The sequence below is a fragment of the Poecilia mexicana genome, unplaced genomic scaffold (assembly GCF_051168715.1).
Source record: "Poecilia mexicana isolate PSO_F unplaced genomic scaffold, ASM5116871v1 scaffold_18, whole genome shotgun sequence".
Lineage (NCBI taxonomy): Eukaryota > Metazoa > Chordata > Actinopteri > Cyprinodontiformes > Poeciliidae > Poecilia > Poecilia mexicana.
Window position 1 is genome coordinate 3,128,802 of NW_028263387.1, and position 52,309 is coordinate 3,181,110.

A 52,309-nucleotide genomic window follows, 5' to 3' on the forward strand; every position below is an offset into this window, starting at 1 on the left:
TCTATAAATCACTGTCAAATGCTAATTGTTAATTTCATTAAAATATATATATATATATTATTTATTTAAATTCTAAAGATTTGGTGGTTCAGAATTTAATAGTTTATTATAATAACAACAAAGTCACATTTTGGCATCCTCTCACATAGACACATAGCTAGAATTGTAGATAGTACAACTGAAATACAGTAAAGCAATATGACCACAAGATAGGTCACAAAACCACTAAATATCATTTAGGTTACTTTTACACAAGACCACTGTCTGAAAAACTTTTGGATGTTGATTGGGGAAAAGTTCCAAATTTGGACAAAACCGCAAACTGAACACATCAAGCTGCACACAGCACATTACTATCTGCCATTTTTTTGTTGTTATCTGTCTGTGCATTTGTAGAAGAAACTCAGCAGCTGTGTATGTGTGCTATGGAGTATTTCACATTAACTCGTCAGTATTTCATATATTTTCAGGAATCCTTTTCAGGGTGTCCCTGAAAAGTTTCACTCTCAGAACTAGTTTCAAAAAGTCCTGGTGTCAGAGACTCCAATCACTGGAGACGTGTAAACTTGGGTGACAAAACGTCCTCTTTTCCCCAGACATGTCCACTTTGTACGTTCTGTTCAGGTCATCTGAGAGGCTTTCTGTGGTGGATGAAAATGTCCAGGTTTTCATTGTTTTTCAGGGCACCAGTGGGCTTATTTAAATTGCCTGGTGCAATGCATGCATGTGATTTCTTCTGAACTGCTGGATATTGACTGGTTTTTATTTGTTCATAGATGGAATAGACGGTGCAAGCTGCGCTGCAGCACTGTTTCTGATGTTTGCAAAGCTCTAGTGTAGTTTTACGGATGAAACAGAAAAAAATAATTTCCTTCACACCGTCTGGTGTGAAGAAAAATGGCAGCAGAGTTCATTGTGCGTACAGCTGGGATATGAGCTTCAAGACTGTGTGACAAATGCGGCTAAGATTTCATACGGGGACACAAAAAGTATAAACAGGCTGTGCAAAGTGACATCACATCCTCACTAATTATTTCTAATATTTTTGTACTTGTTAACTGAAGTCAGTTAGGTGACCTGCTTGCTGTCAGGTTAGAGTAGGTCTATGGGTTATACAAAACATGTTTACATCTTATTTGCACAAAATGATTTTTAGATAATGACATTTCAGTTTGCTCAGTTCCTCCTATTTTGATCTCCTTTCAGAACGATCCGTTTTAGAGCCAGTTTTCACTTTAAATCTAACTAAGCTGTTGGCCACGCCCCCTAAGTCAATGTTGAACTTGCATGTGAAAATGGAAGCAAACAGATGCACAATTATACAGCCATACATCTTCTCCTGCACAACTAATGAGAATGCAGCAGTGGTTTTAGTCAACAACAAATTACTTCTCTTTTCCAGTAGCCATTGTAGCGGTAAAACCAGCTGACAAAATATGCTGGAGCTTTGCTTGGTTTTCTTGGTGATGAACTGGACTAGGTTGGGGTTGCTAGGTAACGATGCAGTGTGACCCAACAATCAAGAGACTTTTGAAACGGCTTGTTTTCAAGTCCCCCAAAAAACATTAACTTATTGCCAAAAAATAGCTGGATTAGTGTTTGAGCTGTTTTTAGAAGTAGATGATTCTCAAAAGCAAGGACAAAAACAAGGAAAATGTAAATTTTGCATAATAGATCCCCTTTTGCTATTATTTCCAAATACTTATAGAAGGCACACTTTAAAAATGCTACTAAAAGTCTGCTTTACGTAAGAAGAGTATGATTTAAGCATTTCAGGACTGGGTCAGGTGTTCCCTACTGTGGAAAACATGGTCACCCTAATCACACCAAAAATGTTACAGTTCCATGTAAACATGTTCCACTATCTTCACTTCCTCCTTTTAATCTAGAATGGTTTTTGAACTTGCAGTAAAGGTAGCATAGCAAGAAAAAAAAATTTGGTCAAACTTAGATGGGGAAAAAAACCCAAAACATCTCTTCACTTTTCCACCAGTACTTCCATAGAAACAAATCTATAAATGTGTAGTGATACACACTTTTCAGAGCTGTAATTTAAACCTCTTTTTCTGATTAGTCAACTGTAAATTCCTAGAGTCTTTGATATTCATAAATATTTGATAATTATTGTGGCAGCAAAGTAACCTAAACACAGGCTAGCACTCATGAAATTAAAACTAATATTTTGATACAAGTGGAATTATTTGTTCAGTAGCTATTATTACTGTGTTTTCCTTTTCAGATGAAACCAAGATACAAAGACGTTCCATTTTTCAAAGATGTTATTGTGACCAAGTTAAGGTAAACAAGCCATTAATAGTATATTTTATTTGCTTATAATGTTATCGTCAAGATATGGTCATTCCAAAAGGAATACTTTAGTAATGTGATTTTAAGCATAAAACTCTTTTTAAATTGCAAAGTCATATTTGACAAGATTTTTGTCTTTGCTTCTCTTAGCCGCGGAGATCCTGCTTCAACATTTGATCACACTGCAGAGGAGGTAAAGCAGTTTAAACACTCTACAAACTAATAATAAATAATAAACCCGAGTGTGAACCTCATAGCTGACTAATTTCTTTCTTTATTTTATCTTTATTTCAGATAAGAGAAGTCAAAGCAAAGGCATTCAACTTTAAAGAAAGCACAGACAAGTAAATAAGTGTACTTGTTTTTTTTTCCAAAACAAAAAGTGAAAACCTTTTTGTTGAGTGAACAAAACAATGCTGAATAGAATCTGCCTAAAAAACCTCCTTCTACAGACAAGCATAAATAAATGAAAAGATTTAGGGAAAAAGAAAATATTTTCTATGAATACTTCTGAAAAAGAAACAAAACAAAACCTCTATTTTTCTGTTGAAATACATTATTTTTCAATGGAAATATTGAAAAATAGAAGTTTAACAAACTCAGAGTACCTCCATGAACTCATTGTTGGCTTCACCAAGCAAGCAAGTTCTTAGTTACTGGAACAACTGATATCAATCAATAAAATGAACTCTGAGTATCTAAACCTTGAGTAGGCCTTGTTCAGAGTGAAAAGTCATTATGAGTTGAGTCCAGATACACTGATTCACCACAGTACTCAGTGGAAAATCAATAAAAAGAGTGACACTGCAGATCACATGCTTGAAATGTAACAGCTGCCCAGCTAAGCATAAATAAAACTCTCTGACCAATTAACAGAGGAGGGCTGAGTGGTCTCAGAATGAAGGTGAGGGTAAAGTTCCTACAAGTGAATCTTCAAGTGAGCTATTCAGTTAATTCCATATTAGTTCTGCAATATATTTAATAAGTAAAATCATTGGTGCAAATCATATGTCTGATTGTTCTTCCATCCAGAACACCTGCATATGATTGCCACTAATCTGAATGATATCACGGGCTATCCCTGTAGCTTCTTGTGCATTAACTCCAGCTGCTAACTCACTTCCCAGGATAGCGGTAGTTTTCAAGTACACTAAAGACTTTCCTTTCCAGACGTGGTAGTTGACTTCATCTTGGTCAAAACACAGCAGCCGGCTTCTTCCTTGATGCCTTGAGGCAAGGCCCATGATGCGTTGCCTCAGCATCATGGACTGAGGCATGGCATCACTTGCCTCGGTCCATGATGCTTGTGCATTTGGGTCCTACTCCATCAACCACTGCCATGACAGAACTGAATTCATTCAAAGCTCCACCAGACATCACAGACATGGAAGGTCTGCTGCTGAAAAAGCTCCGTCTCCCCTGGTAACAAGCTGAGTCCTGGGAAGAGTCGGTTGTTGGTAGAGCTCTTCTGTTCATGTAAAACCTCAGAAAGATAAAGAGGTGCCAAACCATTTAAACATTTCAAACTAATAAGATCTTATCAATTCTATAAAAAAAAAAAAAGGCAGTCAGTGGAGGAAATTCAATACAATGGGGCAAAATGTTCTTTCTGCCTTATCCACATTAAGAGACTGCGGCGCTTTAATAAGCTGTAGATTATGAAAAAGAGACTGGTTAATCCAGGTAGAGAGAGTTGCGATAGTTCAGCCTAGAAGTAATAAAAGTATTAATAACCATCTCCATCTCAAAGGCATTTTGGGGAAAATAATTCTGGATCTTACTAGAAAGGCTCTGATGATAAAAGCTAGATTACTGCAGTGACTTGTTTATTTCAAATCTGAGTCATAGATTGACCCCAAGATTCCTAATGGATATACAGCCAAACGAGTCCAACGATCCATCAACACTGGCGCTTCCTGTCAGCAGGTTGGATTTACCAAATAAACTTCCGTCTATTGTTTACATACAGTAATTTCTGCTCTGTCCAAATACTGCAGTAGATTCTCTGCTGACTGGGATGGATGGCTTTTTATGGAAAGGCAGACTTGAATGTCATCTACATAAAAATGGAATGATGCATTATACTTTTGGAAAGTGGACTCCGCTACAAGAGAAATATGACAGGACTAAAACAAAACCTTGTGGTACACCACATCTGAGGAGCAGCAGCTGACATTGTCTGATATTTGATAGCTTATAACATTCACAATATTTTGTTGGTCTCAAACACAAACAACAGTAAAAAAAAAGTGTATTTCATATACAGAACAGTTGTACCTGTTTTTAAGATAAGGAATGTCTTAATTTTAGCTAATTCAGAAAATTTGTCTCCCTCAGTGTAAATGTCGCACATGATGTGATTCTGGAAGTTAATAACGGCAACCATACAGAAGAATATAAGGAGGGCTTTGAAAAGGTTGAAGAAATACTTAAAGAAGTGAAAGGTAATATAAAAAATCATTCTTAAAGAAATCACAACTCAAATCCTCAGTGATGCTTAATTTTTCCTGTGGAGATCAAATTACTGTTTTCTTTCTCCTTTGATTATTAGGTTATGAAAATATCACAGAGACCACATGGAAGCAAACATCCGTAGACGAGAAAGGTAAGTGTTTAAGCACTCTATCGGCAAACTATGTTTTACTTGTGTAAAAACAAGTAAAGATAATATTATCAAATAATAATAATGTATGAGTGAGCAATGGATTGGGTTAGTACACAAAAAAGGTTAGTGGAGTAAGTCACGTTTCAGGGGAAAATGAGCTTTAAGGAATGTGTCAGATTTGTTCTTTCACCAAAACAAATGTGAATTGTGAATATTTCTAAATGTTATTAAATTACTAAAATCTTGTAATAAATATTAAGCAGAAAGTTTTTGTGCTTTTATGAGTATCTGCACATTATCAGTAAAGTTAAGACAGGTTCTCATGTCTTATTGGTGTATTTTAAATTAAGCTTTTATGTTTCATCAACTGGTGGATATACAGTTTGTGTGATCATTTGCACATAATAAAAAGTATTGGACAATTAGTAAAACGTTTCGCTCTGCGAGCAAAGTTCAGCCTACATTTGGACAACAAAAACAAAAAAACTGCAACATCCTACACACATTTATCTTCTCTAGACAGAAAATATATTTTTCAAAGTCCTGGCTTTCTAAATGATCCACCTCTAAACCAGCTCAGTTGTAAGAAGTTTCTTTACAACACACCCGTCAGGTATAAGCACTGTAGAAACACAGCGACTAAGTTCCACTTTTTTCAACAAATATGGGAGTCAGGAAAGAAAAAGAGGATGGAGGTCACTGAGGAGAAGCAGAAAGTAGAAAAGTATAATGCATAAAGAGATTTAGGACTTGAGGAAACATAGCATTAAGTGAACAAGACAAACTTTATTAGTTAAAATCTGAATGACACCAATCAACCTTGTTATAACATATGGAGTGAAAATACCAATAAAGTGTTTTTTGCCTCTAGTTCAGTAATCAGCAGCCTGTTTTTACGTTCACGTCTTTAACCACATGCATGTTAGTTTTTACTCCAAGAGGTCATCATCACTTTTTGTACATTAGCATTGGCAAATAATTGTGCAGCAACTATTGAACACAGGCTGTTTTGTAACATGCATCTCAATATGTTTCTGATTCACAAATTTATCTACAATCACCCAAACTGTATGGATGAGTATTCCAGAAAGCATTGTTAATTACATTAGAGTTTAATTAGTCGTTTGACTTGGATTTTTAAACTATTTTTAAATGTTTCCCATTAAGATTAAATAAATTGATATAAGTTGTCGAGGGGTAATTCACCTAAAACAGTCTACAAAATCCTCACACAGCAACAGTCCCATTCCAGAGAGAGAAACAAAAAACAAACTCATATTCACAAAAGTACATCAGGACTCCAATGGTACGATTCATCTGGAATCATTTCAAAACTCAGCAGGTTTTGAAATGACCAGTTGGTTTTCTTTTATTCTCAGTACATGAAAATAAAAGACCTCATGTACTGATTTGATCTTGGCCTCTGGGCGTACATAAACCTCTTTCTTGATGGTAGTAGTCTGAACTCTGTTTGCAGATGATTCCAAGGGTCTTTCAGGATGAATCTTTCCCTCTTAGTGTCTCTTGTTCTGAAGAACCAATAAAGGTCTTTTAAGCACCTCCCACTTTCTTTGTACTGACCTTAATTATATGTTCATCAACCTGCTTTTGTTTCCCATGCTAAGGCCATGCTAACAAACCAATTCACCATCACAAAAGTTCAGTAAAAGAAAAATAATGCATTCTTAAGCGATTGATACACATTAAAACCAAGTTTCTTTAAAATAGTCTCAGCTTGGCCTTCTTGCAGATGGTTAGCCTTAAAGCTAGCCTGTTGTCTGGAATGGAGTCCATACTGGCTGACAGTCTCTATCATTTACCACTGATAAATGTTGGTACAGTCATAGTCAAAGGCTATCTTCTTCAAAAATCCATCAGTATATTTTACTTTTGAAACATTTAGCTGCAAGCATGGATTATTGCACCAATGGATCAACTGGTCTAAAACTGGATTCTGGCCTTGGTCTCTGGCTGGGATCTTTCTGTTTGGAGTTTGTCTGTTCTCCTCATGCTTGCTGTATGTGAGTTTTCTCTGCTATTCTGGTTTAACCCCAGAGTCAGACATGAATGAGTGTTCAGATAAATGTCCATTCCAATTCACTGTGTGTAAGTCTGCGGCTGCCTCGTTGTGCCCTGCCTTGTGTGTGTGTGATGGAGTAGCAACCTGTGTATCCCTGGTTCATCTCGTCTCTCACCCTCTTATTGTGGGAGGTACTCTCATGGTCTCTGAAAGGAGTTGGATGGATTAAGTTGGCATGATCTTACTAAAACCTTCTGTCTTTTTTCTGTAGGTCTATGTATGGAAACACTGCGGGACACGGGTATAGCTGAATACTTCAATCCTTATCCTTTAAGCAATGGCACAATCGTTTGTAGAAGCAGATGTGACCGAGAACGTACTGACGCTTTAAAGTGCCATAATAAGGGGACCTGCAACATCTTCAAAGGGTTGGGAGAGATCTGCATGTACGTTGACGTGTTTGTATTTTTAATACTGATTTTACCTAACAAACAATATCAACTTTTCACTTTTCCAATTCTAGCATATCTGTTGCTATAGAGATCAAGAACTGTAACTCAGAAAAACTGCAGTTTATTAGATTATACTGATTTCACACTCTTATTAGTCAAACTTAATCTATTTCCAAATGATGAGAGAGATACAGTATGAAGGTCAAAGTAGACAGTCTTCTAAGAACTGAGCAGTTCTTCAGTCCTCACTGCAGTTTATTTAACTTTAAAGATGTTTAATTGAAGACACCTTCCTATGTTCCAGTTCAGTGCATCACAGTCGACCACACTGACTTGGTTCATGTGAAAGATCAGTTAAACATTCCTGCTAAAGTACTAAATAAAACAAAGGAAAAACATAACTTTTAGTGAATAGGCTGTTATAAGATTTAGTTTTTTGCATTTGTTTGATTTGAATCTTAATATTATTTTGTATCAATATTTAAATGAATATTTACATTATTTGCCACACTTTGTTGTTTGTCTTTAATTGTGTTTTGATTTATTCCTTCCTTAGATGTGACAAAGTGAACGACAACTGGTACTTGGGAGAGAATTGTGACTTCCCCATACAGAAAGTTCCATTTTATGCAGGGCTAAGTGTGACCCTTGCTGCCCTGCTGGTTGCTGTGGTAACCCTGGTTGCATATGCTGTTGTCAACAAACGCAAACACATACAGTAAGTAAGCTGTGATATGTTTTTTTTTGTTACAAAACATGATCCTACTAACAAAAGGGAAAATGACTAAGTGCTTTGCCTTTAATGTATTCATGAATGATACATTTTACAGCACATTAACAAGCAGAACTTTAAAACAGACATAGTGTAGTGATGTAGTGTTATCCCCTTATGGTAGAGAGGACTAATTCACATGGAAAACTAAAGTCACCAACTATGAATACTGAGGGAGGCTGGGATGGAAGGTACCGTTGAAGAGTAATTCATGGCCAATAGCAGATAAAATCAAGAATATGTTGACAATGATCACACACTATCATTCTACTAATCTTTAAGCACTCAGTATTTTTTCACTGAGTGCTTCTTGCTGTAACTGGTTGTACAGAGAATGAAACACTGGTTGTTCACTCTCCTGTAGCAGTGTATGCTGGACACAGAAAACGATGCCTTAGCAAGAAATTTGTTTCTGTTAGTTTGTTAAAGTCGTCCTTATTTAGCTACTAACACCTAGATGGTCTTACAGTAGATAGAAAACTGAAATGTATTCCAGTAGCTTCCATGTTGACTAATTTGAGAACATTGATGGATGGATAGATGGATGGATAGATGGATGGATGGATGGATGGATGGATGGATGGATGGATGGATGGATGGATGGATGGATGGATGGATGGATGGATGGATGGCAAATAAAATATAAGTGTAGTAATGTTAATGGTTAAAGGTTAGAGGCACTAATATTACTCTAAATCCAAGCTGATTTTCAGCTCAGGAATAATCTAAGAACAGATACACATTCTCAGTATTTTACTTAAACTCTGTTTCTGCAGAAAGAAAGACGTGAAGCAGAAATTGGTGAACCAGTGGCTGGATGATGACTATGAGTGGTCCAGAGCTGCAAGCCCAATAGGCAAACCTGGAGCAAGTAAGTTTCTAATCCATACACATGACAGTTATGGGTCCAAGTAGAAATTGGAATATGAATGTTTTTTTTTCTTTATCAACTATTTATATCTGGGAAAAAAATAAAAAGGGAAACTAAGACAAATAAGTACATGTACAAAAAAGTGTTTTTTCTTTTTGAAAATACATGTTGGAAGTATTCTAAAATAATTTCCAATTGCATAATTCACAAAAAATACTAAAGAGAAATGTTTAAAATTTGTATGCAACATTTATATTATTTGGTTTGAGTTTAAAAAGTAAATCATTGGGTACAAATGAAGAGATCACTTAAAATGATCAGTTTCTCTTGATTTTACTTTTCATAGGTAAATGTTTGAGTAAATTGAACATTGTTATTTTATTCCATGAACTACTGACATGTCTTTGAAATTCCAAACAAGAATTTTGTATTTATTTGCAGAAATGAGAAATGGTCAAAATCATGAAAAAGATGCAGCTCTTTCAGACCTCAAATAATTCAAAGAAAACAAGTTCATGTGCATTTAGAAACAACAATACTAATGAAATCAGTATTTGGTGGAATAACTGTGAGGTTTTCAATGGACTTCAGAGAAGTGATCTGTTCATTTTTTCCAGACCTGTATCTCTGGACACTTTTCTGAATTTTACAAGAACACACAATGTTATTAGACCAAGTAAAGCACAGATAACACATTAAAGCCTTTTGAACGATGGAAAGACTTTGACAGTGCTCATTCTGGTGGAATGTGATGCGAGTCATCCATTGAAGTTTGCATTGTTTTGCCATTTCTTGGATATGTATATATAAAAAACCTGTTCCTTCACAGAAAATGGATCAGTTATGTACGGGAACCAGCAGGCGCCCTTCACATATGGCAGCAATCTGTCCAACCCATCAGAACGCATGTTTTCACTGCCGCAGAACCTGCACCCATATGACTCGTCCTTTCCTAATCCTGGATATGGCAAACCTGCCATGTCACCCTCACCCAACACGGATTTCCGGTTCAATCTGCCGGTTGGTGAAGACAAACATGAATTTCTGGTCAGATTTAATCTTGAGATTGCCCGTTTTCTGACTTGTTCTTTTCTTCTTCTTTTTTTTTCCGAAGATGAGGATTCTCAGGCCGGAGACCCGGGGATCCTTAGATGTCTAGGATCAGCATTGATTGATGAAGAAACTCCTACGTGATTCTGTTTACCTGCAAAATTAGAAAGATCTGAATGTTTTTTTATTTATGTGTCTCTGTGGATGTTTAGATGGTAGATTTTAGATGTTTCTTCTATAAACTCTTGCTTAGAGTTAAGTCTTTGTTGTTGTTGTTGTTGAAAAGATGACAGATATTTAAGCTCCCATACCTGAAATCCCAATCTTATTTAACCTGTGCATCTCAAAGACTGATTTAATTGGTTTTTGTACCTTGGCAAAGGAAATCTCACCAAAAAAATTGTTACTACACAAACTGGAACATGTTTGACTAATCAGCCAGTTTAATGCTAACAAAGCCTTTGAACAAAGCAAGCAGCTGATCAGACAAAAGCAACAAGTCACTGAAGATCTTGGAACTTGTTTCCAGTCTGCAGACCCGTTCTAATAGAGATACACACAATATCACAGATGTCACAGATGTGTGATATTGTGTGCAGCCAATGTTAGAAAAAGCACACTACTAAGTATTATTTCAGAAGATGAGAATGAATAAGGTTCTTATGCTTTATGATGTATATTAAACTGTATATGTTCACTTATTTAATGAGCAAAGTTCATTCAGAATCAGTGTTGATGTGTTGGACCCACACCACAGGGTGCTGTGAACGTCCTCCATATAATTAGGTTGTTAACAGGATCCTGGGTTTGTCCTTTAGTCCCAAGTTATTCTTTATTATGTTTAGATCAGCCTTTTACCTGTTTTACTTTAGTTTGGTCTGTTCTTAGTTATTTTACCCAGATCGTGTTATTAATTTATTGTGTTTAGTTATTCTTTGTCTCACTGAGATTCATATTTTAAAGCTCCACTGTTTGTGTTTTCCTCCTCTGTGCCATTTCCCTCACAGCTGCAGTCAGTCACCAAACTCTCCCAATATTTAACCACTGCTCTTTCTTCCAGGACTTGTTCACACACAGCCAGATATCTGATAAACTCAATAGACTTTTATGCGATTTGACCTTGCATTAACATGTAACTTACATTTAATATCACAAAAACTGTTAATAAAACCTCAAAAGTGAAGACTTTCTTGCGTTTGCTTGTGCCTGAGATTTAGAAGTAAACACATGACAGTCTGACTGCAACACATAATGCAACACTGACGTCACTTTGTTAATGTTTGGCCATGCAGTGGAGGAAAGATGGCTGCTATCAGAAAGTTGCTGATTTTTATGTTTGTTCAGACACTTTCTACTTGTTTATAAGTCCATCTGCTCCAGTACATTAAGTTGCAGAGCACAGAGTGCTCAAAGGTCAACTGTTTTACACCAGCTGTCCCTCCCAATATGGACGCAAAATGACCTTCGACCTTCAACCTCCACGTTTCCACATCATGGACACATACGCACTTTAACCGTATAATAACACTTTATTACAAAGCTAATAAAGGGTTTTATTAACTTTTTATTCCAACACTTTATTTAAAAGTTGTTCAACCTCTTGTTGTGTGCTTCACAGATTTATTTTTGTCCACAGAAGTAAATCTCCTGGTACCATGTTTAAACCATGTCTTGGCTATATTTATGTCTTAAAACAAAACAAAAAATAGCTGAAAAAAAAAGAAACATACATACACAGACTGATCAATCAGCATTCAAGCTTGTCTGACTGGCTCACAGTTACGCCCTGGGTTGAAACCCATCAGAATGTTTAACTTCATTCCCAAAGTTAAACAGGAAATGAAATAGACAAAGAAACAACCAATCACTGAAAAAAATATTAAATCCACAGCAAAAGAAAAAACAATTATGACAACATTTAACATCACCATTGACAGACTGGCAGTCAGACAGCTGACCAAAGGAACTGCAGGTAAAACACCAGACAGAGATACTAACTGTTACCCAGCTGCTTGTACCCAGATCTACTTTCTTGTCAAAATGGAAAGTGATTAATACAATTCAATAGAATGCCTCTACTGAATAAATACCCTAGCTCAGTGGTTCCCAAACTTTTTCTTCTGCGCCCCCCCAGTGGTTTCCAAACATTTTCTGCGCCCCCCCTATGGATTACAAATGGCTGTCTGGTTGAAACTACGCGTGTGAGGGGGGTGGGGGGGCATCGACTTTTTTGGGGGCAAAATGAATGTACAGACACCAACATCGGTAGCCTACAAGGTACTTGTTAAGCTTAAGGTTCTGTATTGATATTAGCTAGTCATCTTTTAGCTAACATTACCTGCATCCAACAGCTTTACTCAACTCAGTCGGTTAGTTTGGAGGGAAAAACTGTGAAAAGTTCTTTGTGTTTTGCTGGTTTGCTGCGTGATTCTAACACAAACCTACGTAGCTCCGCACAGCAGCAGCAGGTCTCCTTCACAGGTGGAAACCCAGCGCGAGCGTCGTAGCGCTCATGTTGCATTTAAAGGTGGCTCGGAAAAACAGCTTACAACATGTTAACAACGGATTAAACAGTTTTAACTGCTGATAAAAGTGACAGAGGACACAAATATGGGAAGTGTGGAAGCCTCTACTGTATCAAATTGACATAGGAATAACAGAGTTGGCTATTCTAAGGTAAAAACCCAGCGCATACAGTGTTCATGTTTTGTTTTGTTTTTTCATCCAGACGGCTTCCCGCGCCCCCCCTGCAATGACACGGCGCCCCCCCTAGGGGGCGCGCCCCACAGTTTGGGAACCTCTGCCCTAGCTCATATAGGATTACATTTTTATATGTTTTGGGCTTTCTGATAAGCATTTCTTATGAATACTTTTAGGAATAAATTGACAATAATCAGATTTCTGCTTGTTCTCCATTTATTACTAGAAGTTAGCAACAACAACAAAAAACACCTCCAAATTCATTTTTTGGTTTCAGTTTTAATGTGAACATTCTGTCCTGCATTTTAAAGTGCTCCTTATCACACCACATTTATCTATGCATTGTTGTGACAGAGTACATTTCTCTGCAGAGTCGGAGCGGAGCAGACATGATGCAGGAGCTGAATCTGGGTTTCACTTTTTTTGGTTTCTTCCCCAACTCAAATACAGCATTGAAGCTCAGCAATGTGAACACAGCGTGGCAAGAACTGTGAACATTTGGAAGTCGAAAACTTCACGTAAAAATAATTGTGAAGTGAAACCTCGTGGCTGTGTTGATGTCGGTGAGCACAGGGTGTGTAAGTGGTGCAAATTAGAGCATCTTAAAGTGGATGTGAAGTGGAGCAACAGGGAGGCTAAGCAAAAAGCGGATTGATGTATTATGCCAAGACAGTGTTGCTGCAGTAGCATTTAGATAATAGATCTGGCTCAGCAGCACACAGTATTCTGTGTGCCATTAGAGATTAGCCTGAGAGAGCTGTTTCACTGCCTGCTGGATGCAGACCAACAGAAGCACTTAACTCTGTGTATCTCATTTGTACACTAACAGAACAGCATATATTCTCTAAATGTTTGCCGATGCAATGAAACAGAAAAAGTGTAAACTGGTATAGTAGTATAGTTATAAGTTAGTAATAGTCAAGTATTTATTCTCTATCAGTGCAATCTTCTCTACCCCTTTGTTGGATTTCTCAGTAATAGTGACCCTTTTCTATTAGACTTCTTTCTAGTGTCTTTCTTGTCTTTAACATTAGGTCTGTACTAGTGGAGCCATTTACTTGCATATTTTACTTACCTAGAATTGCCAAACCTATCAGGGATTTATCTAATCAAATCAAATTGTATTTGTCTAGAACATTTCAGCAGCAAGGCAGTTCACAGTGCTTCACATCATAAAAGCACAAAAATCAAAACAACTGAAATAGTGCATTTTTCCAGGTGCTGTATTTACACATCAAAATGTTGGCTAGTGTTTCACTTATTATGGTTCAAAATGAACTCTAACCAGGTGGGTTTTTAGTCTAGATTTAAAAGAACTCAGTGTTTCGGCTGCTTTACAATTTTCCTAAAGTTTGTTCCAGATTTGTGGTGCATAGAAGCTGAATGCTGCTTCTCTATGTTTGGTTCTGATTCTGGAGATGCAGAATCAGAAGCAGATTTAAATTTAAATGCCAATATGACTGACGGGGCTTCCAGGCACATTATGCAAAACAATGGCACTATCAAGAAACTATGTTGCCTTCAGTTGTTAGAAAAATAACAACTATATACACATAAACATATATATAAAATATGGAAGAAATATGACTTGGAATTGGGCCTCTGTCTCTTTAAAAACTCCTGCTCTCTCTGAAATTGCCTTCAGGAAATAGTTCCTCTATTAAAACCCTTTAACCTTTAACATTGTTCTCATGAGAGTTTCACAGAAAATTAACTGATAGCTCAACAGATGCACAGTTACACCACGTTTGCTAACTGCTGCTGGCTAGTCTGAAGGAGCTGAGTGAGGGACCCACAGGTGGGAGCTGCTCTGTGAGGCAAAAGATTGGAGGCTTAGAAACTGCAGCTCCAATGAGGAGCTACGTCTCCATGGCGCTCGGTTCCCACAGGTGATTTGCACAGCTGAATGGTTGCCATGGAGATTACAGGATTTCTCAAACATGCATGAAAGAATCAAAGCAACACTCCGGGTTTGTTGTTGATGAGGGAATAACATTATATAACATGATGTAAAGCTAAAAAATTTCAATTTTACGACTTTAAGTGTTTCCCAGAGCAAACATGAGTTTATCTCATTTATCAGACTGGTTTGCAGTTAGCAACTAATTATTTGGTTTGTAATACAGTTGCCATATGATTAAAAAAAACAACAACAAAAAACTGAGTCGAACCTCCAGAAATGAAAATCTATTTGTTTCACTTTGACACAAATAGTCATAAGTTATTTTAACTATAGTTGTTTTATTCAAAAGAGAAGTTAGATTTCTCTTTTGAAAAGAGAATGCTTCTGATTACAAGCATCACATTGATGCTTATAATCAGAAAAGACAACTGCTAAACAGTTGCTAAGAAGAAGTGAATGGATTGCAGCCTAGAATAGTGAATCTCACTGAACAGCATCTGCAGTTCCAGACCACACTGTATTGATCAGGTAATAAATAACTTGGGCGTCGGCCTCGACTCTTTAATTCCCTAAAAGCTGTCCACCAGTGGATTTGGTTGGATTCTGTAATTGTAAAGGAAAAAGGAGAAGAAACAAAGAAAATCAGATACATTTGATATAAAGGTGGAGGAACTGCATACAGGTAAGCAGAATCAGATTTAGGGGTCAGCCAACACAGCACTGCTGACCTCTGTCTCATATTGTCCTTGTTTGATCAGTCTTATGTTCTGCTTTTTACACCGGTCGTTGTACAGTTAATTAGGGAATTAAAAATACATTAATCTAAACGTAGGACAAATGTTGTTTAGCTTATTATTGCATCTGTCACTTCACATTATTTTTTTTTTTAGGTTTTACACCAAGTTTTAAAAGCTAAAATTGAAGTTTATGTTTTTACTTGTCAACATGTCTGAGCCGTAACCTCAGTCTACTGAGTCTACCTGATTAAAGGTTTGAAGTGTTACTCTGGGGGCTGTGGAGAAGGTTAAAGCAGGACATAAAAGATGTCCCAAGCTTCGAACATCTCACACAGCTCCGTTCAATTCGTCATCTGGAAACTGAAACAGTATGGCCCAACTGTAAACTCACCAAGGCAAAGCTAAACCACCTGGAGACTGGGGCGGAGGTTCAGCTTCCAGCAGGACAACCAGGCTACAGTGGAATGGTTTAAAACGAAACATAGCCACAGACCAGACCTGAAAACAGAGAGTTTGTTCACAAACATTATATGTGCAATACTGTGGGAGACAAACCCTAAAAACTATCAGCTGTAACAGCAGCAACACCAGGTATTGACTCAGAGGAGGCCGAGTGCTGTTGCTCACTCCTTCACAACTGTATATTGATTTGAGTCAGTCTTTCACATAAAACTCAAAAGAAATATATTTTTGTTTGTGGTTGTAATATGATAAAATATGGAAAGTTTCAAAGGGTATGAATACTTTTGCAAGAAGCTGTAGATGAACAACAGAACTCTGTGGGAACCTGAAGCCCCAATAAAAGATAGAAAAGTCAACAGACAAATACAACAACCCAGATTCCTGACACACACACACACACACACACACTCACACGCATGCATGTACACACAGACCCACACACATATGCGCACACAAACACACACAGTCTGTGTAACTTTAAACCTTTGCATGATATGTTTATAGGAGAGTGGGGAGGACAAATGTCCCCAGTGCCAATAAAAGCCAACAGTTGTCCCTTCAGGCTTGGCAGAGGCTTTGATTGTAAGAATGTGTGAGTGTGTTCTTGATTTTTTTTTTAAGTTCTTTGAGATAAACTTGTGAGCAGAGGACCTCTTGTACATGTTTGAAATATGTATAAATTACCTTCCTATTTAAACAATTTGGAAAGCACATGACTTTGAAATAACTTTAACAAAAATCATCAACAGTGAAAAGATACTTGAGCATCAGGTCCTTTAAACATGTGACAGGACTTCTTAATATAGATGTTTAGCATTATGTAACTTTTATAAATAATATGTTTTTTACATATTTGTTAAAACTGTCATTGGGTTGGCTGCACAGTGGCGCAGTTGGTAGACCTGTTGCTTGCAGCAAGAAGGTCCTGGGCTCAATTCCAGGCCCCGGTCTTTCTGCATGGAGTTTGCATGTTCTCCCTGTGCATGCATGGGTTTTCTCCAGGTACTCTGGTTTCCTCCCACAGTCCAAAAAACCCTAGGTGTGAGTGTGTGTATGCATGGTTGTTTGTCTCTGTGTTGCCTTGCGACAGACTGGCGACCTGTCCAGTCTCATACCATATTGTCATGACAGTCATAGTGTGATGCAAACCAGATAAACCACTTTAAGACAGATGTACTTGCATCATTTCATCTGAGCCATCATTTTTTTTTCCCGAAATGTAACCCAATAATCACTGAAGAAAATGGGTTTACTCAGAGAAAAATTCAGGCCCATTCAGATTTGTGAATTAGCATTATATCAACAAACTGAATTAAAACAAAATTAAAACAAGAAACGTTTGGTATGATTTAACTTCAGACAATGAGAGAAAAATCTGCCATTTCACTGGTTGGATGTAAATGTCTGGTTTCAACTGAATATAATAAACAGAATTGCTCCCAAGAATTTTAGATAAGGAGGAAAGATTAGGTAAAGTTCTGTAATGTATTATATCTTCTTGATTGTTAGAAGGTTTCTTAAGTAAAAGTTGTGCAGCTGCCTTCCAAGCTGTGAAACAAATCTGATTGTAACAAGCTTTAAGAGCTGAGAAACCTCAGAAAGCTCAACTGAATCAATACAGTACAATAGGAGGAGTAATAATGACGATGATGACAAGAGCTCACTGGTGATGAGGACGATGGACAGCAGGGAGAGGTCAGTGCAGCTGGAGGTTGTAGGCTGACTGGGTAGAATGATGAGTCCTGGAGCTGCGGATGCTGGAGACGGGAGCAGGAACACAGAGTGACCTCTGGAGGGTGGACAGGTTGTTCTCAGGAGGGTGACGCTGAAGAAGTGGAGTAAGTTGAATCCAGAAAATATTGCTGAAGTGAATCTTGGCCACAGATATTTAGGAGGGCTGTCGCTGGGGCAACAACAACTCAGAATCAGACCTTATGGCTACACTGTGGTAAAATACAAAATGTAGGGTGGTGCAGTGGGGAAAATGGAAGAACAGACAGCTAGAAAAGGAGTGTTCACACACTTTCACATGTCTGAGCAACCTGTAGGAATGTGAGCAGTTTCCTCTGTTAATGATTATCCAGATAGAGAAAAAGAGGAAAGTTGATTCATTGATCTTCAATTATGAGGAAATTGACCTGACCAAAACACTGCAGATAACCTGAAAGAGTCAAAAATACAGATGAGATTAAAGTTAGAGGAATCCAGTTCATAATTCAGCACAGACTGACTGCATCCATCCCAAATGGTACCGATCCAAAAAGATCCTGGACCAATAAACATAAATTTATTGGTCCAGGATATTCTTTCCACATTTCTTTAAACCCACATTTCTTTACTAAAAATCCTTTCAGGGTTTTTTTTTTTTTGACAAAGTTAATTTTGAGTGTGGATTATATTTTAGAAGGCAAATCATAAAAAAATGCCACAAATTAAACGTTTGAAATGCATAATTCATAGAATAAGTAATGAATTGCTTTTTGTTTTTTGTTTGTTTTTTACTTGAATCACTGCGGTGTACTGAATTTTCGGTGCAGTATATTGTAATGCACGTTGAGTGTCTTTTTATCTTTACCTCTGTTTATAGATACCTCGTAATGTTCACTTCCTGCGACGATTCGTCTGTTACTGGCTTTTAACTCGTTGCGGGAGAAAATTTGGCACCGAGAATAGCTTGTATTGCTCTCGCGATACAAGCTATCACTGATGTTTGCATGCAGTATTTATTAGCAGCAGTCTCCCTCTACAGTTCGACTCAGTTAGTAAACGCGTTGCTGCTGTAAGGAGGCATTTTCGACATTTCTTCTTTGACAGCACATCATCCTATATTTAGGAAAACAACTATTAGCAGCAGAGCGGAGGGACGCGGACTGGCAAAGGGAGGAGAAAAATAATTCTCCAACAATCCCTCCGCGCGAGTTTTCCCCGCAGAAGCAGCCGGGTAAGACGTTAGCGTTATGTTTATTGTTTTTTATTTTATTTTTTTATTTTTTTCATCCGTTTAAGATTTTCTATCATTTTCTATAATTTATATCAAACTGACACTGTCATTGGAGAACATCGTTTGAGTGAGTGCTTTTATCTTTTGACAGTCGCTCGTGTTGAAATAAATACTCCTTCCTTGGCGCATGACACATTTAACAGAACATGTTTTCTCCCTACGTCATTGGTTAATACAAACCCAGTCCGCCGAATCAGTGCAATGTTACACCAGGCTTTTGAGGTGCGTACGTATGTTTTTCTAACCTGGCACGGTGACAGACTGTTCTGTGCTCTGTTTAATGTTGTGGCTGCTCATGAGCAGCACTCGAAAGCTCCATGAATAGGTGGTTAGAGACCGTAAAGCGGAGTACCGCATTTTGGCAAATTAGAGTCAGGGAAATCAGCTTGTTTGCAATGAAATGCAGCTGCTGCGACTTAAAAGAAAAATACATTGAAGCATAATGTGTGTACTGCTGCCCACAGTTACACAGCTACAGTACACACCTATATTACTGTCTAAACTGTCGTACAGTAATGACGCAAAATGTCCTTTTGCTACAGAGGATGAGGATGGAAGCGTGTGGCTGTAGGAGACAGTTAGGAAAATCGATGCGTGACGCGCCTCTGTGGCGAGACGCTCTTGGCTGTGGAGAACTGTTCTGATCGAATTTCTTTCAACAGTCCTCAGTGCTTTCTCAAATAACTCAGTCTTTGACTGTCTCACAGGAAAAAAAGGTATTTGGGCTGGTTTAGAAGTTTTCACAGTATTGCTATAATATTCATCCTGATATTTTAAATTCTATCTATCTATCTATCTATCTATCTATCTATCTATCTATCTATCTATCTATCTATCTATCTATCTATCTATCTATCTATCTATCTATCTAATCATATGTGTCATACACATAACATTACTGTTAATGTGGCTTGGGTCACATGATATCACCTCCACTGTCCAAAACTAGCTAACAGTTGCTACAAAAAGCTGTATTGGCTGTTTAGTAAAGAATGGGGGAAACATATAATTAAATTTATATTTAATTATATGAACATACTGTGTGGTCATAAAAAAGGCAGTAAATTAGAGGTGCAGCACAGTCAGGTGACACTCATGACAGCATCAGTATAAGCCTTTGTGGGCAGATGAAAAACTGTGTAATCCAATAGAAAACCTAAAAATCAAACATAATCTCCTCTATTTAGTGAAGGAGAAGTGAAAGTGACTGCTACCCATCCAGCCAATTATGCATAGAACCCCCAAAATATATATGAATAGATAAATAGATAAAGCTTACATCCTCAAAATATTACACAGAATTGCATTAATATTTGCAATTCTGTGTTGTTTTTCTTTTATTATTCTTGTGGGTTTGTGACTAGGAAACACCACAAAACTGTACAGCAGTAAAGCAGGGCTGACCAGGTTTTCAGATTAGGAGGTACTTAAAAACGTTAAAGTCAAAATGATCTACTGTTAGACAATGGGAGGGCTCTTCTCTAAAATGTTAAGTTAAAATAAAATGTAACTAAAACTGGTCTATTTGTGCTTGATGAAAATAACATAGAATTAGAACACCACCTGGCAGGGATTGAACTCGAGTATCTCACGCTTTAAGCAGATTCACACACCACTCTACATGGAGGCATATCTGACTCCGTCACGCCTTTGCAGTCGACCAGGAGATAGCAGCTGTCCTGATGGGCACCTCTGCTGTCCATCAACAGTTAAAGTGCTACAGCAACATTCCGACACGCCACTGGCATAAAAATGTGCAGCACAAAGCATATGTCCTTGTTGTGCATTATGAGTGACATGCGGGCTAAAAATTTTTTGAGTTAAATGACTGACCGTGGCGAAAAAATATATTAATTCTGAAATTATAAGACACCTAACTGTGTTCTGATCACCCTCTCTCATTGGAGATTACAGTGGCGTATTAGCTTTACAACATGTACAGGTTTCTCTGCCTGCTCTGACACAGCTGTGGAAAAAAGTTAAGAGACCACTGAAAATGATCAGTTTCTCTGATTTGACTTTTAATAGTTATATGTTTGAGTAAAATGAACATTGTTCTGTTATTCTACAAACTACTGACAACATGTCTCAAATTCCAAGCAAAAATTTAGTATTTACTTACAGAAAATGAGAAATGGTCAAACTAACGACAAAGATGCAGCGCTTCCAGACCCCAAATAATGCAAAGAAAACAAGTTCGTATTAATTTAGAAATGACAATACTAATTTTTTTACTCGGGAAGAGATCAGAAATCAATACTCGGTGGGAGTTGGGTGAACATGCAAAGTCAACACAAAAAGTCCTTGGTCAATATTTAGGTACAGGAGTTTTCTGCAGCCAGAATATAATAAGTGTTTCCACTGGCAATTAACTTTTTTTTTTTAACTGATGGTAAAACAGCAGCCTGTAGAAATTAATGAAATGTTTAGGAAGTTAAAAAAAAATCCTTTTAAACCTCTGAGGGATCCAGTCTGTGTATCTAGTGCTCAAGGACTAGTTCAGTGTATTTACATTATTTCTATGTGGCTTTGATAGTTCAACTTATCTGGCTTGATACCATGGTTATTGTTTTAACAACTTGGTATGCAAACAAACCTAAAGAGTGTCAGTCTTTATGAGATGTGTCACTTAAATGTAGCTACTGCATGATTCTATGTTATTACTGCAGCTGCGTATCTCAGGTTGCAAACTCTCTATGATGGCTCTGTATATGCTAGCAGATCAGATCCCATCTCCTGCAATAATTATAGCACTGCAGTGTTTACTGCATTACACTTAGCTCTCATGGAAGGCTGCTTTGGTGACCTAATTAAGCACAGATATTTTTGGTTGCTATAATGTTGCTGTATGTTTGTATGACGAGGCAAAAAAGCACCAGTTTTCTTCCCGTTGTGGAATCGCTGATTCATTTATTTTTAAATCACTTTTGGCAGCTTCCACTCCACAGTACCTGCCAATTAGCTAAGTGCAATAATAGTCAAAACGTTTAATGGATTGGACTGGATTAAATGGCATTGGTAACAATAAGTCATATTTTTAATGTACTTAGGGATAACATTTGTGATTTGTGAGATTTTACTCCCAGTCTTGCAACATGAGTTGTTACTCTGCTTTTGCTAATTTGACAAATTTAGAATGTTGTTTCTAATCTTTTCACCTTTTTATTTATTAAATTGCACTGGTAGAAACTTTTCACCCTGAGTCGTTCTGGTGTAACGCAGTCACACCTACAACCTCAACAAAGCACTGAAAACAGCATGTTCTTTGTAAAATCTTTATATTAGATTTGTCTGTTGATATTGTTCCTTCTTTGGGTTACAGATACCGTTTTATTAGACTGAGGGACTATTTATGAAAAAGAAAAAGCTTTTGCTAACTTGTTTATCTTTACATTCCTTTGCCTTTACATTCAATATTCCAAAACTTTAATCCTTTCTACCAGCTGTGGGATAACTCCAGTGTTTTTCTGCACCATTCATTTAGTTATGGGGCGACCTGCAAACTCTTGATGGTCAGTTTAATTATTTTTTTAATAAAGTGTAAGATAGTGGACCCGGCTGTGTCAGGTACTTGTACTTGTAAAAACAAGCCAAAACTCCAGGAACGTTCCTGACTGGTACGTTTGCCCATTGTGTTGTTTTATGGACCATCACAGGCCTTGCTTTGAACCTGAAACCTGCTCAACCATGGCACTATGATCTAATAAACTCCCAACTGTTTTATTGTTTTCTCTCAGATCTTCTGTCTTTTAACAGTCATACGTTGTTCTAGATCTTTCTACCCAGTTGTATCTACAGGATTCCGAGATCTTTGTGAAAATTTTCTGCGATTTTTCAAATAGGAAATATTTGATATAAGGTCCTCTGTTAATAGGACATATTGTGATACTGATTGTTCTTGTTCCTCTGGGGGCCGGCTTGGTTTTCCATTTTGCGTGGCTGCTTTTAGCCAGGTTGCTATTTCTAACTGCTACTGTGAAACATATCTGTAAAGAAGTTAAGCTCTTGAACTGCCAGTTATTTATTTCACTGCCTCATTAGAGACCAATAGGAGATTCTAAGAGCAATGGGAGATCAATGTATGTCATCACTCACATTTACAATAGGGTTGGGTAATTTAACACATGCTGTGTTGATCAGATGTAGACATTTTGAACAAGAAACTTGTTTTAGTGCCATCAGACCCACAAAAATCCATTTCACATTACTTTCTATAAAAGTCTGTTTTTTTTTTGTTTTTTTTACATATGTTACAGCTGTCACCATGTCATGACACTATGGTGTGAGACAGATAATCTGTGGAAGAAAATGTAGCTCTTCCACCTCTTCACTGAATTACTATTGCCATCTGTGGAAATTCACAGCTCCCAATCAAAATCAACCAATCGGAGCTAGGAGGAGGGTCTTGGTGCTGTTAATCAACCTCGGGTATGCACTGATCAGTTGCGCTAATGGCAGAGAAACATCTTGCCGTTACAGGAAACCATTTATGTGCTCTCATCAGTGGCTATGCTAATTAGGCTTGGCAATCATGGCATAAGCTGTAGCATAGCAGAGAGCATTAGGGACGGTGTGAGCGCCATGTACACAAGCATGATCGACTGCACTAAGACTCTCCTCTTGGCTCTGATTGGTTGCTGGTGTATTTCTGCAGTTAGTACTGGAAGCACTGGGAGAAGGCAGAGAAAATTTCCTGATTATAAAATTCTAGCTGATCTGTGAACCAATGTGTATTTGTCTACTCTGCTACAGACACGCACACAAAGCTGCAGTTCCTGAAGTGCCTATCTTGTGCTTGGCTGATCATGTGTGTGACTGTAAACAAGTGTGTCTGCACATGTCACATTTGGCACAGATGCTGTTGTATTTCTGCATATGTCTAAAATGTATGTTTTTAGACGTACATATTTAGATAATATATGTCTAAAAGCATATATTATCAGCTTCAACATTACCCAAAACCATAAACCTTGCGCACTGAGTGGAGAGTAGCCTAACATCATTTATTATTTACTGCCCAGATGTGCTCCTTGAGTCTTATGTAAGGAACTGCAGCTTGGCTGTTTATCTGCTGGCAGGTAGTTTACAGATTTACTGCTTCTGAAGTCCAATTATTATAACCCAGCTAGTCAAATTAGAACTTATTAAATATTTACAGCTAAATTTGTTTAAAAAATTGTTTAAAAAAATTACCATTCATTACATTACGAACATAAAACATGGCGTACCTCCAGAGTGACACAATGAACATAAAAATAACAAAGTAAGGAATATTACAGGTCAAATATATCGTACAATAACATCAGAAGTTTTGGTTTTGAATAAATACAATCATGTAGCAAAATTATTAAACTAAAGAGACTGCATGAGTTTTCTTTTTTTAAGCCTTCCTACTTTTAAAATCATTTTCACATGGAGTCAGATAATGTTGCCTTAAACTTTAATAGGCACAAAGAACAGTACTTAGTTTTGTGTTGTTATGATGAGTCTTCATTACAGCCTCTTGTATGACTCCGGTTCTAACTTAGTTTGAGATTGCTTCCTGGATAACCGGCCCTGTCTGAACTGGTGGAACCTGTTTTACTTCATAATTCAGATGTCATTATGTCACCAGAGCCTTAACCTTATGCTACGGCAACATTTTGCACAGGAGCATCAAAATGTTGTACTTTAGTACGTTTAGCTGAATAATTATAATATTTTTCAATTCTAAATAAAACTAGTAATTTCAAACAGCAGGTTGCTTCACATGTGTATGGAATAGACACAGACAACTTATTTCAAATGTGCAAGAGTTTATTAAAATTAATTCAACTTCAAAGTTAAAACTTTTTATTCAAGCAACTCGTTAAACTGGGAACATACACAATTAAAACTACTGACATAGTGATAAAATGAAGACACTAAAATGTCTAGAAGAAAAAATGGAACCAAGGATGCAGTGCAAGGATTGTACTGAAAGGTTTTGTCAGTGAGATCAATTAGCTTTAAGCTAATTAAATAATTAGTTTAGATAAATTGGCAGACTTGCTATATGTGCTTCAAATAATTTTGCAATACAAAAGACAAAACATCATTTTGCGTAAGCAATGTCCTTTTAAATCTCAAATGAAATATAAATCAGTAACCATTTGGAAAAATGTCTTTGAATTGATTGGGAATTTATTAGTTACCGATCAAAAAAGTGTGGCATAAATGAACACAGACTGAGTTATTTTGTAGTTTAAACAATCTTGAGTCCAAAACGCAGTAAATAACAATATTAACTGTTTATTGGGTTAGCTGTATGCTGGTAAAGCTATATGTAGCTCTTAGCTTTCATCCATTATCTTTAAGAAGATGGAACATCTTAGCTTGTCATAGGGCTATTCCATGTAATTTAGAATCATGAAACAAAGACATATACCGATGGAAGAGATCAGTTTGACCTCACTGGACTATCTGTGATTTAAACACTTTGTGGAAGAAGTTTAAACTCTGTCTTTCTCTTTGCCTATAGCATGCACGGCCTGCTCCATTTGGATGCATAAAAATACACAAAAACACTTAAAACGATCATTCTAAGCTAATAATTGCCCAGCTATCACACCTACTATGAACAGTTCCGATGGAGGGATGAAAGGAGGTAATTCTGCTGGCTACTAGATTGGGGTGATGGGTCAGGCTAGCCTGGGGCGCTCAGCAATGACACCCAGCCAGGAGGCGTTGCACTTTCAGCTGCAGTCCTGGAGCAGCTGCTTCTCTTCTCCCTATGGAAGTGTTAATCAGCAACAGTTGCCGACAGCAGCCTTCACGGTCCTGCTTTTGGATCAAAAGTTTCTAGAGTTTCATAAGCGGGTTCGTTCTCTGCCACAGGAAAGTGGGTTAGGGAAGCACCCTGTTGGTCCTCTCCAGTACAGACAGAATGATGCCAGAATCCCCTCAGCTTCCATGACATCACAGAGTTTCCTTCTGAATCTCCTCCTCTTCCTGCTGCTGGGACCAGAGTTTACACAGTATTTTTAAATCAACAATTAATCATGCCAGCTTATTCAGACCTTCAGTCTTCCATAGCTGGATGCCCAACAGTGCCTAACATTATCTTTATATTTAGACATTATTGACCCATGTGCACTTAGTATTTGTATTTAACCGATGGAGTTATATTTGATGGAAATATGTTTTTGCACTCAGAAATCCATAGTTAATAACCTTTCCTTCCAAGGTTCCACCTCCCCCCACCAATGTGAATCCGATCCTCCTGTGAACACAGATTCCACAGCCTAATTTGAGAAGTGACACAGTTTATCCCCTCCAATCCTAGACCGCGCCACATGGTGTTTCCCTCTCTATGGTCTTGCATGTTACCAGGTTTCTCTTTTCCCATTTTTATGCACGTGAAAGCAGATTTTTTTTAAGTAAACGAGTTATGGAAATGTAGACAATATTCACAGGTGGAACCACTCTCTTTCACCATCATTTCTGTCAAAGCCACAAAAACGAGCTTCCTTTAAATGCTCTCTTTCCAGTCATAAATCACAAGCGAAGACGAAACACATCTCAAATATGTCCAACATTGACATCAGCACTATCTTCCTTTGGTCATCTTCAGAGCCAGTGCCCTAAGAAAGGGAAAGACGATGATAAAGACTAGTTCTGTTCTGGGTACCGTTCTGGAGCCTTTAGAGCTGATTGTGAAAAGATGGATGTGTCCTAAACTGAAAAATCTTAGTGGAAAGCCCTGAACATCATCTTCACGATCCAGAAACAGAAATTCTTTATTCTGTAGCTTCTTCACGTCTGGTGGTACGTAGACCACTACAGCCGACCCTTATTGGGGATTCCCCAAGAATCCAAGGTGGAGCAACTTTTAGGTGGAACTCTGAAAATAATGAGAAGTAAGAGCTCTGCCATACTTCATCCAGAGGGTCAAAATCAGCTTTCATAGATATTCGCTTCCCCTTGTCAAAAGAATGCCTGAGTCAAACTACTTCACACAGAGCTGTGATTGCCAATAAGTTGTGCCATGTTTTATGTAGATATACTCTCTGAAAGCAATGTTAATATTTAGCTTCAATCAGTCCGTTTTAACTCTCCGGGGATGGGTATGACATACATGAAAACAGGAAGGGTTTCCCTCAGGTGGTCTGTGCTGGTTATGAAAGGTATGAAACTTGACCACGCTTCAACTGTTCAGCTTGGAATGAAGTATGGGAGAGACTTAAGACTCAACGGAGGAGCTGGTAAGATCCCAAAATGAGAAAGAAGTCAAGTAACGCTTCTAGGTGTTTAAATCTGTCCTTGTTCCTCAGATGATGGGCTTCCACTTCAGGTCCTCCAACAGCAAGACACAAAACATCTTCATGTCTTTGTCTAATCATTTTAGCATCCCTTAGAAATCTAAAACAAAATATTGAGTACCAATGCACTAAATTTAGAAAAATCTGCTTACTGTGTTGTTAGCTTGTTGTTCTACTGATAATAGTACCATTGAAAGCTAATATTAGCTAGATTTTTAGACCCCAGGCTTTTGGGCCCTGCACTCTGCTTCACAAATAATGCTCTACACTTTTAGCATTACTTGTTATTTGAAAATGAGCACTACCTTAGTAAAACTAATGATCAGATTCCAGGCCATGGATTTCCAAGAAGCCAGTTGTCTTTTCTGTAAGCAAGAGAAATGAGTGATGGGAGTTGTTGCAGGAGTGAACTGCAGAGCAGCTCTGCTCCATTCTCCAGTCACTCTGGATCTTTCCCTGGCAATTTTTATAGATCCTGTTAAAACTGTTGGAGTGCTATTAAACAGATAAAGATTTAATATTTTTGAAACTGTAACTTTTTAAACTTGTGGTATACATTGAGGCCTATAATTTTGTTTCTAGATTATTGTGTGCACAAAACCTACAGAAACACTGTTCTGCTTTGTAAATGTAGTACTTTGCATTCAATGCTGTGAATTTTAATGGCTAATGTTTCAGCTGCACGCTCTCCTTCACAGGGACAGCTGTCAGGGGATATTTGAGCCCAGCGCACAGAACAGGTCACAGGACCCGGACAGATAGAGAGCTGCTCTGGTCAATATAGTCTTCAATGTAATATATATGGTGGGTGAGGGATGACAACGTATTGAGTAAATTTTCTATCTTTATCACTTTTTAAAAATATTTCAAGCTCCTAAAGTATTAAAAAATGTCAGGTCAAGTGAGAACTTGATACATTTCACATGTGGTCCAGAATTTGATGTCGGCACACAGTGTCTTTGATTTTTGACAATTAAAGCAAATATGTAATAATTCCTTTTTCATTTACAACCCGACAGACTCTGTAAATACTAGATTTGGCACAAGGCTTTTTATTGCTGATATGGGATGTCCCTACTCAAGCAGTAAGTTGGGCTGTTAAAAGCTTGCTTTGGTCATTGTGTTGCTATGGTTTATTCACATGATGCTGTCATTGAACAAACCTGTCGTTACCTGTATTAGAAATTGTGCATTAGGGGTATGCCATATTGCCTCATGTAAGGTAATGAAGCAATATGGAATACCCCTAATGTACCCAGTATATCTGGGTACATTAGGGGTATAAGGGGTATATAATGTACCCCTTATATACCCGGGTATTACCTTATATACCATAGTATATAAAGTAATACCTGTGGAGTTTTTGTATTGCGATACCAAATGATGACGTTATTTATTCAGGACAGCGTCAGGCGCTATGTGGTCATGCTTCCTATTGTTGTTTTGCCAACTGCGATTGGTCCAGTCCAGCTGATCCACAGTCTGGACTGGACTGAATTCACTGAATTAGCTGATATCTGCGAGAAGGAAAAGATATACAGTAGTGGTTTGGCCACTGCAGCTCCTGTACCTGCTGTTACTTGGATATGCTGAGCTTGATTCTGTCTGCTGACAGAAAGAATGAACCAGTCAGTCTTGGCAAAAAAAAACTTTCTGAAACACAGACGGCTTCCCAAAAAGGAAATAAATAACCGGAAGCTGAGTGTAAAGTTAAGGGCCACAGAGTTATATGAAACATGTTTACTCAAAAACATAGAGAAGAAGCTAGCTAGCTGCAGCTTGTCCCGTCTGCCAACTCCTAAGCATTTAAATAAATCAGTAGAAGCGAGAGTTGAAAGTCCTTATTGCTCTGTGTCCTGAATCAGATATTCCTTTAAGAAAAAAATGGAACACTTCGCTCATTTTGGTACAGCAATGAAAACGATGCTGCAGAAGTGAGAGGAAATGGTGGAAGAAATGAAAGTGAACAAAGTTCCTGAGGAAGTGAGAACAAACTTATTTTTTTCAGGGTTTTTTTTTTTTCATGTGACATAATTTTTGGTCTTGCGCATTTTTAAAATGAAGATTTTCTTTTGTATTAAATTGAGATTCTTAGCTTTTCACATGTTGGCTAACTTAAAAATATGAGGGAAATACTTTTTAACATTTTGTTCTGTTGAACCACAGCAGTCAGCTTCACTTGTATTTAAGTATTTTAATTTAGCTGATTTCAGTCAAAGTAAAAAAAAAAAAAAAAAAAAAAAAAAAAACATTCATCTATTCTATATTGTTTGTGATGCACCGTGTGTTTTTGTATACATCTATATATCAATATATTTTTATTCTAGTATCTGTTTACAAAGGAAGTTACTTTGGTTGGTCAAATCTGAAAAACAAGACAGAAAATGTGGAATATTGTTGGTGTCGTTATCCAAATATTTAGATATATATTTACTGTGATATGATTTTTTTGGCAATATAGCCCACCCCTATTGCGGGTTATTTAGATTTAGGATTTCTGTCAATTAAAGCACATGCACAACAGTCAGGATGTTGACACAACATATATGAAGCATCACCTCCAACAGGTTGAAATGGATACTATTCTAGCAAATCTGCTTTTTTAAAATGACTGACAATTGAAGAGTTATTTTCCAAAATGGCTTAAAAAGAACGTCTTGTTCCTGTTGGCTGAGGTGCACTGATGAATTGGCAAGAATGCCTTTGGACAGTTGTCTTCCTCCCACCTGTTCAACTACTGTTTATGTTTAGCAATGTATGGTTGTCAGAGTAACAAGATCAACTGAGAAGTGATGTAAGGGAGAGATGACAGCTGTTTGTGATGTGCTTGTTCAAAGTGGTGGGGAAAGAAGGACATTACTTTCCAGCCTTTCTCTGTACTAATGACTATTTTGGATGAAATAATGGATTTTTACTTTTATTTAAGATAAGCAGTATGTAAACATAGAATAAGAAACTTTTTTTTTTTTACATAGACTTTGTTGTAAGCACATTAAAAGATCCCCAACATTCTGCTCTGGTATGGTATTAACTTGGTAAAGTATCTGACAATACATCTCCTAAAGTGGCCAAAGTTGTATAATTTAGTTCCAAAGATATTCTAAGCTCAACACACACAGCTATACTAAACTGGTAGACTAATATTATCATTCTTACTCTTTGTTTCGACAAAACAAAATGGTTGTTTTTTTTAATATTAGTGTGGTTCCAGTTAACCATGTTCAAATACTGTAAAGCATTTAGAAAAACTTGTCATGCTGCGTCAGACTTTCATGATGACTGCATGGTAAAAGGTGAAATGTCACAATCTGGTAAAAATGTACCACAACAGCAGAAGCAGGGCCACCAGACTGCTACTTTCATATAAACTGTTATAAGGCTGGTAGGATCACACTCTTTGTAGTTTAACACTTATTTTATGTATGTATTTTGTGTTATTTTTTTATTGACATATTAAGTCAAGATTCTTAAGAATTATTATAGATTGTTATGACTGTGGACAAAAATACTGAATCAGATTCAAAACTGTAAAAAAAAAAATCTAATGTACATTATGCATGTATAGAAGTTTAACTGAACAGTCTAATTCTTTGGAAACTGAACTTTGACAATCAACTAATGACACCAGACAGCAGAGGCCTTCCTGACAAAATGAACTAAAACAAATTGGCATAGGATGAAGTAATTAAAGTAACTGACATAAAATGAACCCAGAAATTAAAAAGACTTAACCAAGTTCTGCTGGAACCACAAAACCCATGGATTTATTTGACTATCAGCAAAAACTTGGATATGAATGTTCATAGACCTGAGTCAAACAGGACCTCCTCCTTTTACAACACCACATCAAAATGGTCATCTGACCCAGAAAACGTACATTAGAACAGCAGCAGAAGAAAAGAGCATAATCATTATTAACACTTAAAAAAAGAAATCGTAGTAACTTATCAGGAGCAGCATAATCATTACACTAACCAGAGCGTGCCTGCCAAGAATTGCATTGTCATTGCTCTAAAATCCTACATATCGATGAGACAACCGAAATATGACAGACGAGGCAACTTTTAAAAATATTTGTAATGGGATCATGTTTCTTATCCAAGAATGCCCTAAAGAGGTGGGGGTTTTTTTATTTGTTTTTTTGCAGGTTAATTGACATAAATACGGTTTACACCTTTATCAAAACCCTTTTGAGTCAGATGTTTTAGTCGGCGCCTGATGAATATGTTCTATGCTCCATTGTTTGTAGTTTCTCAGTTTTTTTGTATTGTTTAATTTATGTATTATTTATGAGTTTTTAGACCTTCTGACAACACATTTCTACAATTTACCATCAGGGAATGTAACGACATTCTTGGACCAGCCGCCCTGTTCTGCCCAGCACATCTCGCTTTACAGTGGAGGATGTTTGTTTAGAGTGCAGGCAACTTCCAGTCAGCTTTTTAGCGTTGAACTGGTGTATTACATAAATCACGGGGTAAAATTTAAAACTTCAACACAGTTCACGCCTCCAGGAAGCCATCGTTTCCCAACAGCCGAGAGCCAAGACCCTCTGGATAAAGCAAACAGTGTAGAACAAGAGGCTGGTTTTTACCAGGCTAATGTGATCCAGGAGTGGTTGCATTCAACAAAAAATGTCTTAAGATTTTCATCTTTAAACATACAACTTGTACTAATTGAATGGCTTGACAAGGCAAGGTCAAGCCATTCAAATTTCATTAGGAAATCGTTTTATATGATTTCCTAATGAAAACATTTTAGTTGATGTAACTTTAAGCTGTCATTGACCAAATTGTTAAAAAAAACAACTAGATTGTCCATCTACCTTAGCAAATCATGAAAACTGCACTGCCAACACGTCTTTCTCTTCACTCTCCCTTTTTTCCACCTTCAGTTTAATCTTACCTGCCTCATCAACATTATCCTTCTTTATTGTAATCATATTTCTGTCTCCCTCTCTCTCTTCTTCTGTAGATCTGAGGTGAAGTAGAGCAGACCTTCCTCTCCCTGCCAACCAGAAGGAATCACGACTGCAGTTCCCGGCACACAAACACTTTTTACCTCCGTCATGCAGCTCTCCACTTACCTCGTTTTATTGTCAGTCTTTCTCATTGCTCTCATCCCAACCTGCTTTTCCCAAAATGATGGCGACCTTGTTAATACACATAGTGGTCTAGTTCAAGGTGCGCGCTTCCCGGTGCCAGATGGGAGCTATGTCACAGCTTTCCTCGGCATCCCTTTTGCTGAGCCACCACTGGGTAAGCGTCGCTTCCGTCCTCCTGAGCCGAAGCGAAGATGGACAGGGATTCTTGAGGCTAATGCCTACCCAAACGCCTGTTACCAGTATGTGGACACGTCATACCCGGGTTTCCAGGGCACTGAGATGTGGAATCCTAACAGAGAGATGAGCGAGGACTGCCTGTACCTTAACATCTGGGTGCCTGCCTCGCCCAGGCCCCACAATCTCTCGGTTATGGTGTGGATCTATGGTGGAGGTTTGTGGTCACACATTTTTTGCCAGTGTACGCTATGTGTATTACTGCAAGTCATGTAATTATAATCACCCCCAGTATAAGGCTTCAAGTGAGATATTGACATATAGTGATAATGGACAAGAATGTGATGCTAATTTTTGACTTTTAATCGCTTTATTTCAGTTTTAAACAGATTAAAACTTACTGAAGCAAATTTGTAAATGTGTGAATGAAATCAATAAGGCCACCCCACTAAATCTATATATTTTTAGTAAGAAATGCTTAAAATGGTGATTTGAGGTGGTTCGGGCATGCTTCCTGGACGCCTCCTTGGTGAGGTGTTGAGGCATGTCCCACCTGGAAGAGACCCAGAGGGGGGCCCAGGACACACTGGAGGGACAATGTCTCTACTGGCCAGGGAACGCCTTAGGATTCCCATGGAGGAGCTGGAACAAGTGACTGGAGAGAGGGAAGTCTGGGAACTCCCTGCTTAGACTGCTTCCTCCTGCTATCCGACCCTGGATGAGCAAAACATGATGGACGGATGGATGGATGTTGATGTCTAGTCTCCCTTATCATATCTCTGTAAATGAAAGTGAGTCTAGCTGTCTCAGTCTCTGAATGAAAGCCTCAACATTATTGTGACTCGTCTACCAGAAGGCAAAGAGCAGGTTCACTTCTAGAGGACGTCTCAGTCATCCAGTCGACTGTAAAAAATACAATTTCTTCTGTGGCCGTTTGTTTTGGCATTCCAGAATCGGAACCACTAAGTTGGAAAAAAGCTCCACAACCTGATAAAGAAGGCTGGTTCTGTTCTGGAGACTGCTTTAGAACCTCTTGAATTGATGATGTGTTGAAGGATTCTGCATAAGCTGATGGACATTGTTCCATCCTCTTCATAAGGCTGTCATTCAACAACAGGGAGTCTTCAGTCAGAGGCTGTTTCAAACCCACTGTATTACAGACAGCTACAGAAGATCCTTCCTACCAACAGCCATTTCATTTTGAAATAATTTACAACAACCTTTAGTTTGTCTTTTGAATTAATAAAGTATTTTTTACTTTACTTTAGGGACATTGAAATTGGACATACACGGCCTCCTAAGGTGTACAAAATAATATATATGATTTTGCAACTTTTATTAAAAACAATCTATTTAAACAATCGGGCTAACTCTCTCTTGTAATGATAATGGCTTTTTAGGTTTCTACAGTGGCTCTTCTTCGCTGGATGTGTATGATGGCCGTTACCTTGCTCACACTGAGACAGTCATTGTGGTCTCCATGAATTACCGCATTGGAGCCTTTGGTTTCCTCGCTCTTCATGGCTCTTCAGAGGCTCCTGGAAATGTCGGCCTGCTGGACCAGAGGTTGGCATTGAAGTGGGTGCAAGAAAATATCCATTCCTTCGGTGGAAACCCCAAACAGGTGTTTTTGTCAGTTATTGTCCATCCTCTATATTGGTATTAAACATGGTTTCATAATTTTCCTGATCTCTTGGGTGTCCATTTGTGTAAAACAGGTGACCATCTTTGGTGAGAGTGCTGGCGGTGCTTCAGTCGGGTTCCACCTGTTGTCTCCAGACAGCAGACCTTTTTTCACAAGGGCCATCCTTCAGAGCGGGGTCCCCAACTGTCCGTGGGCCTCTGTCAGCCCTGCTGAGGCCAGAAGACGTGCCACGCTTCTGGCAAAGCTTGTTAACTGTAATGGAGGCAACGACACTGAGCTGGTGGACTGTCTGCGCAACAAAACTCCACAGGAGCTTATTGACCAAGAATGGCTGGTAATGCAGATTTAATTTGAGCTTACATTTTTCACTGTGTTTCCACAAAGCCTTTTTGAAGTTTAATTTATTGAACACACTCCACTGTGAGGTTGTAAAGATAATATATCACATATATAATCACTAATGAGTGCACCTTTTTGACTGGCAATACTTGATGTAATCTAACACTGTCAGAAAACTGAGTTGCAAATATTATAAACTGTCCACATTTTCTTTTATTTAGAGATGATTGTTACCCATTACAGGAAACTCTTGAGATTGTAATGCTATAAAATGGAAAGCAATGTCTAATGAACAAGGAAAATAGAAATCTCCTCCATATTCTCTCTCAAGAAATCTCTGAAAACCTAAAATATATTTTTAAGCACTTATAAATGACCTACTGCACACCGGTGAGTGTGTTATAAGGCCACAGAGATTAAGTAATAACTTTCATTCAGAATGACTTATTAAATAATTTTATTAGACCTACACAGAAAGTAAATAAGCTACAAAAGCAGAGTTCATGCAACCATTTCCTACGTTTTCTGTTATTCGCTCAATTAATGTTTTCGGTTTGAGTCAGGGCTAAGTGGTGTAAAACTGAAATTGACCATTCTTAATGTCTGACTCTAGCATAAGTACTGCACACATTTTTCTGCCACACAGCTAGGTTTGTCTTACTGAATCCCTGAGACTTTCATTTGTCTGTGTGGATTTATTTTTCTGTGTTTCTGTTCAGGTTCTGCCATGGTCAGCTCTGTTCCGCTTCTCCTTTGTACCAGTTGTGGATGGTGATTTTCTGCCTGATACTCCAGAAGCAATGATTAACTCAGGCAATTTTAAAGACACTCAGATTCTTCTTGGTGTCAACCAAGACGAGGGCTCTTACTTTCTGCTGTATGGAGCTCCGGGATTCAGCAAGGACAACGAGAGTCTAATTTCCAAAGAAGACTTCCTGGAAGGTAAGAATGAATCAACTAAAGCAGGGGTGTCCAAAGTCGGTCCTCGAGGGCCGGCATCCTGCATGTTTTAGTTCTCTCCCTGGTGGTAGTTGCAACCTCTTCAGCAAGTCAATGTTCTCCTTAGGCCTTCTAATGAGCCATCATTTGATGCAGGTGTGTTAAACCACTGTAAAACTCAAGCAGTAGTGAAAACTATCTCTGAGTGAAACTGACTGGAATTGAATTTAAAATACTGTCATGCAACAATACATGGTTTGGCTACCAGCAACTATAAATAATTGCTGAGGGCAATTCTTAGCAAAACTATTAATTTAGATTAATTTGGTCAGGGCACTGCCTGATTATCATGAAATTAAAGCCAAACAGTTCTATTTCTCAGTTATTATCTGGAAGTACTTTTCTGATGAGGCTTAATCATAAAATCATAAAATAACAGATGAAGGAAGAAGTTCAACACTGGTCGTCTTGAACATCAAGGTACTGCACATGTATCTAACAAACACAATCCAATATAAAGTATGCAAGTTTATTAACAAAAGTAAAGGACTGGTTCAGGGGAAACAGAAAATTTAAAGACAATACCAATGTTTTTTGTTTTTTTAATATATCTGGGATCATTTTTTATTTCATTTTATTTTGCCAGGTGTACGACTGAGCGTACCGCACGCAAACGATATCGGCTTGGAGGCGGTGGTGCTGCAATACACCGACTGGATGGATGAGAATAACGGAGTGAAAAACCGCGACGCCATGGATGACATTGTTGGAGATCACAATGTAATTTGCCCACTGGCACATTTTGCTCGTTCATATGCACAGCACCACACTCTAAAGGCGAACCTGGGCATGATGAACAGTGGAGGAAACTCACAAGGTAAGTCGCATGTTAGTGGCTCTGTGCTTTATCTGCTTCATGTCCTCATTATAAACTTTTCTTCCCATGCATTCCAAAGGCGGCGTGTACCTCTACCTGTTTGACCACCGGGCTTCTAATTTAGCCTGGCCGGAGTGGATGGGAGTCATCCATGGCTATGAAATCGAGTTTGTCTTTGGGTTGCCACTGGAGAAGAGACTCAATTACACCACCGAAGAGAAGAATCTGAGTCGGCGCATGATGAAATACTGGGCAAACTTTGCACGGACAGGGTAAGACATCAGAGGCTGAATATGATTAGCCTGCTGTGATGGACACCAGTGAAAGTAGAGCGGGCCAAAGAAGACAAATCAGTTTACATTCATTAGGTCCCTTTGTTTGAAAGTAGCCTTAAGCTAGCACGACACTACAGGTAATGATATCAACTTACTGCGCAGCAAACCTCTGTGGAGCATTTGGCAGTCCTCATTTAGTGTTTAGAAAGAGAACTGAACGGTTGTGTTCCCTAACATTTAAAACCAAAACAGAATTACCTCAAAGTACAATCTAATCAAAGGTAGTTGATTCCTGCCTTCAGAGGAGTTACAGCGAAGTAACATTTTAACTCTCTGGGCTACTCGTCTTTAAGCATGTAATGTAATGGAAGCCTTCCAACACTGGGAATGTTATACTTGTGGTATGTCCTGTTCTGTCCAATGTGACTAATGTTTGTTTTTTTTTTTCTTGCTGTCTTTATCTGCTTCATTTTGCTATGTGTTAGGAATCCTAACGACGGGCTGCTGGACACTAGGAAACGCTGGCCTTTGTTTACGGCGAATGAGCAGAAACATGTCACACTCAACACTGACCCTCTTAAAATCCACAAAGGTTTGCGCAACCAGATGTGTGCTTTCTGGAACCGCTTTCTGCCACGCCTTCTGAACATCACAGGTAAACTGTGCTACACGTGTTACTGTTATACATAAGGATTTATTGAGACAACCTTTATTTTAAGAAAGAAAAACTGCACATTTGAAGATGGGCGTTATTTGGAGCATTAAAGACTTTTATTGGGGATCAATGATAATTTTAAGACTCCAACAGTCTTTGATGTTGAAGTTGTTGATGTAGAAAATAACAGGATTGACACACGCAAAGTGACCAACAACAGCGAAAGGCGAACGTTTTTTCTGACACATTAGAAACAATCACAACACCAGCGACAAAAGTTGAAAATTTTTCAGCTTTCTTGCTTCGCATCAAACTCGATCCTGGAAAATTCACAGCATCAAACTTCCCCCGGGTCCTGGCCGGAGGAGGACAAGTGGTTGTTGCCTCATCGTGCAACTTCCATAGAAAATGAACGGAGAGGGAGCAACGTTGCCTCCCTGGTGTTGAGCCTTTGATAGAAGTGATTGACTATATTTCTTCCAGTGGGATTAACAGCAACTCAACTAATGTCACAACTCATTTCATGTTATCTTACATTAAAATGTGAAGTACAAATAATAACAATGAAGGTGTCTGATGTCATTCACAACAGTCTTAAAATGCTGACCTTTGGATCTGCTGGATGTGACTAGTCTCAGTATTTCAACAGCTTTTTATTGTGGCGCTCTGATCCTCACCTGCTTCCTACTCTTGTGTTGTCATATCCTCAGGCAACATCGACGAGGCAGAGCGTCAGTGGAAGGTGGAGTTTCACCGTTGGTCCTCCTACATGATGCACTGGAAGAGTCAGTTTGATCACTACAGCAAGCAGGAGCGCTGCACCGACCTCTGAGAGCCTCACCGTCACGCTGTGGAGACGGAGAAAGATAGACGACTTGTTTAATTTTGTCTCACTGACTTTGTTCCTGTTTGGTTTCTCAACACACAAGCTCACTCTTTTTATTCTTATTTATATTATTTATATTATTTAAACTATTTATTGACGTGTTTCACTGAATGTGAGTTTCTGTGTCTATAAAGGGAAGACACTGGAGGAAACTAATCATGAAGACAAGATGTTACCGCGTGTGTGTGTGTGTGTGTGTGTGTGTGTGTGTGTGGGGGTGTGTGTGTGTGTGTGTGTGTGTGTGTGTGCGCACGCGCGTGCACGCATGTGTGTATGTGTGTTTGAATTGCTTGAAAGCTCTGAGTTTAACTCGGATCCTGATCAGAGCGTGACACCAGTCCATGGGGGCGGGGAGGTCATGTTTTATTCCCTCCTCTTCACAGTATTTCATCAGAATGAACATTTGCTTCATGACGTTTCCTTCCCTGCATCCCTGTATGTCGTCTGTTTGAGCAGTTACAAACGTGCTTTACTTTTGTTGCAGTCTCAGTGTCCTATATTTTATTTTTAGTGCTTTTAACACTGCTATGCTCATTATTTGTGATTTCTTTGCTTAGTCATAGCAACCTGGGTTTTAAAGTCATACCCAGCATTACTCAACACGTCTCAATATTTCTTTACCTGTCAGGTTTTGTTTGTTTTCTCCATCTGCACTCTCCTCCTCCTCTTCTTCTGTCCACTTTGTTGTTCATCCCTAACTCATTTTGACCTGTCGTCTTCCTCTCTAGCCTATCATCCACCCACCTTCTGGTCTGTCCTGTCTCTTCCTTTTGCTGTTCACTTGTTCCACAGAAACCTTTTTCTACTCTCCCATCTCTTAGCTGCGTCCTCTCTACCGTCTCTCTGAGCTGCATCTCTGATCCATCCATCCTTCCTTCCTTCCTTGTCCTCCTCACAGTTTTTATCACCACCCACATTTCCATCTCCCTGTGTCATCCTCCTTTCTTGTTAGTCTAATGGAGGCAGAGTAATTCACTCAGCAGAAAGATAATGTGACAGAGTGCTAGCTCAGCCTCTGGCCTGCCAGCCAGCATGATTCGATGAATTGATGCAAAATGGAAGAGAGAGGAGGCAAGGACGGAAAAGAGGGGGAAGGATAGAGAGGTAGAGATGTGGGGGACAGAAGAAAAGCAAGCGTTGCATAATCTTTTATTTGTGTCTTTTTTTTCCCTCTGGCACTAAAAATGTGACTGAACTGGAAATTACATCCAGTATTTGTTGCACCCACCATTTCCAGAGCTCTCTAATCATTTTAGTTCTTCATTGCCAACAGTCTGTCTGTTTGCTTTGTAGAGCCAGATTTCTCCTAGTTCTTTGTCTTTGCTTGGCATATAATAGTCTTTGGAGCCCCTAGTGGCCAAAGCAGCCTGTCATAACACTGATGTCTGTCCCAAAGAATGACTTCAAGTTTTTAAATGTTCTAAAAAATCTGGTGTTAGAGCAAAATAAAGTTGTGTTGTGGGCACATCTCAGTCTGTCACTGATCTCATCTAAAACATTATGGCTTCATAATATTTACTTCCAATGATTCTCACAAATGCAGCATATTTTTAGTTAATCTAATTTAAGACCTTTGTGATTTAGTCCAAAACATTAGATCAATATTTTTTAAAAGATTATTTTTGTCAAAGACTGTCATTCAAACAGCTAATGGTGTCCTTTACAAACCTCGGTCTCTGTACTGACTGAGAGTGATTTTAGTAAAGTAAAACAAATCTGTAATTTTATGTATTTGACAGATCATGTTGTTCTTTACATTCAAAATAAAACTTTTTCTTTTTTTGGATCAGCCCAGGTCCTCAGAGTGACATGTTCTGGTCTTCACTCCGCCTGTTTAAATTCAAAAGAAATAGAAAATTAATTTCTTTTTTTTTTCTCCCCCTTTTCATTAGCATTTCATTAACCTCCACTTGAGTGCATATGATGTGTGTGAGTGAACAGTCAGCTTTTGAGGGTTAAGAAGATTTAATTAGGGTATAGAGTTATGTAAAGGTTTATTTTACACAAGTGGTAAAACAAACAGTTGTGCGTGTGTGTGTGTATGTGTGTGTGTGAGACGTTAAATCTCACTGTCCTAATTGACTTCTGACTCACAAGCACCTTTGTTGGCATGTGAAGCTCCTTTTCGTGGCTCTGACTTGTGTTGCCGGCTTGAAAAAGAAGTACATCTAAAAAAAAATAAGATTGTACCTTGTATCTACTACAAGTAAGGACTGCATGTCAGAGGCTGTATGAGAGACAAAGTCCTCCACTCTTATTTAATGGAAAACGCTGCCTATGTACCTCTTCCACTGTCCTTCAATACAACTGTTGTGCATGTCCTGAAGTCTGTTATCCCCAGATTATCCTGCCAAACTCCGACTGTTATTTGCTGTAGAATTTGTACTGTACACAAAACTATTATAAAGCTAAGTCATTTTAACATATATTGATAGCTATGTTTGATGTTGGCAATAACATAAATAGATCATTAAAGGAATATATTTGATATTTAAATGCAGTAAAACTAACAAACTGTATCAAGAATTGAAAATGTTGTTTTTAAAAGCAATATTATTGTGAGTATAACATAAGTGCCATAAACTTTTTTTCCCTTTTGTTTATTCTGTTTGTATCAATGTTCTGCCTAATGGTTGTTTTTTCCAATCACTAATACTGTAGTGCTGAAGGCTTTCATTAGCTTCATAGTACATTGCTGTGTATCATCAATGCTAACCTATTGCAACAAAAATAAAGACTCTGCAGCATCTGTCTATTTAACCCGCTCACTGAGTCACAGCAGGTGTAGCAGGGCTTTCCTGTGCTCCGTGTACCAAACTGAAATCCGTCCGGTCCGTGAACGGCATTTAAAACATGTTAAGTGGGAAACTCGGAGGGAATCGAACAGCTTTTTGAGTAATACCAAGATCTTAACTTCATTACATAGTTCATAAAGTAAAAACCAAAGTCAGAAAGTGACTTAATAAAGCACTTCTCTGATAAGGTTCATCAAGCGGTTGAAGATCCTGATCTGTTTGGGCCCAATCATTCAGACTTTCTTGCTTGGGAATCATTTTATATTTGATCTTGATTTGAACAAGAAACCAATAAAGAGAAGTTTAAACTGGAGAAGTAAAATTTCTCTTTTTAATTCTAATTAGGACTCTTGCTTCAGCACATCAGAACCATAAAAGTTGTATTTGATAAAGGTTTTTGACTTATTACAATAGCCTCATATAACAGACAGTAATGCATGTTGAACCCTGCATTTTGCTTCATTCTATTGACTAAAGGGAACAATTCAGGTAGGTGCTCATGGTTCACTCTGTCAGAAAAAGACATGATATTGTTTGGTGGTGATGCAACTCTTCAACCTCAGATATCAGACAACAGCAGGGATGAGCTGATGACTTCCTCTGTATGCATTTCAGCCACAAGAGGTCGCCAGAATCAAATCAATGGGACCCATGAAAGGTCTACACGTATTCATTCAAAATTAAATAGAAAAACGTTGAACAAAGAGACCACAGCAGCAAACAAACTTAACTGGGTTTTGTCCTGTTACTCCAATGTTTTCTATTATTTTGCTGTAGTAAATTTATAGAGACATATATATAAATATCTGCCCATTCTTGTATTGTTGCTTCATTATTCTGTTTTATCTTAAGCATACTGTTTATAAAAGCTCCTTTAGGGACAAGAGCTGCAAATCAGCTCATGCTAAAAGCATCATGATACAGGAATCTGTCTCACTCAGTTTCTCTCTGTTGCCATCAAATAAATTTATCAAAAAGCATAAATAAGTTATCTTAATGTCACACCACATGCATGACTCATGGTTTTTAATATAAATTTAAAATTATGATTTTCATTAAAATGTCTTTTCATCAGTCTCCTGTTTGAACAGTAGACTATCTTTGTTAAGGAGCCTGAAATTGTATGAATTTTGTGGCTGTTAGACGTCTAAAGACGATTAGATGTTTAGTAGTTCCTCACTGGAATCCGTAAGCCATTGAAAACTATATCTCTGAGAGATTTAAGTGAATAAAAATCACACAATTAGATTATAGCTACATTAATTGGTCCAGTCAGGCACAACTTCTCATATCATTCTTATTGACTCAGCTCTCAGAAGCAAACAGAAGTTGAGTTACTATTTTTTTCTTCTTTTTTACACAGCCAGGTTATATAAAGACCAAAACATAGTTACTTTATTAAACTGGTTTATCAAAGAATATTTCAGAATATGCCTTGATAACATCAGTGCCTAGTCTTGTCACAATTATTAAAACAATTAACATGTAACAACTTTATCATAAGAAAAACATTGTATTTTTGAAAAATGTCAAAAATGTTAAATTAAGCATTACTGAAAAATCCCCTAAGTGCTTGTGGGAGTATGTGGCATGGTCGGATGATGTCAGTTCTGAGCAGTAATTGTTACAAAAACACTTTGCATCATCTACAAAACCATCATACCAAGACATTATGATCTATCTATCTATCTATCTATCTATCTATCTATCTATCTATCTATCTATCTATCTATCTATCTATCTATCTATCTATCTATCTATCTATCTATCTATCTATCTATCTATCTATCTATCTATCTATCTATCTATCTATCTATCTATCTATCTATCTATCAGGGTGTGTAAATGTGTGACTTTGCCAAGATGTAACGGCAATTATTTTGAAGGCAGCAAACAGGAAGTTCCTTTCCTTCTTCTCCACTTTTGCTGTCGCTAATGTGTTTCTTTAAGATTCCTCGAACTTTCTCCCCTTTTTTTTTTTTTTCCTTTTCTCTTTTTCTTCAGGAAACAATCAGCAGAATAGAGACTCCCTGAAAGACAGAAAAAAACAAGACACATGAGAGCTGAGGGTGTCTTCTGAACAAAGCTCCCTCTGGTTTTGCTCCAAATAGGACAGACGAAGTGAGGCGTCTGAGAAAAGTTGAAGACGAGGTAAAATGGCCCGGGAGGAGCCGCGGAACAAGATGAGCTAACTTCGAAAACTTCCTCGGCCGTTTTTTTCCTCTGGAGGACGTAAAGGTTCCTGTGAGGCTCACAGCGCAGCTTCAGGTTAGCTTGTTGAAAACGAGTCTGCTAGAGTCTCCTCGGTTTCTAACAGTCTGCTTGTCTTACAGTTCTGTCTAAAACCAGGTAAAAAGTTTTATTCACGTTTCAACAAACAACGAATGTTTTCATGGAACATTTTGTAGCGCACGTCTCTCCAGAAGTCAAATATAAAAACGTGTTTGATTTTTTTTAAAGAACTAACAACAAAAATGTGAATTTCATGTTTGGGATATTTTTAAAAATTTTTATTTTATGGTTTTAATAAATTAAATGTTGTATGATACAGTATTCATAATGATTCTAATAGTAGCACATGGCTGAATAAAGAGGATTTCAGAAAAATCCATTATTTTTTTAAATGATAACGTGGTTCTCCTGTAATGCAATGCAACAGTTATACTGTTATGTATGAAGACCTACATGTACACAGGATCTGACATCATCGTTGGTTTCTAACATTTGACACTGCTTCAATGTTTCTAGTGTGTTTTTCTCTCCAAATCATGTTGACTTGTATCAAACTATTTTCCCTGTTTAAAGATGGAAGGAGAAAAAGAAAAGCAGTGGGAGCAGCAAGAGGAGAAGGAAAGCAACGAAGCAGAGGACGATGCAAGAAGCGATGATGAAACCTGCAACGAAGTGGAGGATGGAAACTCTGAGAGGGCGGTGATGGTTTGGCAAGAGGGCCATGAGAAGGACGAACTGGGCAATCCCATCATGCACTGGGAGGCTCTGAGCCTGTGCATCGCTGAGCTTGAGAAGCAGGAGGAGGAGAAAAAAGCGAAGGTCAGGACGTCTTTCCTAACCACGGGTTTCTACCGTTCGCTTTTCAGCCCTTCAGATCAACACCAGGCTTGAATTCTAAACTGTAGCTCAGAGTGAACCAAACTTGCTGACCTTCTGCATTAGAGGCTTTCACACAACTCAACTTGGTGCCAAAAGGTCAGAGGTCGCATCTCTGAAGATGTATACCTTCATTTTTGATGAAAGATATCCACCAGTGTGCTACACTGTTCTTGTTCAGGATCTATTCACATTAAATCTGAAGCAGTCAGGCTTATCACCTTTGACCACATTCTGAGGTCAAAGGTCGCTGTGTTTCAGGAAGATGTTGCTGATTTAGATGTTATGTTGCTTCCTGGGCTAAAAGGGCTTCTAATTGTGGAACATAACATTTTATTTTAGCACCAACAATCCTTATTTTCCAACTTCTGATTTCAGTAAAAGATAATTTACCTGAAACTCTAAGTCATATTTGTAAGCTGTGTGCGTCAGACGACTCTGAAAAGTTTGTCTTCTGTTTACAAAGCTGCACCATGCAGAAGTGTTAAGAGACTGGAATATTATATTTATGTACGTGTTTGAAATTCGGCATCTTCCATGACGACAGAAAGCTGCAAATATTTAACAGTGAAGCGTCAGAATGCTGTTTAAAGACGTATCCTCTAATCCCGAATCCTCCTTCTTAAAACATTTTTCGTCATAAACAGCGAAGAAGAGCCGTTCATAAATCCCAGGTGGACATGATGATCCTGCACAGCTGCGAGTTTAAAGAGACAGAGCCATGTTTCACGCAGCGTTAACCTGTTCCTAAAACCATGACAGACGAACTCTGTGTCTCATCCAGATTTAAATCTTAGCTTCTTCCTCTTCCTGTCGCAGTCAGACAGCGATGGCCTGTGACTCCCACATGGTGAGTTATTTATACGGTTTATTGTTATCTGAAGAGTTTTGATGCATCACACCAGCAGTGAGTTCAGTTAACGATGTTTGAAAACCCCCTGACACTTTATTGTTGGAAATATCTTCACAGTTTTCTCCACTGTTGGTTCCATGAGAACATGAGTTAAATATAAATGTCAATATATTCAATGACGATATTAAACACACCTGCTGTGTGAGGTTTTGTCATTCCATCCGTCTGGGTCAGAGATGAGCGGGCCAGATGCTGTCAGGTTCATTAAAAAAAAATCTGTAGCATAAATATGTTGTTGAAAACACACAGTGACACAGTTCAGATAAATGCTCCTTTTCTGGAGTTCAAACAGAGAACTGTGTATTTCAGTTTAATGGAGCCAAATTAGCTCTGACTGAGGCAGAACTGATTCATCTGTCATGTTAGTTCAGAATAGTTTAATCAATATTTAATGGAGGTACAATATAAGAGAAAAAAACTGTTTAAGTTGAGGCCTTTTCATTCCTCGTAAAATTTCAAATAAACCAATAATTTTGATGATGCATTCAGCTTATGAAACAATGGAGGTCGATTGGTTCATGGAAGAAAAACCTATAGAAGGAATCCCTGTTTCAGGTTCAGAAAATAAGGATTCTTGGTGCTAAACCGGTTTCTCTTTTCCAGTTATCAACTTTAAAAATATCAAAAGTGACCTTTAGAAAAGAGCGTGACGAACGCCTGCTTCTGTTTCCAGGCCGGAGCCTCTCTGGAGCGAGGCGGGGCCCCCAGGGGCCGCATCGAGGACCGCGGCAGAACCGCCAGCAGCTGGGACGACGGCAGCGACGCCTGCAACAGCCACGTTCTGGCTCTGACGTCACGGTGCGCTCGCCTCAGACACACACACACGCACACACACACACACACACACACACACACACACACACACACTGCATTCAGGTGTGACACATTACATTTTCAGATCGATAATAATAATTCTGTAATGATCTTGACTTATGGATTAGCTGTTTACTGACTCCATTCATAATTATTTAATTGTTAGAAAGTTGTCACCTTTCCAGTTGAGTCCAGTTAAGTTATATGTTTTATATATTTATTTAAAAAAATATTTAGCCCCTTTTCAGGTTTACTAATTCATCAGATCAGCATTAAGTTCTGCTTTTACTTTTCAAAATGATCTGGTTATTCATTACAAGTTAGGGTTGTCACAAAAATGTATATACTAGCTGTTGTTTCACTACTTTCTTCATGTGTAATGTTTTCCATTCTGTTCACTATAAACTTTTTTAGCTGATGTTATATAGCAAGGCAGTCAACATAAACATGGCAGTCTACTGTCTCCCTTGTGATATCATTTCACTTTCATACATAAAAAGGGATTTTTTTTTCTTAAGGCCTGTGTAATTCTACAGTTGAATCCATATGCAGTGTTCTGTAGAGTAAGACCCAGAAAAAGATCTACTTTCACTATTTTTGTTAAAGAATTGGGTCTATTTTCTGCTCCAGCCTGCACACACAGATGAATCTCCAGCTCTGCTTCATCAACAACAGTGAAAGTGAGGAGGAAGAGGATGAAGAGCAGGAGAAAGATGTGTGCAGCAAGAAGAGCAGCAGTTCCTGGGTAACAGCCTGCAGCCTGATCCATCAATATCAAACAGGGCCCGTTTATTTCCTCTCAGTGCTTCTGCTTGTTGTCCCTCACCAACAACAGAAGAGGACAGCACCGGCTCAGAAGAACTCCCAGAATCCTTCCATGTCTGAAGAGCCGAAGTCCAGAGGCTTCAGGAACACCCTGAGGAACCTTCGAGACCGGCTGAGAACTGACCAGAGAAAGAAGGTAGCAGGACCGGTGTGCTGCTGCGTAGAGTACAGTGATGTAGAAAAGATGCTGTGTGTCGCATGGATGTCACAGAGCTGCATGCTGCCCTGCAACAATGGGCAAGAATATAGATATCAACATTATTTAACATGAACTCTTTTCTTCAAGTGTTTATCAAATCAAATTTTATATATGTAACACATTTCAGCAACAAGGCAGATCAAAGTGCTTTACATCATAAAGACACAGACATACAAAGTCATAGAAACACAGTCAGCAATTTAGTCAAGTGCCATAGTTAAATGTTTCATTGATTATGTTTCAATATAAACTCTAAACAGGTGGGTTTTTAGTAGACATTTAAAGGAACTCAGTGTTTCGGCCATTTTTCAGTTTTCTGGAAGTTTGTTCCAGATTTGTGGTGCATAGAAGCTGAATGGTGCTTCTCCATGTTTGGTTCTGGTTCTGGATGCAGAGCAGAACCAGAACCAGGAGACCTGAGAGGTCTGGAAGGTTGATACAGCAACAGCAGATCTTTAATGCATTGTGGTGCCAATCCCTTCAGGGATTTATAAACCAACAATATTTTAAAGTCTGTTCCCTCAGTGGACAGACTGTAGAACTGGAGTTTTAAAGTCCCAGTTCCTGTTTTCCATTGTTAACTTTGACATTTTTAAACGACACATTTCAAAAATGGAGCTGAATTCTCAACTACTTATCGGTTTCTGCCTTAGTTATAGAAGTTAGCATATTGTCATTGATCATATTTTATGCTATTAACTAAAAAGCATAAAATATTATCTTTCTTGTTCTTTCAAAAAATGTTGCCACGGCAGCAAGTATTGTGTATTTTTCTCATTTAAATTGAGTTTGAAATGTTAACACAGTGACATTCCTGAACATACAGACTCTACCTGACGCAGAGGTAACCCTTGTTTTTTTATCTGTGTTTGGCTTTCAGTCAGACTTTGGTGTGTGAGTGTGTGTGTGTGCGTGTGTGTGTGTCAGGTAAATGTTAAAATGTTGAGTTTTCTCGTGTTCTCAGACAGCCGGTCGTAGAGAAGCAGCGGCCCAGCGGACCCACCTGGAGCTCCGCGATGTGGAGCGGCTCGGTGTGGAGCAGCTGAAGGCGCTCTGTGCGTCTCTCAGACAGGACATACAAGGTGAGCCGGTGTCTGAACACCCAGCACGGCTCCACGCCGCGTCCAGCTTCATTCGGTTTCCTCTTTTCAAACAGACCTGAGCTCTGAGCTGGTGAGTCGCCTCCACATCCGGGACCAGCTGAGGACGGAGCAGGACGCCATGCTGCTGGAGGTGCAGGATCTGACCGCGCTGTGATGCGTCCTGTTTCCAGCTTCACATCTGATTTTTGCACAGAAACCATTTCAACAGAGAGCGAGCACACAGCTCAGGTAGACTCAGACATTCACCACCACAGTGTTCCTGTCGGTACTCTGAATACAAACTAACAAAGTTTGCACTGGCATAGAAGAAACACTCGCTCCAGTCAAATCCAGTCGGGTTTGATGGTCTGGCTGCTGAGAGTCATCACCACTTCACCTGTGAGTTCCTTCACTGCATGAACACATGGGAGAGATTAATCCCAGCTTGCTTGGTGCTGGTTTCTCTCACTAACTGGCTCCTCAGGCGACCCAGCTGTGGACGGTGGCTTTTTGAAATGTTTCAAGGTCACACAGCTCAGAATCTAAGAACGTCCAGGAGCTTCAGTCAGAGGCAGCTGGACTTCTTCTCTTGTTTCCTAATGACGTTTGGCGTCTCATCCTCGCTGCTTCTTCGGTTCTGAACATGGTTGAAGCAGGCCTGTCACAATAAACAATGAATCAATTAATCGCATGATAAATGAAAAGAAACTCAAAACTTTTCATCTGCTTGATTTATTGTCTTTTTATTTTCTTTCTCTTTTTACCAAAAACTGAATGATAAAAGTCTTCAGTCTGGTGTTTTCTTTCTCAAATATCCCTTTTTTTTTAAAACAATTTTGTTTACACAGACTTTATAATCCTTTTTTATTTGTTGTTTCCATTGTTTTATTTATTTTGAATATTTCAAATGTCTTCCAGTTCCAGTGTTTAAATGTTCATTAGAATTTAAAGCTTATTGATCCATGAGAATGTGTTCTTATTGTTGCTGTTATATTACTTGAAACTAACTCAAAACAACAATATTATCATTTTATTGCAATAAGTTCTGGAACAATAAATCGTCCAGTAAAATCAGTTATCGTGACGGGCCTCGTTGGAGGTAAGAGTCTTCTAAACGTCTTCAGAACAGAAGAGGTTTTTTCGATGAGACGTTGTGTGTTCAGGAAACAGAAGTCCACCTGCTTTCTCCTCAACCACTGAGGACTGCTGTGTTCTACATGGTCTAGATCTACACCTGCAAATAAGAACAGTTCATGTTTGCTGAGGATGTGAGGAAAGCTTAGATTAGATCATTAGGTTTGATGGTTTGATTCATTTCATTCAGTCCTTTCAACAAGAGAAGCCAGTTTCTCTGCTGCCTCGGCGCTCCGCTCTAACTGACCCAGAGCGGGTCAGAGGTCACCGCTTCTATCAACTTAGAATTAAAATGTTTACGAGAACAATGACAATCAGATATTCATACTTAAAATTTGCTGTAGTGTTTTTTTAACATCAGTATCCACATAAAAAGAACCAGCTCACGTGGGTCTACATTAGTTCTATATATTGTTTTTAATTAAACATAAGTTTTCTTATTGGGACAGCAATAAAAGAACTAACACTAAACTGTGGAACATCGACCACCTAAACTCCTGTTTCTTATTGTTAAATAAATGATGTGAAAGTGATAATGTGGTATTTGTTTTAGGACATTTCATTCATTTAGTTGTCACTAAAATCCTAAATGAGCTTGAAGTGAAAAACATTCTGGGGAATCAGTATCTTTCATAAGGGACTTTTTAGCCTTTCAGTTTTTGGAAATTCAAAGCTGAACAGGCGTGTTGGAGCAGCTTGGTCACAGACCCGGGGTCGTCGGTTCGAACCCCACTCCCTCCCTGACCTGGGATGATCGGGCCACAGGCTGCAGATGGTAGTCTCAAATATGTTAAGAGTCAGTCAGAAGTTTACATACAGGAAACTCTGTTTATTTTGTTGTTTTTTTTGTTTTGTTTTTTTGTCTCACTAAACTTTCACCAGTTGTGTAATTTTATCATGAACCTGTTAAACAACTTTGAACTTTTTAAAGATCTCATGTACGGTCTGTCATATATTCTCTACACTGACCATTTTTTATATATGTATAAAAAACATAACATTAAAGAATAAACATAACCATGAGCCTTTTTTTGGTTTATTTAATTTAGCAAATTCATAACAAATCAAATTCATGAGAATTTGATCCATCAGCTGGAGAAATGAGTTTCTATAGCTGACCATGTTACGCTGTCCGCTCACGTTCACACACACGTCGCTGGGCAGCGTGGGGCCAGCTGCCCTGCTCAGGGGCCTGTTGACCTCAGACCCACAACCTTCCAATTCCCAGACGACTACAGACTGAGCAACGATGGCTTGTCAGAATTTCTTCTTAAGTCCTTTCTAGTTTGTTTTAATTTGAAGGTTTGTTCTAATGTTTGGTTTTATTCTATTTTATCTTTCTTACCAGGGATGGAAAATATATTTGTAGCTTTAAAATAATCTGTTTTGCTTGAGGGGCATTGTGTACCTTTTTTCTGGAACTACAGTATATTTAGAGACAGTCTCTGTGTTTTTCTTGAACATCATTAGTAAACTACTTCTTCTAGAAAAGTCGTATTGAAGTCCGTTCATCATAACGAGCTGAACTGGAGCAGGTAAAGACATCATGGTCTCTCAAAGGTGAAGTGTGGAAGAAGAACTGGATGACGCGCACTGAAGCACAGAGGGAGGGACTGGGTCACCATGGAAACCACTGACTGAGAAGCAGCAAATTGAGGCGAAAGCTTAAGTGGTCCAACTGTGTGAACGTCTGCTGATTCCTGCTGCTGTTTGCCGGCGACCGGGAGGCGTTCTGCCTGGAGGAAGTTCACTTTTGTTCTGCTTGGCATTCTGTGTTGAACTCTTAAGAATTTGGAATCGTTTCTTTTTTTACATATAAATATATCAGCTGATAAGCAACAGATGGACCTGGAGCTGTAGGGTCAACGTCCTCCTCTGACATCAGGTAGGCAGATTGTAGAGATCGACTTGTTCAGAGTTTGATGGAGATTCGTTGGCCGAACGCTGAGTGACATGTAGGGATGTCGGTGTTTATTTGTTTATCACAGCATTAACTGAAGCAGTGAAAGTTATTTTTCAGTAAAAAAAAACAAAAAAAAAACAATTCAGGTACCCATGAGTTTGTGTTCATTTATAAATGCCTGGCTCCCAGTAGTTGGTCAGTGAATATCAAATCCAAGATATTCCAAGATGTTTATCCCCAACATTTTGTGAGCACTGTTACTGTTTGTATTTTGCTTTTATTATTTTGTTATTTAAAAACATGTGACTGTTTTAGAGTTACACAAAGCTACAGGGTGTGTGTGGTTGCTGGGGTTACCAAGTCCTATAAAATGAAGTTGTGATGTAACTTCAGACCATCATTAGACACAAGCTGACCTTCACAGACGGGTTTTTCCCGGTTCAAGGTCCGGAGGCGTTCGGGATGACCTGGAGCTCTGCGGCCATGTTGCCAGGTCAACAGGCTCTGCAGCTTATTATACATTATGCACTAAAACAACTTAACAAAAATAGATCTGCATGAGGGCGGAAAGAACTCACTGAAACATTGAAGACTGAACTTGTCCTGTTCTTTGCTGGACAAACTCATCAGCACACCCAATGGAAAATGTTGTAGTTTGGAATGAACTTTATTTTCTATTCATGTTGTCCTACGGGTACTGTACATATTAGTATTGTGTTCTACATCACATATAGAAATGCTCATACATATATATACATATGTAGATGGCCCACTAACAGCTACAGTTTTTATTTTTGTCGCCATAGGTTACATATATTGAGAGCAAAAACCCTGGTTGACTGAATCCTGTTCTGTTGAAATTCTCTGACTTGTAAAATATCTCAGCACGTGACTTGACATGACATTTAACTTTAATTATGACAGAAATGAATCCCATGGGGGACAAAACGACCTGTGTACGGAGGATGCATGGCGAGACCATGGTCACGTATGGTTACTTATTGCTGAATTAATGAGGTAGAAGGGACTGAATCAGCAACATACCCTTGTGCACAGGAAGGCAAACATTCACTCTGAATCAGCAGCATGCGACAGGAGGTCAAACAAACCGAGCAAAGACCCACGCCAACGATGGAGAGCAGGGAGGGTGTTGGAAACCACCGGCTCAGAAAGAAGTCAAAGTGTCCTCCGTTCAGTCCGTTACTCACAATCTTTAAGCTGTGTTGGATTCAATTTACCAGACAAATCAGACAAAAGTATTCTAGAAAGGTGCATACAGCCTCTCAGATTCTGGTCCACAAAATAACACAGGAAAAGTTTTAAAATAACTCTGGCATAGACGTGTGACCCATCTACAGGTTGAGGTTTTAAGCGTTACCATTAAAGGGACATTATTATGTGTTTTCAAGGCTCATTTTATAGCACAACCAAGTAACTATGTTACCTTCAGCTGTTATAAAAATGCCATATGCGTCAAATATGAG

General features: G+C 38.4%; 3 protein-coding genes across 4 annotated transcripts in view; all 3 read left to right on the top strand.

Annotated features, from left to right (window-relative positions):
• The window catches only part of LOC106924447 (uncharacterized), a 14,081-nt gene extending 2,821 nt beyond the window's left edge, over window positions 1–11,260 (top strand). The window contains exons 3-12 of the mRNA XM_088015976.1: window positions 2,240–2,298; window positions 2,458–2,500; window positions 2,602–2,651; window positions 4,645–4,751; window positions 4,859–4,912; window positions 7,204–7,378; window positions 7,941–8,102; window positions 8,933–9,027; window positions 9,857–10,047; window positions 10,142–11,260. Coding sequence (XP_087872102.1) covers window positions 2,240–2,298; window positions 2,458–2,500; window positions 2,602–2,651; window positions 4,645–4,751; window positions 4,859–4,912; window positions 7,204–7,378; window positions 7,941–8,102; window positions 8,933–9,027; window positions 9,857–10,047; window positions 10,142–10,186 — 981 coding nt within the window. The 3' untranslated portion in view covers window positions 10,187–11,260. The remainder of the gene's footprint in view (window positions 1–2,239; window positions 2,299–2,457; window positions 2,501–2,601; window positions 2,652–4,644; window positions 4,752–4,858; window positions 4,913–7,203; window positions 7,379–7,940; window positions 8,103–8,932; window positions 9,028–9,856; window positions 10,048–10,141) is intronic.
• Window positions 11,261–18,133: 6,873 nt separating this feature from the next.
• Window positions 18,134–40,803, top strand: ache (acetylcholinesterase (Yt blood group)). 2 transcript variants are annotated; one of them, XM_014986086.2, is made up of 9 exons: window positions 18,134–18,820; window positions 32,134–32,654; window positions 33,838–34,061; window positions 34,156–34,416; window positions 35,141–35,363; window positions 36,007–36,237; window positions 36,317–36,509; window positions 36,998–37,167; window positions 37,878–40,803. In XM_014986086.2, the coding sequence occupies exons 2-9, from the start codon at window positions 32,228–32,230 to the stop codon at window positions 37,997–37,999; spliced, it is 1,851 nt and encodes a 616-aa protein (XP_014841572.2). In that variant the 5' UTR covers window positions 18,134–18,820; window positions 32,134–32,227; the 3' UTR covers window positions 38,000–40,803. The 2 variants fall into 2 exon arrangements, with proteins under 2 accessions (XP_014841572.2, XP_087871866.1); XM_088015740.1 differs by lacking the exon at window positions 18,134–18,820 and having other exon boundaries at window positions 32,340–32,417; window positions 32,504–32,654.
• Window positions 40,804–42,679: 1,876 nt separating this feature from the next.
• LOC106917269 (schwannomin-interacting protein 1) lies at window positions 42,680–49,939 on the top strand. The gene is made up of 7 exons (XM_014986087.2): window positions 42,680–43,116; window positions 43,654–43,899; window positions 45,543–45,667; window positions 46,313–46,427; window positions 46,518–46,643; window positions 47,671–47,788; window positions 47,863–49,939. The coding sequence occupies exons 2-7, from the start codon at window positions 43,654–43,656 to the stop codon at window positions 47,961–47,963; spliced, it is 831 nt and encodes a 276-aa protein (XP_014841573.2). The 5' UTR covers window positions 42,680–43,116; the 3' UTR covers window positions 47,964–49,939.
• Window positions 49,940–52,309: the final 2,370 nt, after the last annotated feature.

Coding starts and splice junctions, on each gene's coding strand:
- ache (XM_014986086.2), top strand. CDS start 32,228: ATGCAGCTCTCCACTTACCTCGTTTTATTGTCAGTCTTTCTCATTGCT. Junction 34,417..35,140: donor TTATTGACCAAGAATGGCTG/GTAATGCAGATT, acceptor GTTTCTGTTCAG/GTTCTGCCATGGTCAGCTCT. Junction 35,364..36,006: donor CAAAGAAGACTTCCTGGAAG/GTAAGAATGAAT, acceptor TTATTTTGCCAG/GTGTACGACTGAGCGTACCG.
- LOC106917269 (XM_014986087.2), top strand. CDS start 43,654: ATGGAAGGAGAAAAAGAAAAGCAGTGGGAGCAGCAAGAGGAGAAGGAA. Junction 45,668..46,312: donor GTTCTGGCTCTGACGTCACG/GTGCGCTCGCCT, acceptor TTTCTGCTCCAG/CCTGCACACACAGATGAATC. Junction 47,789..47,862: donor TCTCAGACAGGACATACAAG/GTGAGCCGGTGT, acceptor CTTTTCAAACAG/ACCTGAGCTCTGAGCTGGTG.